Source organism: Arachis hypogaea, chromosome 11, assembly GCF_003086295.3.
Source record: "Arachis hypogaea cultivar Tifrunner chromosome 11, arahy.Tifrunner.gnm2.J5K5, whole genome shotgun sequence".
NCBI lineage: Eukaryota > Viridiplantae > Streptophyta > Magnoliopsida > Fabales > Fabaceae > Arachis > Arachis hypogaea.
The window spans coordinates 135,334,421-135,395,235 of record NC_092046.1 but is presented as its reverse complement, the minus strand read 5'-3'; the positions used below and the strand labels follow the sequence as shown (position 1 = coordinate 135,395,235).

General features: G+C 35.2%; 4 protein-coding genes across 15 annotated transcripts; 3 read left to right on the top strand and 1 right to left on the bottom strand.

Annotated features, from left to right (window-relative positions):
• Window positions 1–23,765: 23,765 nt before the first annotated feature.
• On the top strand, window positions 23,766–30,411 carry LOC112722790 (C2 and GRAM domain-containing protein At1g03370). 6 transcript variants are annotated; one of them, XM_025773951.3, is made up of 10 exons: window positions 23,766–24,059; window positions 24,781–25,042; window positions 25,305–26,543; window positions 27,499–27,681; window positions 27,819–28,102; window positions 28,214–28,330; window positions 28,403–28,665; window positions 29,059–29,227; window positions 29,328–29,597; window positions 29,688–30,411. In XM_025773951.3, the coding sequence occupies exons 1-10, from the start codon at window positions 23,949–23,951 to the stop codon at window positions 29,892–29,894; spliced, it is 3,105 nt and encodes a 1,034-aa protein (XP_025629736.1). In that variant the 5' UTR covers window positions 23,766–23,948; the 3' UTR covers window positions 29,895–30,411. The 6 variants fall into 6 exon arrangements, 4 of the variants coding, with proteins under 4 accessions (XP_025629736.1, XP_029146117.1, XP_029146118.1 ...); XR_011867847.1 differs by having other exon boundaries at window positions 23,815–24,059; window positions 29,048–29,227; XR_011867846.1 differs by having other exon boundaries at window positions 23,816–24,059; window positions 29,059–29,210.
• An 8,289-nt stretch (window positions 30,412–38,700) lies between these two features.
• Window positions 38,701–45,279, top strand: LOC112722789 (BTB/POZ domain-containing protein At5g47800). 3 transcript variants are annotated; one of them, XM_025773950.3, is made up of 7 exons: window positions 38,701–39,825; window positions 41,704–41,919; window positions 42,421–42,528; window positions 42,607–42,676; window positions 42,779–43,177; window positions 43,254–43,994; window positions 44,420–45,279. In XM_025773950.3, exons 3-7 carry the CDS (start codon window positions 42,470–42,472, stop codon window positions 44,984–44,986), a joined length of 1,836 nt encoding a protein of 611 aa, XP_025629735.1. In that variant the 5' UTR covers window positions 38,701–39,825; window positions 41,704–41,919; window positions 42,421–42,469; the 3' UTR covers window positions 44,987–45,279. The 3 variants fall into 3 exon arrangements, with proteins under 3 accessions (XP_025629735.1, XP_025629734.1, XP_029146115.1); XM_025773949.3 differs by having other exon boundaries at window positions 39,116–39,825; window positions 42,773–43,177; XM_029290282.2 differs by lacking the exon at window positions 38,701–39,825 and adding an exon at window positions 41,054–41,277 and having other exon boundaries at window positions 42,773–43,177.
• Window positions 45,280–51,906: 6,627 nt separating this feature from the next.
• LOC112722788 (calcineurin B-like protein 3) lies at window positions 51,907–57,610 on the top strand. Of its 5 annotated transcripts, none has more exons than XM_072207496.1 (10): window positions 52,038–52,347; window positions 53,302–53,456; window positions 53,559–53,658; window positions 54,058–54,140; window positions 54,273–54,332; window positions 54,749–54,857; window positions 55,202–55,254; window positions 56,085–56,165; window positions 56,688–56,800; window positions 56,920–57,610. In XM_072207496.1, exons 3-10 carry the CDS (start codon window positions 53,619–53,621, stop codon window positions 56,975–56,977), a joined length of 597 nt encoding a protein of 198 aa, XP_072063597.1. In that variant the 5' UTR covers window positions 52,038–52,347; window positions 53,302–53,456; window positions 53,559–53,618; the 3' UTR covers window positions 56,978–57,610. The 5 variants fall into 5 exon arrangements, with proteins under 5 accessions (XP_025629730.1, XP_072063597.1, XP_025629731.1 ...); XM_072207497.1 differs by lacking the exon at window positions 52,038–52,347 and adding an exon at window positions 52,403–52,532; XM_025773945.3 differs by lacking the exon at window positions 53,559–53,658 and having other exon boundaries at window positions 51,907–52,347.
• Window positions 57,611–57,976: 366 nt separating this feature from the next.
• On the bottom strand, window positions 57,977–60,564 carry LOC112722786 (glucan endo-1,3-beta-glucosidase 5-like). Its single transcript, XM_025773942.3, has 2 exons — window positions 59,726–60,564; window positions 57,977–59,334 (listed from the first exon to the last, which is right to left on the bottom strand). The coding sequence occupies exons 1-2, from the start codon at window positions 60,058–60,060 to the stop codon at window positions 58,236–58,238; spliced, it is 1,434 nt and encodes a 477-aa protein (XP_025629727.1). The 5' UTR covers window positions 60,061–60,564; the 3' UTR covers window positions 57,977–58,235.
• Window positions 60,565–60,815: the final 251 nt, after the last annotated feature.

Here is a 60,815-nt window from a genome sequence, read left to right as displayed (position 1 = left end):
CTTCTTCTGATTCTGAGTTAATTAATATAGCTGTCAAAGTATGTTTAATTTCTTTATTTTCTATTTTATTTATCTTTTGTTCTGTTGTACACTTGTTAGTATAATGTCTTTGTTTTTTTTACATTTCTAACTTGTTACTTGTTTTTTCTTATTAGAAGGTTTATGTTTTTCTTTAGGAGTTTTATAGAATTTTTTATAATGTTTCTGCTCATAGTAGAGAGGTTTATATATATTATATCTAGATTTTTTATAGAAAGTTTTCTTTTTAATTTTATGTTGACCACTAGGTGCTTTTTATGGAGTTATTCCATATTGATAACAAAATGTTCCAAGTTCTCTTTTCCCTGTAATAGTTTTTTATTTTATTTTTTGTTGTATCTTGGTATCTGTGCATACTTCGATGCCTGTTTGTACTATTATATTATGCAATTGTCCAAAGGTTAATGAATTATAGGGAATCTAGGTTCCAAACTGTGTTTGTAGTTTTTGTAATACTTTTTCAAAAAATAATTTTGGTAAAGCTACTACGAATCTTTCTTTCCAGAAAGGTGCATGTGCGTCATCTCTTATCATAACTTTTGACATAAAAACATCTTTATACCATCTATAATCAGACATGGTTGGACATCTTAAATTCATTAATTGGGTTTCTATCCTATCTTTAAAAGTACTTGGATCTCCTACAAAATTCTTAATAATGGTATATATTAATGTGAATGTAGCATCTGGTGACTGATCTTCTTGTTTAATGCTATTAATAATTAATTTTTTTTCTTGGATGCTGAGAAAATTATCCCACCAACTTTTTAATTGTCTTGTAAATCCTTGGGTTAACATAATTGCTGCTTCTTTATCGGAGGCTTTTCTCATTTTATAAGTCTTTTCAGCCATAGTCATATTACACATTTGATCTAAAATGGCTTGTTCACTTAATCTATCTATATTCCATTATACTAAGTCTGATCCTGTGAAGTTATTTTGTACTAATTGTGTTCTTTCTTCTAAACCTACATCTACTGGTGATGGTCTAGAGTAATAATTTCTTGTTTTAGGATAATCTCTTTTATGGGATATTTTATTTATTTCTAATTCTTCTTCCTTTTTTAGTGTATTAATTGTCATTTTTTTCCAAGGTTGCGAGAACCGGACCGGTCATTGAACCAGTCAGGTGATAAGTTTAATGGTTCAATAGTTTAACCGGGATCCAACCAGGATTGAACCGTTTCATTAAATATATAATATAATTATTAAAAATTCAATATACAATTTTAAATATACAAATTCAATAAAAATTTCAATCCATCATGATCCTGTTTAATTCTAGAAAAATAGAAAACTTAATATTGAATAACACTCTCATAATCCTGTTTAATACAAGGGTATACTTTCATCATAATCCTCTGCAATATTCAATTCACAATCAAAAGAGGAAAGACAAGCAAATGGCTAAAAACAAAAACAATGAAGGAGAATCAAATCCGTAAACCACATTAAAATAAAGGAAATCTGTCATATGACTTGTAAACAATGAAAATCTATCAATAATCAAATACCAAATACTTTATTATATCTTAAATTAACAATCGTGATTCAATTACGATGGCATTATATAAAGGATGTGCAGCACATGAAATAACTCCTCCAGATAAAGGAATAAATTTGTTTTGATGATTTTTACTCCTATTCGTCTTGGAAACATTATCAGTATCTTCTTTGTAATGCATAATATATATATAAAAAGTAACAACTATGCATCATTTACTAGCTTACTTCTTTATGAATGAGAAACTCACTTCTCCTTTCTATTCATTGATCCTATTCAGACCTTCAAAATGTTACTCCTTATTGTCACACCAGCCATTAAATCTATCCGTTACAAACAATGACAATACTACAATAAATTACATAACTTAGTTAAAGAAACGATTTCTTCCCTAACCCAGCCACAACTATTAAAAATTCCAGCCAAAACTTGCCAGCTAGTTACTGAAAACTAACCATAGAAAGATACTGAGCAGGCACAGAGGGCGTGATCGCCTGCAAGAACCGCTCCAGATTGCTCAATCACTTCTCAGCATTATCTTGTGGATGTGGGTTACTTTGTGATTGTTCCATCTGTAACAATCAGAAAATCAAAGGCCAGAAGATAACTTCAGAAAACCATGAACAAATAAATAATTCAGCAAATCAAAAACCAAAACCATGAAGCAGCAAACAAATTCAAATAACCTCAGCAAATCAAAAACCAAAACCATGAAGCAACAAACAAATTCAAATAACCTCAGCAAATCAAAAACCACAAAACCATGAAGCAGCAAACAAATCCAAATAACCTCAGCAAATCAAAAACCACAAATCATGAAGCAGCAAGGAGGAATAATAGAATAAGTGAATAACAGAGTATTACCGGCGGTGAGTAACGGCAACGACGGAAGAGGAGGCGAGCTCGGCGACGACGCAACAGGAGGCGAGCTCGGCGACGACGCAACAGGGGGCGAGTTCGGCGACGAAACAGGACGCGGTGGTGGTTGTCGTGGTCAACGCCGTCGCTGCTGTGGCTGCGGGATGCGGTGGCGATGGCGGTGGGACTGTGGGTGGTGAACTGCTTTTTCAGTGATTCCTCTTCTCTTCTGGCTTCTGGAGTTCTGGGATCTTGGTGATTTCTGTGAACATTAGGGATTTAGGGCTTCTTTTACTTGTTTAGGCGTTTAGCCCTTTTTTTTTCTTTTTTTTAAAAAAAAAAAATCCCAAAACGACGCCGTTTAGCATTTTTATTTTCAAACCAAAAACTGTTAAAAAACCGGATGATTCTTTCGGTTCACCAGTTAACCACCGATTCAACCGATTTTTTGACCGGTTTTTTGCCAGACGATTTCTGACCTTACCCGGACCGGCTAGGTGACCGGTTCCCAGTTAATCCAGTTGAACCGGCCAGTCCGATTCGGTTTTCAGAACCATGTTTTTTTCAGACTACTACTTCTAAGTTTTTTTTTAATTCTTCAACTTTTGTTTCTACTTTAGATTTTAAACTAATATTATCTAAGCTTAGATAAAAGACAAACTTATAAATTACAAAGTTATATTAGCAAGAAATATATCTCATCAAGTCATATTAGGAAATCCTTTTACTATATTACTATATCCCTTTAACGTCGACATCGACGGAATAACCTGTGTACGCATTCCAAATCATCCTTTTCATTTTGAATTTCTTACTAAACCAAAACAACATGAACTCAATATGTTACAACGTCTATCTACACAAGTTAATATTATGGAAAAAGAAACAAGACAAATTAACTGCTTAAACCAAGAGAAAATTTTACAACACCTACCAATTCAAATTAATGTTATAGAAAAAAATAAGACAAATTAACTATTTAAATCAAGAAGTTATATACAAAAGAATAGAAAAACAATTACAAACTCCTGAAATACAAAATAAAATAAAAGGAATTGAAAAAAATTAAAAAAGAACTATGTAGCCTAAACCCCAAAGCTTTTCATCATAGAAAATTACATGAAATATCTTGTTCGAATTATCCATGTAAATGCGAACCAAGTAATTCGAACCACCCTGGTTCGAATTACTCAATATTTGGCTCCAATAGTAATTTGAACCAACCTGGTTCGAATTACTCATTATTTGGCTATATAAGGAGTTCGAATCAGCCTCATTCGAACTATTGTTCCTCTTCCCTACCCCACCAAATCCCAGAGAAAACGACCCAGATTTGATCCGACAAAGACCTGAACGGAATACTCAGCCGATGGGGGACGATCCGGCAAGGTTATATCGGTTGGACGGAGTTGCTCATATAGCCGGGGTCATCAACGACGAGGTTAGTACAATAAAAACTTATTGCTAGTGGTTTATCTGAGTTAGTGGTTTTGCATGCGCTTTTAGTGGCGGTTTATGTTAGCGGTTAATCGTAGTGGTATTGCTAGTGGTTTAGTAGAGAGGTTTTTCATGCAAGTTAGATGGTGTTTTAGTTGGTGGTTTATGTTAGTGGTTTATGTTAGTGGTTTATGTTACCTGTTTTATGTTAGTTGATTATGCTGGTTGTTTTATGTTGGTGGTTTAGTAGGTGGTTTTTGTTAGTTGTTTTTAGTTAGTGGTTTATGTTAGTTGTTTTATGTTAGCTGTTTTATGTTAGTGGTTTACGTTAGTTGTTTTATTTTAGTGGTTTAGGTTGGTTGTTTTATCTTGGTGGTTTATGTTAGTCGTTTTATGTTAGTGGTTTGTGTTAGTTGTTTTATGTTAGCTGTTCTATATTAATGGTTTAAGTTTAACTGTTTCATGTTAGTGGTTTAGTTGTGTGGTTTATGGTAGTTGTTTCGCATGTGGTTCTCGTTAATGGAATTTTATGCGGTTTTATTTTGGTATGATTTTCTGTTGATAATTTATCGTCTGGGGTATTTTTGTCATTGGTTGTGAAGCTGGTTCTAACAATGTGGTGCATGTAATGCGCAGCCACAGCGATGCATCAGGAGCATGAGGCGGCAGCAGGGCATGCGACTCGATGACAGATACGTTCCTTACTTGTAGATGGCCGGATTATACCATCTTACCAGGCTGAACGACAGATGGTTCCGGTTAGATGAGGCCCTTGTCAGTGCCTTTGTCGAGCGATGGCGTCCGGAGACGCACACGTTTCATATGCCGTTCGGAGAGTGCACGATCACACTTCAGGACGTGGCGTACCAGTTGGGTTTGCCAGTGGACGGGCGTTACGTGAGTGGCTGCCTATCAGAATTCCAGATATACATCCAGAGTGGCCGTCCAGCTTGGGTGTCGTTTCAGGAGTTGCTTGGAGTGATTCCTCCTCCTAGCCAAGTTCAGAAGTACGCAGTAAACTGCAGCTGGTTCCAGGAGACTTTTGGAGAGTGCCCCGAGGGAGCCGATGACGAGACTGTGTGGAGATATGCCCGTGCGTACATCATGATGTTGTTGGGTACGCAGCTGTTTGCCGACAAGAGCGGCAACCGCATTCACATCAGATGGATTCCCTACGTAGCCAGGCTTGAGGAGATGGGTACCTACAGCTGGGGGTCTGCAGCACTGGCATGGTTGTACCGGTGCATGTGCCGAGTGGCGAACAGACATGTGGTCAAGTTAGCGGGCTCACTACAGCTACTTCAGTCTTGGATCTTTTGGCGATTTCCTCGGTTTAGGCCTGCAGGGTATGAGACGTTCAGCTGGTCATTGGCCTCGAGGTACTCTACTCAGCCTTCTCTATTTCAATTTAATATGCATAACTCCATGTTCATTAATAATGTATTACAAACCCTAAACCTACATTTAAGTAGCCATAAGACACATGTATGATGCATGTGGTCAGGTTACAACCCTTCCGGTAGCGAGAAGGGTCCTAGAGTGCAGATGTGGAGGCTGAGGATAAACCGGTTACAGGACAAGGAGATGAGTACGCTACTTAATAAGTTTCTTTATTTAATCACACTTTATGAGTTGGGTCCATGATTTGCCCTAACAATGGAGAGTTCTCCGTGCAGTTTATCTGGATGCCGTACGGTAGCCCCGACGTACTTCAGGTTGTACATCCAGAGGCTTTGGAGCCTAGGCATATGGCGTTGTGGCGGTCTGTGATGTCGCTGATCTACTTTGCCGTCATATAGTGGCATCAGATAGATAGGGTGCTTCCGTAGTTCGGAGGGGTGCAGCCCCGTCCGAATCCCGCCCTGAACATCGACTTTCTGATGTCGAAAATACACTTTTCAAAAAAATAGGGTTCATGCATACGCATGCCCATTCTTGCGTACGCATGAGTGATAAAATTGACATATTCGCTTACGCGTCCACCCCATGCGTATGCGAGTGTGTTGAACAGAGAGAATTCTCGCATATGCATGCATGTTTCCTCGTACGCATGCCTTGTATTTTCAAAAAAACTGTTAAGTCAGCAGAAATCAGATTTTTTTACATACCAAACTTCAAAAGCACATAACTTTTTCGTTAGAAAATTGTTTTTAGTCTGTTCTTCGAACGTCATAAACTTCACAAATCCAATTTTTATTCAAAATAAGCTTTACAAAATTTAAGGGTTCGTAAGCCAAGTTATGACCCGCCGAAGTTGGTCAAAAATTAACTTTTTCCAAAGTTTACAAAAACCTCTAGTTTTCCAAATTCTCAATTCTAAACTAACACTTCATAACCAACACAATACCAAATGCTCCTAAACATGTTTATACACTACTCATTCATGCTTCAACATGCTAATTGTCCTACATCATTTTTTCAATTCAATTTTTGCAATCCATCATTCACAAACTTCATCAAACCTCTTCACATCAACAATTACCATCATTTTGAAATCACCAAATCATACTATAACGTATACAACTCACTCAATCTTCATTCACAATTCATATACTGCATACATAATTCAAATCAACAACTCATTCAGTTTATTCCTATCTTAAGGTCTTCTAGCCTAAGTTTTCACGTGACATTAAATATTAACTACGAGAAACCAAAATCATACATTGGCCAATTCCTCCCTAAACTTGGAACACCTCAAAATTCCCTCCTTCTTAAGTTCCAATTCATCAATTACCAACTCCGCAAGTTTAAACACCGAAATCTCGTTCCAATATGCCAAATTGAACTACAAATCAACAAGAAACACAATCTAATTCACACCATACCACTACAATTAATATAGGGTTTACTCATCCAATGATTCACAAGGGTTCAACAGTTTTTTACCTTACCCACAGACCAATTGGTCAAAACTCAGTGATTTTCTACTACTAGAGTTCACCTAAATCATCAAAATCATTTAATTCTTCAATACCCAAAACTCAAGATTTTCGAAATTGGAGAGAGAGAGAGAGAGAGAGAGAGAGAGAGAGAGAGAGAGAGACTAAGTCTAAAACTGAAATTTTCTTATCGTAATTCTTGTATGGTTTTGAAGAACTTGTCACATGGCCACAAACAGTGTAAACCCCGTTAAATTAGTAGGTAATTAGTCAATAAATTATTTTTTAATAAGGAAGATTAGAAATTTGAATATTATATCAAATTAGAATAGAGCTCATCGAAACGAGAATTTTGACACCAGTTTCTAAGCAAACGGCCCAAGATTGGACCGAACGGGCCGAACCGGATCCAAACTGGGACCGTGGGCCCAACCGGACCAGCACATTAAATGAGCTTAAAGCTCATTTCTTTCTTTATACGCAGCAGAAGCAGCAACGTAAATGGGGGAAGGAGAGGAGAAGCGTACCAAAACCTTACGATAACTTCAACCCGCCGTAGCTTATCTGTCCGAGCTCCGATCGCTGCACCGTTTGCGGCCATGCGTCCACCGCGTCGAGCTCTACATTTCTACCAGAACAATTTCATAGGTAACTCGTTTTTTTGTTCCCAGCCATTTTTTCCCCCAATTTTGAAAAACTAAGTGGGGATATTAAATTTGTTTGTTCTTTAATGTTTTAGGATCCAATTAGCTTGAGAAAAACATTCACTCTTGCTTATGTGAAGCTTGGGTAAGGTGAGGATACAATAATTTTATTTTAATTTCATTAAATTTGAGCTTTGAGTATTAAATTGGATATATATGTGTTATGAATGTGTATTAGGTTGAAAATAAATAATTGGAGCCCGAAATTGTGAATACTGAAACTTGGAGGAAGCAGATTAGTTGAGGTTTTAAGGGCTGTGTTCTTTTAGAAAATTTATCTTGGAATAATACTTGGGAATCGGCTAAGGTATGGTTTAGGTTTCTTGCATTTAATATATAATATTCTGTGAAAACTTAGACTAGATGACCATAGGATAAGTTGGATTGCATGTGTATATTTAACACTTAGTATCCTGTTGATGAACATGGTTGGTTTGGCGCTTGTTGAGTAACTGATGCTTTGGTGAATTATTGATTTGAGGTATTTTGTGTTAAAAGCCTAGGATTTGTGAACTATGATTCTTAGTTGAATTTTAGTTGTTGGATTTGAATATTGTATGAGTATAATTGTTGATCTAAGGTAGATTTATTGTGGTGATTATTATGATGATGAGGAATGGTATGTTGAATTGAAAAGAATGCAGGTTTGGACCCGAAAAGGGTGGCAAAGTCCGAGTTTTAAAGGAGATGCTGCCGAAATTTTATAAAAATTAGAGATTTTGTTTAGATGATTATTTGAAAAGATTTAGATTCAAAGGTTATAGGGTTTGATTTTGAGTTATTAAGAAAATGAGTATGTTTTAAGTTTGATTTATTTAGAAAAGAATGAATTATGTTTTGAATTGGAACTATTGATGGACGGAATGGGAGGTGTGATAATGAAGGATAAGGATTGAATATGATTGATATATGATGATGAATGAGATACGATTGAGAATGATGTGGATGCTGATGAATTATAATTGAATTATTTATATGGCTTATGAATTTGAATGATCTGAGAGACGAGATTCCCTGGATAAAGTGCCGTGGCTTGCCGCCACGTGTACCAGGTTAAAAACTTGATACTCTGTTGACCCTACGATGTAAGTGTGACCGGACACTATATAAATTCCCGGGAATGTTACCCCCATTGAGCATTATTGATTATTTGAGATAAAGCTATGCATAGACTCTTAGGGATGTACGTCGGGGGACAGTCTAAGTTCAATTTAGACTTGTCGGGTTAGCTGGATAACCGACATATGAGCCTCATTAGCCATAGGACAGGCATGCATTATATGCATATTACTTGAATTACTTGCTTGTGCATTAAATGGGTGTGGCTACATATACTTGCCATATTAAATGTGTATTTGTTACATGCAGTATTTGTAACCTTCTTGTGCTTGTCTTTATCTGTCTATTTGTCTGTAAAAATGCATGATGGAGTTGGAGGTATGGAGGAATGGCAGTATGGGACTTAGATTTAAGGTTACATTAAGTTAGGTTTAGATACTCTTAGAAAACCACCTTTTATGGCTTCTACTTAATACTTTAAGCTCTATAATCTGAGTGTCAACGTTCTAGGATTGCCTCTGGCATTCCCAGTGCCTTATTTATTATGTGTGTGGCACCTTTACCATACTGAGAACCTCCGGTTCTCATTCCATACTATGTTGTTGTTTTTCAGATGCAGGTCGAAAGACATCTCGTTAGGCGTCTGGACTCTTGAAGCGGAGTGGTTACTGGGTTATTTTATTATGCTATGATGTATATATATATATATATATATGTACTTGGCTTTCTCTCCGCATAACTTGTTTTTTTTATCCTCTTAGAGGTTTATGAAGAGGTAGGGTTTTGCTTATGTACATTTGGGTTTTGGAGATGTATATATATATATATATGTAAATATTCTCCGGCCAGCCTTGACTTCACAAACTGAGTTAGGAGCTTGTTATTTTGTATCTTTGGTACTCTATTCCTACTTCTCTCATCCTATGTTTAGTAGTTATGATTTTCTTAGCACGCAAGTTAACTCGTTCCTTGAGCGTTGCGCTTTTATTTTGCGATTTTTATTTCTTCTATTCTTCAAGGCTCCTAGCATATTATAATTCTTCTGCTATTATATGTACTCATTTTATTTTAGAGGTCGTAATACCACACCACCTCTGTTTTATGACTTAAGCGTAAAGTTTTGTGTGGTAGGGTGTTACAAACAGTGCGGCGATCGGAGCTACAGATTGAGAGATATGGAAGATTGGAGATTGAATTGAAAATGGAGGTTAGCGTTCTTAATAGAAGGCTTCTTCCTTAGTGTCCTTCTTCTAATTTTGGGGGAAGGAAGGCTAAGTTACATGTTATATATGTTGGGTCTTGGGTTCGGTCCCATTGGTTTCGACCAATTGACTCGATTTTGGACTAAATTCTTTAAAATTAGTATCGAAATTCGTATTTTTTTATATTTCTATTTCTCTAGATTATAAAAAGTTAATTTCCTAATTTCTTTGAATAATATTTAATTATTAGTTAATTATTCATCAATTTTGTGGGGTTTATATTCACCTCAACATAAGAATCAAAAACCAGATTATACCTGAAAACAACGACACAGAAACAAAATCATTAATACACCGAAAGAATATCTCTATACACCAAAAATGATATCAAAATACACATAAACCAGAACAACATATTACCTGTTTGTATTGTAAGTAGTATCCAATGAAATAACATCTTCAAAATACTTACAGGCAGCCCTACCTCTTGCGTTGGCCCAAAAAGTAATCTTAATTGACTGATCAACCTCAAGTTAAAACTTGAAAAAGAAATTCTGATTTTTCTCTTTCATTCTTAATAAGTATTTTCCAAATTCTTTTGCATCCTCTAATTCCGAAACATTCTGCACTTCTCTCATTATGTAATTTCTCACATCTTTTTCAATAAAACTTAATTCACAATGATCTCCTGCTGCTACAACAGATGAATGATATGTTTTTCTTGGTCTGATGCCGACTTTCTTGTTATTCTCTATTGTACGTTGTATGGACATGCTTAATTTCTTATGTTGTTCAAGCATCTCTGCTTGAGTTGAACAACAAAGATGTAAATGATACAACACAACTTTCGAAACGATCCAAACACTAGCGTCCTTCAATATATGTATATAAATTCTTGCAGGACAATTTAATCCAACTAACGAATTTGTCTTCTCAATTAGAGATATGTTCGATTTTTATTTCCTCTCTCTGCTACATGTAATCAATTGGTCTTAATTTCATTTTCCTTCTTATTTGTGCTCCGAATTTTTGTAAAAAAACCTGCAACTTTCGAATAATCTTTGTAGAATTTTGCAGCTTCTTTAAGTGTGTTAAAAATAATCCCAATCTTTAGAACAAGCTACTCATCAACATCACACAAAAACTGTAAAATACATTGAAAGTAGTCCACAATGCACCATATTCAAGTATAACATACACCGAAACTCATCATCAAAAATAATAAAATCAGATTCAGAACTCGTACATTACATTCAAATTCAAACCATCAACTATGCATAGTAATTTTCACAAACAAAAACTAAATAATTCAATTACAGAATCATAAACTACTAACAAACTATATTAACTAGATTCAAACTACACCTCACTACTTGATTCGTTTCAAAACAATAATACAATTCACCCTCGTTCAATTGAAAAGTCTGAACCTATAAATATACCGAAAAGTTTTTACAATAAACAAAAAGAGTTCTGATATACACCGAAACGATAATGGAACATATTCATCAAAACTCCTACATTATATTCAATTCAAACCATCAACGATGAACAACAATTTTCATAAACAAAAACAACATTATTCACATACAGAATCATAAACTACTAACGAAAATATTAACTAGAATCGAACCACACCTCAGCCACTTGATTTGATTCAAAACAATAATCAATTTCGTTATGGTTCAATTGACAATATGAATTTGAATCATTCATTATCTTCAACAACGAAATAACTGTTCAAAACTAATTTCAGAGTTTACTTTTAAAAATGTAGAAAACGAAAAAAATTCAAAAACGAAGAAAAAGAATCCAAAAAATGAAAAAAAAAATGCAAAAAACGTAGAGATGAAAGAAAATATAGATTGAAAACGTTAAATAAATTTAAAAGAGTAGTGCTAGGGAGCCAATGGTATATACATACAATCCGTACAATGGGCTAAAATTTTTGGCCCAATATGAATTTTTAAAAAAAAAAACCAGATTTACCCTAGTGGATAGGTGATGTTCAGTTTAGAAATAACCACCCCCACAAAATCAGGAATCCTAATTTTCCCTCTACCCCCTTTTCTTCCGTTACCGTCACGTTAGAAAACAAACCTTTCATATTCTATTTTGAACATCCCACCGTCTCCCCCATTGGAACTCTGATCAGCGCTGACCATCCTTCAACGCGACCATCCGTTGCGTGTCTCTCGCAAAGCATAATCCACCGGCTCTCTCCTCGTCATTGGTGCACAACACGCAGGCGGCTCAGCCCAACCACCGCCGTACCTGACCATCAGTGCAGTACGAAGAACAAACTCCAAGCTTTCCTCAGCGTCATTTCACTGTAGCAACTCCCAACTTTTTTTGCGGCACCACCAACCCCGTCCTTCAACCTGCCATTCCACGCTTAGTTAGGCGCATGCAGTACAAACCGAAGGCTGCGCGCAAGTTTCATGTAGCCGCAGGTTAGTGCGTAGTGTCTTTGTTTTTTTTTTCAGTCATTTGAGTTGCTTTTTGTTGTTCCTGGTATGACATGCATTGACCTGTATGTTGGCGTTTGATTTTAATTAATGATTGACCTGTCTTAGGTAGAGGTTTACTATTTAAAAATTCTTGGCGCGGGAAGGTTTTCAAAATTTTGTCCTGTTCTTGGATGGTGTTGTCCTGTTACTGAAAGTGTATCGATGGTTACCGTAGCAAGCTTTCATATGGTTATTTTGGTATGCATTTAGATGTTGTTCAATTTTTAATAGTTGCTGCGATATTCATTTTTTAATTTTTGCTGGCTAGGTCCGTGCTTTATCCCAGGTGGTTATAATTGTCAATCATTCAGCGTTGTTTAATTCTTCCCGAGCAAAGAGTTTCATGTTGAATTGAATTTTTCCGGATTTCTGTTTGTGCCGTGTCTAGTACTAGATGTTGTTTATCTCGATTTGTTGGCGAATTTCTAAACCTGAAATCTTGACCTTGCTGCTTTTTATTGTGCGGGATCGTGTAGTTTAGATGTCAGCTGGCAGGTTATTTTATACTGTGAATCTATAGTCTTTCCCCACTCTAAATGCTGTAGTTTGTGCAGTAGAAAACTGTTTAAGTATTTTTATTTATGTACTGATTTCTTTTCATTTTTTTAAGTTTAATAGAATATTAATTTTAATAATAATTTAGCAAGCCAGATTGATGTAATATGATATAATAAATTCAATTTTTTGAATCTGTTTATTTCCCCTTAAACAATGAAGTCACCCTAGTTATTCCTACTTAGTTATCTATTGACAAATGGAAAAGGTGTTTATTTCACTGAAGTCAATCTCAGATCTCAGTCGGTCAATCATTTAATAGTTCGAATTCTGCTCCGTTTAATAATGCCACTTCATGTTCAAGTTGCCATCATATTAGTTGTATGGTTGTTTACCTATGAAAGTGGATGATTTGTCGGTTCTTTGTAATGGTCTGCATGAATATTGTGCAAGTGCTTGTTTTTTACAATTTTTCGTTAGTCCTTCGATTTAATGTTCCTCGACAGGTTATTTTAGAATGTGTCTTGACACTACTGTTTCACTTTTGGGGCTGTGATTGCTTTAAATAAATATGGCTTTAATATTTGTAATGGTTTAATTAGTTTTTTCCCTGGTTATTTTTTTCCCTTTACATTTACTTAAAAATAAAAAAAATTTAAACCAGGACAAGTTGTTGTGATCTATTTTAAGATTTTCAATGTTGTTCACCCTTGGTTATTTCATTATTTACCAAGCCAAGCTCTCCAGGTTGCTACTCATTCAGAAACATTTTAGCATTGTAAAGGGTTTATTGTTTTCTGTAAAACTCAAGTTAATGAACTTGCTCAGTCAGTTAGTCACTTAAAAATTGAATTTCCATTGTCTTTTGTGTGACACCAGCATATCAAGGTTCCTTTAAGTTTAGATTTATGGGTGTTTAACTATGAAGGTGATATCTTTGAATATTTTACGTACTTTTATTTTGGTTTGATTCTTTCAATGCAAGTGCTAAATCAATAATTTTATCTCAATGCTTGATTTTAATTTTATAACTAATAAAGGGTTTGTTTTGCATGTCACTTGATTGTTCTCATCCACTTTATTGGTGTTGATTTGGTTGAAACAATTTTGTTGCCATTGTTCCTCTTATTCTATCATTTTTCCATTCCTTTTTTTTTCTCCAAAAATAAATTATTTAAAAAAGTCTACCATGTGACTTGGCTGTATAATGTTTACGTTGCTTGGGTGTTCATTTTGTATAAACTGAGAAGATCACAATGCTGAATGATTATTGTGCCAGAACTTTTTGTTTAAAATAGTATTATGGAGTTGGTGGCTGTAAATTTTTTTTTCCTGGCGATAGGTATTTAGTTCCTTAGTTTTGAGTATGTAGATCTCTTATGTTGCCTGCATTTGTTCGAAATTAGTATATCGTAAACTCTGCATGCTATTGAAGGGTTGGTTTTGATATGGGATTACCTGTTATTATAACTCTACTTTTACCTTGGGTGCTGTACTTTACCCCTGTTAATTTGACCCATACCCATCCACCCAAAGGCAGGAATGAACATCTAATATCTTATGGAAACAAACATATAAGTTAATTCTGTCGTACATACATGTTAATTGATGTATCCAAGGAGTATCTACATAACAAAGCATCATGTTTCAAGAGAATTTTAGACTTCCAACTCAGACATAATAACTTTGATGTGATTCTCTTTAAGGGGGCATTGCAGATAAATTTATTCCCACACTGCTATCTGCGGGGATTAATCATGTCACTTTATCAGGTAGAAATTTATTTATGATGAATTAATAAAATATACACATTGGTGAGACTAATTACTCATACATTCCTTCCAGGCACGAACTTGTTTGGATTTTGATCTATTGAGGACAAGTTTGATGGGGAAAAAGGTAATCCATGTTGCATCATTCAGCAAACTTCCTTTTCATGGCTTATATCTTGTTTTATTGATGTACACAGAAATTAGTAGAAATGCGCTGTTCACCATCCTATATCAATGGCATGGTTACCCATCTGGAAAGCATTAATGCCGTGGAAAAGCTACTGGAGATCGACACAATTGGTTTTGGTTTTGTGAAGAGGATTCCAAAATGGCCGGTGAAGCAAAGTATAATGAAACAACTTGCGTTTGCATACGATGTGGACACGAATACGCTTATTGTGGATGTTGGAAACATCCGCATCAATTCTGAGTTGATAGCGAAGGCATTAGGCATAAGAGATGGGGGTAAGATACCAATGTTCCATTATTAGTATTTACTTAACATATCCTGGTTTGATACCCTTGTCTTTGCGTAATAGTTGTTGCTCACACTGTTCTACACTTGATAATGTAGGTGATTTCATACCCGAACTTGACAAGAAGAATCCGGACCATCGCGCCATCAAAGCACAGTTTCAAAAAAAGACAACAACCCAGTTGCGCAATTTTGTGTATTCCTGTCCCATGGATACTGAAGCGCAACGGGCAGATTTCAGAAGGCACTTCATCCTTTTGGTGCTAAAAATGTTCTTATGCCCAACGAGTCAGCAAACCATCTCTCCGTGGCACATCCCTCCTATTCTTGATGTGACCAACTCCAACAGATTTAATTGGGCTCATAAAACATTCAAGTGGTTAAGGCTAGCAATTGATAAATTCCAATCTAAGAACCACGAAAGCTGTGGTGGCTGCATGTTCGCCCTTTTGGTATATTGTAATGTTTAATTGATTTTTTTTAATTGATTAGTTCTAGATGGCAGACCATAACATTTCTAAATTGGTTTTCAGCTATTATACTTCCAGCGATTGCAGCATGGCCCACTTGAGCGATGTTGAGAGCAAGAACCATAGGTCATTGCATGGACTGCTGCAGAACTTGAGAAGAAAGCCACCAATGTGCTAGCTGAGGTACTATGCTGGTTAATTAATTCCTTCCAATATGCTAACCCAATACTAGGATTGTACATTATTGATTTCTAAATACCATTGACGTGTCCATACTAGGGTTGCATCGGAGATAGGAAGAGAGGGATCAAGGAATCAACCTCCACTAAACAAAGCCAACGGAGGGCAGCGAAGAAAAGAGAGGCGCACAAGGTAATGTCTTTTGTAGATTTTTAGTTTATTACATTGTGTTTATAATAATGGTAGTTATAAACATGATGATGTAATCTGTCATCTCGAGAGATATGTTACATAAACTTTTGTTTGCATACCATCATGGGGTCTGTATTATGTGTGTCAATTACTTACGTAGCTTGTTCACATAGCAGGAGGCCCGTACAGGCACGCGCAAAAAGTTGCCGATCCTCAGGGGCAGATCCCGCGACAACAGCACAGCAGCTCATGAAGGCCCAAGTTACAACGAGAGACATGTTGAACCTTCAGAATCCGACGAAGACGATGATGTGCCCATTGCTCAACGAAGGCGCCGACCTGTTGTTCCTTCAGACTCCGACGATGACGATAATGTACCTATTGCTCAAAGAAGACGCCGACTCTTCCAGGATGACTTGAACCCAAATGGTGAGAACGTAAATGAGCAAGACAATGTTTTTCCTGCACAAAATCCGGATCCAATTATACCCTCTTCAGCAGTTGTGGAAGTTCTTGATTACGATTTTGACAGGCAAGTTCTATACAGGTCAACTTATTTGGTCCCCTCACTTATCTCTTTCTATTTCAACGTATTAACTAATCGCATTAAACCATAGTAGGTAAAATTATGTAGTTGTAATGAAATTAAACTAGAAACACGTCTTCAATTAGTTGTAACATATTACACATAAATGACATTGATTATTTCCACTGACAACCTGTTGTCTGGATCAAAATTGCATGCCTTAATTTTACTATGATTTCGATGGTTTCTACATGTGTTTTGTAATTATAGTTGGATTCATTGCAGAGAATTCGACGTGAACTTCGTGCAGTGTCAAGAAGTTGAGGAATTATTGGAAAAGTTTGAACAAGGTGGGAACACAAGTCCAATTAACGTGGAACCCCTTCAAGTGGTCGTGGCTAACAAGTCACGCTATCACACTCCGAGTCCCGGAAGGCCTAGCTTTTCCCTTGGCTTGACACAGCTAGAGAATTCACCGGCCACACCCCCCCTCATAACAGTCCATCCGAACCTTAAGGGTGTGAAGTTAGGCGAGAAGAAGGAGGAAATGGTCCGGCGCTGGATTTTGAACTCCCGCCTTGACAAACACACACCATTGGCAACCTATGAAGGTAGGTCGTATCTTAAGCTGTCAAGGTTGGATTTGTGGACTCTGAAAGCACGCGATTAGGTCAGTGGCAATGTAAGTTATTAAAAATCATGCTGTATTTTCAGTTAATTTGTTTCTTGTACGCTGGATTTCATGTGTAATTACCTTTTCTACGCAGATTATTCAATGGATGTGCAACACGTTTAACGATGCACCGGCGGCGCGCTTCAAATGTGATTTCTATTGGGTGTCTCCAGGAATATTGGTATGAAGATTGTAATTTTTACGAATTCTCCTAATAGCTATAGCATCACTTGATACTTCTTTGGCAACAGGAAACGGTGATAACACAGCATAAGTTGGATGCATTCCAGAACGGGCCAGTTCTGGTGTATGATGGATTTGGTCCGAATTTCGGAGACGACAACAGATTTTTTGACAGAGTGGAAGCATCAAAAAGAAATTGGGTTAGACATTATTCTTTTTTTTAACACATGGTTACCCTTTTTAGGATAATAACTTATTTCTCCGGTTCACTTATTCTTCTTAAACTGATGGAAATTAGGAGAATTTTTAAAGGTTCTCTAATTTGTATTCTGCATGCACCTATTCATGCGTACATCCTATATGTGAAAGTTATATTGCTAAGTCATTTAACCAATAATGGTAAAGATTGAACCAACCTATAAAGTTTATGATATGTTTGTCCTGCATCTTACTCCATGGATTAAATATTTGCATGAGTTGTTATTTGTGCTTTCTTCTTGCAGTGGTTTATTCCAATGTGTTGGAAAGGACACTGGTGGCTGTATGCTTTTAATGTGGCGGAAAAACGGGTGTTGGTGCTTGATAGTCTGAAATGTAAGGAACCCACTGATGAAAGGAGGAAACTAGATGCATACGTGGTAAGTTAGGACCCCAAGTATGTGACTTTTTCGAATTCATCGATAAATAACTTCAACAGTTAACACAGTATTGTTGATTTTTTTATAGGGTCGATTACTTGAAGACATGTCCAAGGTGGCTATCCCAACTTACGAGCATACTTTGAATGGCCCAACTATTGCATATGCGTCAGTCCCCGTGCAACCCAATGGGTAAGTATTAGTAATCGCCGCACGTAGCAAGTTCATGCTTTAGCAATTGCTTTGACATTAATATCACACTGATTGTACCCTCGTTATTTACATAGCTGGGATTGTGGCATCTTTGTAATTAAATTCATGGAGTTATGGACTGAAGATTGTAGACTACATGAATATGATGATGTAAGTTATTCTATCTCTCATTTACAGATTTTTAATTCCAGTTAATGTGTCTTGCAAAATTCAATCACTATCCTCATCATGTAAATACCCACAGGATATGCTTCTAGCTTTGAGAGGTCAGTTAATGTTGGACATTGTGATGGGAGCGCACAATGAGAGAATAGGACAGGTGCGAACCTTGTTGGAGGAAAATGAGAAATCTGCTCGCCGGAACCCTGGAAGACACAAGAAAAAGGAGGTCCAATCACCATTCACGGCACCAAGTACAAGGACATTGATGAAATGGGTCGGGGAACAACCTATGAAAAAAAAAACGAAAACGGAGAGCTCAATAGTTGAACATAGTCTTAAGAACATAGAAACCTTTATTAACTTATTTTGATTTTTGGCTTAGGTGTACATTGTCTTTTGCTGTTAGACTCTTGATATAAGATATATGATGTACATGGTTGGTTCTCTAAGTACTCTGAAAATAACCATTCAGTTAACAACAGGGTTGATTATCCACTTTCCTATTTAAATGAACATCCAGGTGAAATTAGCTCGGCAGAGAAATGCTATTCCCCAAAAGTAACTATTCAGTTAAGAGTAGGGTTGAACATCCGCTTTCCTATTGAAATGAACATCCAGGTGAAAAAAGCTCAGCGTAGAAATCCTAGTTCTCAAAATTATCCATTCAGTTAACAGTAAGGTTGAACATCCGCGTTCCTATAAAAATGAACACCCAGGGCAAAATTTTGGCATAACATTACACACAATAAGCCACGCAAATCTTATATTACCATCTGCATATAAGAAGTAACCATCCGCTGTCTTACAGGTTCGAACATCCAGATTATGAATAACACTAAGATAAAAACCAAAATTCACCTAAATAATATAGAATAACCATCCGGTGATACTAAGAATTATAAACATCTGACATCCCATTGAATTGAACATTCAATGGAAAATGCCTGAAACTGATCTCACACATGCACGTTACCTATTCCAAAACAAGTATACACGGAAAGCCTTGAATAAACATGTGATTTCTGTATTGATTCTTAGATCGAAGTTAACACACTAATTAGAAGTCATAAAGAATGCAACATGTTAAATTGGTTTATTTGCAACAAATGTGACTTGTATATTGCAGTAAATCATGAATAGATTCTTGGAACAACTTCATTCAACCCCGTAACATCAATATTCATAACATAATACTACCCACCTCATCTATTACCCATGGTACATGAATGCCATCCGGAATAATATGTACATGAAGATGACAAATAAACACAAGCACACCCATGTCCCCCATATTCTAACTTTTGTCAAACGAGCTTAGCAAAGACATGAAGCTCCCCACTTGTTCGGGCACAGTCCGGGCAATAGGATCACCAGTGTTTGTATCCTGATAAGTATTTGACCGAACCACCTGCTAAACGACCCAAAAATAACAATATTGAACTAATAGCATAGTATAATATCAAAATTAATAGTTCAAGTCATATTGACACAAGGATTGTACCCGGGAAGCATTCTTGTTTTTCCTCTGCCTAGATTTGTTGAAGGACTTCTCAAGGGTTGATCCGAGCCTCTTACTCTTTGGCCGGCCCTTTGTAGTGACCAACGGTGGTGCTTGGATGTCAACAACACCGAGAACATTCGAATGTTGTGAGCCAATGCTGGTGTGGTTCTCCGCCACGCTCGCGGACCTCTTCTTAGCACGGTGTTCGCTCAGCTTGGCCCTTGTTTCTTCTAAAGCAGCATGCAGCAATGCTGTTTCATCGTCATCATTTACGAACTCTTGCGCAATGTTGTAAAAGTGTGCACATAGTCCCTTGAATGCATCATGACTCACATCTGACCGACTGACGTCGTGACTGCTCTTGATATAAGTATGCTTGCGCTTTATATTCTTGCTTCAACGAGGGAGAACATAGCAGCTAGGTACTTTATACACTTTAAACGAGTGAAAAACTTCAAGACAGTGACAGCACAACACACTTGAACTCTCAAAAAGATTGCACTCACAACGAACCTCTTGTGTGGAGCGGTCAAAGTGGACAACATACGAATCACAGATCATAGTATCATGTACTAATTTTTTCTCTTCCACCTTCATGCATACCACTAGCCAGTCTTCAGTAACTACAGATGCTCTACAATCAGCCTTTTTCACAAACTCAACTTGAACATCCCTAAACATGCTAGTAGTGTACTCCTGCTGAAATTGTTTCTCCATAGGCGAGCTCGTTGCACAAGGTATTACCCCCCTGGAGTCTACTGCATCATCTTCCAATTTCCTCTGCTCCTTGGATCCAAGCACATTGTCGTATTCGTGAACAAATTGGACCAAGCTAGTCTTGCTGTGTAAGATTCCACCATAGAATGCGTGCATGCTCTCACTCCTTTGCGTACTCCTCATGGCAGCCCAAAATTCACCCTTGAAGAATATAGGCACCCACATGCGTCGGTCATCATAAAGATCTACAAATAACACACAGTTTCTATATCAAAAACCTTTCACTGAACTGATTGTTACAAAACAAATAAAGCAAGCTACCGTATTATTATGAATTGGAAAGCATAACGTAATTGAAAAACTACAAACCTGACAGCCATGTGTTGTCATGTAAATTGTACTCCTCCATAAATTCAAACCATTTTCTCTCAAATGACTCCTCCGTCCGAGAGTTAAAAACAATGTTCCTGAGGTCGGTATACAACTCTACGTACCGACGATAACCTCCAAGCTTCTAAGGAAACTTCTTCATGATGTGCCATATGCACCAACGGTGACATGTATTGGGTAATGCATTTCTAATCGCACCAAACATGGATCTGCATTGATCAATAATGATGCACTGTGGAGCTGTTCCTATGCACGTCAACCATTGGGTAAAAACCCACTCATAACTCGGAATTTCCTCGTTTCCCAACAGCGCACATCCAAGGAGGGTTGACTTACCATGGTGGTTGACACTGACGAACGACGCAAACGGTAACCCATGCCTACACACATAACCATATGCCATTATGAATTCTCAGGCACAACCACGTGGGAAAAAATTACCAAAACCAATAAAACCAACTACAACACCTGTTACCTGTTTGTACTATAAGTGCTATCAAGTGACACAACGTCTCCGTAGTATTCATAGGAAGCCCTGCACCTTGCATCAACCCAAACTGCACTCCTAAATCTACACTCATCGTCCAATTGCACTGCGTAGAAGAAGTTCGGATTGATGTCTTTCATTCTCATGAAATAGTTCATCATCTCCCTAACATCCGTATTTGCGTTGCTTGTTCGGAGTCTTGCTGTAATATAGTTTCTTAAATCCTTTTCTGAGAATCCCAAATTCGACGGGCCCCCAGCTTCATTGGCCAAAGATAGGAAGGTCTTGTTTGGTCGAATCACAGCCTCATCATTATTCTGAATCACGTACTTCGCATGCATGCTCAGCTGCCTATACTCACGGTAGTGCACTGCCTTCTTCGCCGAACATGGGTGCGTGTGCCTCAACTCAACCTTGAAAAAAATCCACTCTTGCTTCTCCTTATCAAATTTCACATATATTCTTGCCTTGCACCCAGCGGCTGAAATCGGGTTTTTGCGCGTTGGTGCTTTGACACGAGACCCGCGGATGCGATCCCGATTACAGTGGATAGCCTGGTTAACGGGTTCCTTCGTGATCTTGTCAAATGTTGTCGTCCTTATCTTAGTTGCAAATCCAACTTTCTTGGCGTAGCTAACATAAAAATCATGAGCTAGTTACAACTTCGCAAACCGCATCCCGACGCTTGGTATTTCATCTTCCTCCAGGGTACCGTGATCAGGCAACTACGTATCAAATAAAAAATAACAGAAACAAAGCCATTAATTATGACATAAAAAACGCAAATCCTGACTACACAAATTTAAACTAAAATCCAAACCTCGTCCCAAATATCCATTTCATCACTACCAACATCAGTAACATCCAACATTTGCGTGGCCTGCACTTTCAACATAAACACACAAATTACAATAATAAAAAAAAGGAACAATTTTTATTCAACATCATCTACATAAAACCTCACTTACTAGCACAAAAAAATTCAAACTAAATTTATAAATCAATTCATCCACCCAACCAGTAAAGGCTTTACACCAAAGGCATCTAAATGCTACTCATGCTAATTGAATCAATTAATTCATTTGAAATATTATACAATTATTGTGACTACTACCTAGTCTATTTCACGTTAACACTGCATAGCATACAGTTGAACATGCATCAGGTATAAATCCTATACACAGTTCCTTCCTCGGTTTCTCAGCCACTGGTGCATATTTTTACTTTAAAGCGATGATTTCTTTATGCATACATTGAGCATCATGGATAACTATATCTTCTAATACTAACGTGCAGGAAGCAAATACCATAAAAGCATCAATATATTACTCCTGCATTCCTCTTTTTCATTATCAAAATATATTCTCCATATCTATTATACCATTGACTACAACTCTAGTTCAATTAATACCTCTTGCACTAGCATTGCCTACATGCCCCTGTATTTTATTTATGAGAGAGAGTATAGATTATTTTAATGAGTTTTCATATAAGCTTCTTCAACATATAAATATTTTCTTCCAGAACCACATTTCACATACATATAACCATAGAATGATATGTCAAAAACTTCGTAAACTTCGTTGACTAACTCATGTTGTTCATGCATCTGAATACCAATTAACAACATACACTTAAACAAGCCACTTGCATTGATTCTAAACTGCCCAGTCAAATAAAAATGACAATCCATTAAAAAGCGTTTCGTACGTAACGATGCTTACCTTAGTCATTTGCACATGATCGATGACGAGAGGTTCAACTAAATTTTCATTTGAATTGGATGAAATCTCATTTCCGCCGGGAGATGGAACACAATCTACCGGTTCAGCCACAACGCACTCCATTAATGAATTCCGGCGGGGTGACGGGGCTGGAAGAGCAACCACACTTGAAACCCCTTCTATTTGCGACGTCGACATCAAGTACAAGAACCACAAGCTCTCTCTTGCTGTACACGGTGGATGTCCGCGTGGTTATCGTTTCAACACAGATCGAACAACAAGCGTGTTGCTGTTGCTGGAAGAGGGCCTTTGCAGCCTATGACGGTGGTGATAGTCGAATCCGACGGCGGTAAGTGACGGGTGGGAGAGTAGTTTTCGTTGAGACCTGGAGATGACGGAGACGAAACGGTATTGATAAACTGCCGTCTACGTTGTGCTTCTATAACTGCTCCTATTCCTAATTTTTTTTAAAATTTAAATTTGAATTAATTCAAAATTAATTAATTATCCATTATTTTAATTTTAATTCAAAATTAACTCCATTATATGCATTATACATCAAGCACATTGGCTCCCTAGACTTTCTCAATTTAAAAAGGAAACAAAATCTTTCCTATAAAGATATTTATATATTTGCGCGTTGATAAAAAAAAAATTTCGAGGAGTTACACTTATTTAATAGTGATTTACTATGAGTTACTTTGAAATTGAAATTTGAAAGAAAATTTTTTTGAAGGTATAAATCCAGTCCAAAAATGAAAATGTCTCTTTTACACTCGGCATCAATTTCATAACCTTGAGAGTTGAGACCAATCTAATATAAGAATCTTTGGATTATTGTGTAGAGTAGAGGTATCCAGTATCGACCTTTAACTTATGTGGCATAAGATTTCTTAATTAAGTACCTTGCACTGGCTACGTTGGAAAAGTAAATTTTGGAATATGAGCATACCATATGAAATTGATGATTGCAATGTCGATATTCCAACACCATTCGCGCGATGGCCTCCTCCACCACTACAACAAAAAAGAAAAAAAAAAAAACGGAGACAAAGTTAATGCCGAAGTCCGAATCTCCCTCTCTTTCCAATTTCGATATTTAAATTATCCACTAAGTCTTTTTTCTTGTTCTTTTTTTGTTTTTTGGTTCTTCCCAATTCAATTGATTTGGGGCATTTTAGGGTTTGTTTATCGTGTTATCCACTCTTCAATTCTCTTACTTTTTTTCATAATTATCTTTTATTTTGATGCTGATGACCCAATTTTTATGCGGTTTTGTCCAATTCTTATTTCCAACCACCGGTGATCAATTTCTGACAAAAAAGAAACAATTTTTGAATGAACTTTTTCTTAGGCTTTATGACAAAGATTATTTTTTAAACATGCTTCTGTCTGATTTCTGGTTAGATTTTTCTTGTTTTGATCATTTTAAAGCTGCATTGATCAATTTGATTCTGATTTTCTGCTTCCAATTGGTCTTTCCTTTTTTTGCCATCATTTGTTTTCTCTCCTTGTCTAATGATAAATTCCTCATTTCGCATGCATTACATTACCCTTTTGGAAGATCTTTCTGGGGTGCCCTCTGATAATTAAAAAGTTGGCATTTTTGTCCCAGAATTCCGATTTTAATAATAATAACAAATAACTGTAATGTAATATTAATAAGAAGAAGAACTACCTAAAAATATATATATAACATAATGAAGCTTGTGGTTCGGGTAACTGAGGCAAAAAACTTGCAACTTCCGGATCCTAATGGGGCAACTGGTCTTTACGTTCGGTTACAGTTGGGGAAGCAGAAGTTCAAGACGAAGGTGATCAAGAAGTCTTTGGAACCAAGGTGGGATGAAGAGTTCAATTTTTGTGTTGATGACCTTAAAGAGAAGCTGGTCATCTCTGTCATGGATGAAGATAAGTTCTTCAATGATGACGTGGTTGGGAAGATTAAGGTGCCAGTTTCATCTGTTTTTGAAGAACCATCTAAATCTCTTGGCCATGTTTGGCACTCTCTCAAACCCAAAAGCGTGAAATCCAAAAAGAAGGAATGTGGTATGTTGTACTTGCTGTACTAAATGAACTCACCTTATCTAAACTTTTTTTTTTGGTTATATTTCTGTTGTTATCTTGGTTTCATGCCAACCTATGCCACTGATCAAAATAATAGTGTAAATTGCACCCTAGCCAATTTTAGAATTTTGATTTTACATCTCAAAAGGGTCATTTGGCATTCGTATGATCTTGTCCAATTGGAAAATAATGTGCTTACTATGTATGAGTAATGCATTGTTGCTTTTGAACATTTTCCTGACAGGTGACATTCTTGTGAGCATATACTTTTGCCAAAATAATCCATCTGATGGTAACGGCGATCAAATAGCACTACGAAGGAAACTTTCTGATGCAACGACTGAATCGTTTTCATCTTCTTTTCGACGCTCAAACTCATCTTCGCCAGTTAGGGAAGAAACTATAGTGTCTAAGGATGAGAAAATTGCTCCACAAAAAACATTTGCAGGCCGACTTGCCCAAATTTTCAGTAGTAAAGTTTCCGAGCTGCCTGTACAATCTTCTTTGAATAAAAGCATTGACTTGGACCTATCTGAAACTAGCAAAGCTGAAGAAGGTGAAATCAAGACTGAGGATCAGACGACCTCTAATGAAACTTTTGAAGAATGTATGAAGAAAATTCAATCGGCTGATCAAGGAAGTGAAGTTCCTAGCAATTTATCAGGAGGGGTGCTTATAGATCAATTGTATAACATTGCACCAGAAGACTTGAATGCATTACTATTTGCACCCGATTCCAATTTTGCAAAGTCATTTGCAGATTCACAGGGCACTACAGAACTGCAAATAGGACCTTGGAAGTTAGAGGATGATGGGGAGAGATTAAAAAGATCACTTTCTTACCTCAAAGCTGCCACTAAGTTACTTAAGGCTGTCAAAGGCTATGAGGATCAAACATATTTAAAAGCTGATGGGAAGAGGTTTGCTGTTTTCGCCTGTGTCAGCACCCCAGATGTTATGTATGGGAGCACCTTTAAGGTTGAAATACTCTATGTGATCACACCAGGGCCAGAGTTGCAATCAGGAGAACTGTGTTCCCGGTTGGAGATATCATGGCGATTGAATTTTGTACAGAGCACCATGATGAAAGGAATGATAGAAAACGGTGCTCGTCAAGGTATGAAGGAAAGCTTTGGTAATTATGCTGCCATGTTATCTCAGATTGTTAATCCTGTTGATTCAAAGGACCTTGGTTCTGCTAAGGAACAAGATTTGGCATCGATACAGCCGGAGCCGCAGTCAGATTGGAAGCTGGCAGTGCAGTATTTTGCTAACTTCACAGTTGTCTCAACACTCTTAATGGGGTTGTACATCACTGTCCATATAATTCTGGCTGAATCTAGTACAATTCAAGGGCTTGAGTTTTTTGGGCTTGACTTGCCAGATTCAATTGGCGAATTTGTTGTTTCTGCTGCTTTAGCCCTTCAAGCTGAACGAGTGCTGGGTTTGATCTCACGCTTCATGCAGGCCAGAACACAAATGGGTAATCTCATACTTGCATTTGTTTGTTATATGATCTCTAATCTTCTCACTGAGAAAGAGCTACCAAAGTATCTAAACAATTATGCTTGAAAAATAGAAAATTGCTCATTCCAAAACTCCCTGCTTGCCTTGCAAAAAACAACTTGTCTTGAATCCAGAAAAACGTCGCACGACCTTTACAACTAAAGCCTGATCTGGCTTACATGCCCAAATAAATTACTGTGTTAATCCTACCATCTAGAAGGCTGCGTTTCGTTGAGATTCGGACAAGACAAGATATTGAGAACAGGACACAAAGGACAAAGACACAAAAATTAGTGTTTTTGTATTTTATTTGGTAATAAACTGAATATAAAATAGAACAAACAATAAAAAAGTCCGATTTACCTTCATTTTTTCCTTCACACAAAATTTACAATAAAAAATAGAATAATAAAAAATTTGATAGTAATAATAAAAGGAGAAATAAAAAAATAAGTTGTGTCTCTGTCCAGCGTCTCAGGACACAATGTCTCTGTCTATGTCTCACTTGCTAAATACGATTTTGTGTCTTTGTGTTCATGTCTCAGTGTCCTGTCCTTGTCAGCCCAACAGACTAATGAAAGCCTAACTTTTCATGGAATAATTGCCTTCACAAAAGAAATTCTATCATAGGATTTATTTGTATCCATAGGTTTAAGGACCAGGGTGTTGAGTGAATATTTGTGTGGATAAAGTACTATGAGCTTGATGAATGCTATAGTTGTCTAGAACAGAAATTTAATTCAGTTAATACTAGTTTGGAATCATCAATTTCAGCTTTCTGCTATCTCTTGACCTGTTGTTCTTCTCTAATGGGGTGAACATGAGCTCATTTGCCTCTTGTCTTACTTGCTTGGAGCTCATTTTCTGACTTTGGCGTCTATATATCTTTGCTTATATACTTTTTTCTTTTTCCTTAATCCCCAAATATTAAGGTAGTGATCATGGAATTAAAGCATCGGGAGATGGATGGTTGCTAACTGTGGCCTTAATTGAAGGAAGCAATTTAGCTACTGTTAATTCTAGTCGGAAATGTGATCCATATGTGGTGTTTACTTGCAACAACAAAACAAGAACCAGCTCAATCAAGTTCAAGAAATCTGATCCTTTATGGAATGGTGAATATTGTTACTTATCATTTGGCTGTGCTTCTTATAACTGAAATTTGGACCTCCGGTACACGGTCTAGTTTTGCATGTGATCTGAATTGATGCATAATAAAGAATTCTGTCAATAGCATTGTCTATTTATGCAGAAATATTTGAATTCGATGCTATGGATGATCCTCCTTCCGTTTTGGAGGTGGACGTTTATGATTTTGATGGACCATTTGATGAAGCCATATCTCTTGGACATACTGAAATCAATTTCCTGAAAACAAACATCTCAGATCTTGCAGACATATGGGTTCCTCTTGATGGAAAGCTGGCTCTGGCATGCCAATCTAAGCTGCACTTAAGAATTTACTTGGACAACACTAGAGGTGGAAATGTTGTAAAACACTATATAAGTAAAATGGAGAAAGAGGTGGGCAAAAAGGTACACATCTTCCTGTGTTGCTAGGTATCTGATTGCTTTTAGCTTGTGTTGTTCTTATGCTTTGTCTTCCTTTGCTGGCTTATTTTCTTTCCCTATTTGTAAACTTGTTAGATTACTATGCGGTCTCCTCAAACAAATTCAGCATTTCAGAAGCTCTTCAAGCTTCCACCTGAGGAATTTCTTATTAATGACTTCACTTGTCACCTAAAAAGAAAAATGCCCCTTCAGGTATGGTTGGCCTGTCATGTGATACATGCTTCTATTAGTAACATTTAATCAAGGGATGTGGTTTCCCTACAGGGCCGTCTATTCCTTTCGGCAAGAATAATTGGATTTAATGCAAATTTGTTTGGAAACAAGACGAAATTCTTTTTTCTTTGGGAGGACATTGAAGACATCCAGGTCATTCCTCCTACGTTCGCATCGATGGGCAGTCCCTCAATTTCCATAACTCTTCGGCCGGGCAAAGGTTTGGATGCTAGGCATGGTGCAAAAATGCAAGATGAACAAGGCAGACTGAAGTTTCATTTCCAATCCTTTGTGTCTTTCAATGTTGCAAACAGGTAGATGGTAGACATGTTATGTCATTTTACTAACTTTTACCTACATAAAAGCACTGTATACTTTTCTACTATGTCTTCAATATGATCATTGAGGTTGTTTTGAGGGTGTATTATATCTTGGGGGTTTCATTGAAGGCAATTTATGATTGCAACTCCTCTGGATTATGCATATCTAATAATTAGCTTCTATTGTTGACCTTTAGTTAAACAACAACTAAGCCTTGTCTTCCAACCTCTCATTATCAGAAATGGATCCTTTTAGTTTTTTCTCTCAATTAATGTTGTCAAGTGTGATCTCTTACATGTTTTTGCTGTATATAATTCTTTACTAAAATCAAATTGACTAATTACAACATATCATTTTACTGAAACTACTCTGGAGCTGCTATATAGGACTATAATGGCCCTCTGGAAGGCAAGAGCCTTGACTCCTGAACAGAAGGTCCAGTTAGTTGAAGAAGACTCTGAAACAAAAAACTATAATGGTGAAGAGAATGGCTCATACATTGGCCTTGAAGATGTTATCTTGTCTGAGGTTTATACTTGTACCGTCCCTGTTCCTGTAATCTCTCTATATCTTTGTCCCTCTCATTTTGTTGTGCAAATTTTACCAATTTAACGTCTGTGATTTGCTTATAGTTCTTTTTCCATAACTAATGCAGGCCAGTTTCTTTATGGAGCTATTCAAGGGGGGCGAGTTGGATCGCATGTTCATGGAAAAATCTGGTTGTGTTGAATATTCTTATACTCCTTGGGTATCTGAGATAGATAGCATCAGTGAGAGGTCAGTATATTACAAATTCGAGAAGCGAATTTCGAAATATAAAGTTGAAGTGACAAGTACACAGCAAAGATCTCTTCTGAATGGAAATGTTTGGCTATTGGAGGAGGTTATGAACTTCCATGGAGTTCCTCTTGCAGATTATTTCAATGTGAGTATGCCAAATTTAGCTGTTATACTTTTTTTTGTTTCCTTATATTCCTACAGCATTGATTATTGGTGCCTTCTAAATAATCCACAGCTGCACCTTCGCTATCAAATCGATGATTTACCACACAATGCAAAAGCATGTAAAGTGCAGGTAATGTTTGGAATTGAATGGCTGAAAAGTACAAAACATCAGAAAAGGATCTTGAAGAACATCACAAAACATCTACAAGAACGGTTAAAGCTGACCTTCAATCTAGTTGAGAAGGAGTATTTGGTAAAACCGCCAAGCAGTGAATGAATGAGTCTTACTATATCTGACCTTTGAACAAGTAGGGAAGCTAGCTGATATTATTGCAGCATACAAATATGTGATGCATTGGATTAAGATCCATGCTTGGGTGTGATTAGCACACTTCACTAATTTTCTGTGGAATAATCAAACCTGCTAGTGTACATGGTGTAGAAAGCTGGTGAACTTAGATTAGAACTTGGTGCATGGTGCATACATATTACTCTTTTGCTATTAATAGCAGCAATGATGCTGGATTATTCTTTTTGCTGATTAGCTTCCAACATTTACTCTTTCAGACAAATTTGAGGAAGAGGAAAATGCTCTAATTGCTACTTCAAAACTCCAAATGTATATGTTGTTATGTGTTGTAACTGTTAATTGTAGACATGTTATTTACAAGGGTCTTAGCGTGTATATATGTATGTATGTATCTCTAGTATCATACTGTATGTATGTTGTCTTTGATTCCGAAATGTTTACTCAGTAATTATTAATGATAAAAGTATCTGATAGGAATGATTCATGATTGTTGTAAAGTAATTTTGTTCATGTATGAGGACCCACATTTCCTTATATATTGAACATTTTAGAGACATTCATAATTTCTAATGACCCAGATTCATCCATAAAGAAGCTCAAAGCCGGCTCAACATTCAACGGCAAATTTAGACTGCGTTTAGAAGAGAGACTGAGACTGAGATTGCGACTGAGAGTGGGAGACAGAGACTAAGACTAAATTAAGTTTTTGTATTATGTTTTATTGGACTGAATTATGTCTCAATATTATATTTATTTTAAGATAAATATGAAAATTGAATGATAGATTTGGAATTTGAAAAGTTAAATGTAGGTATTTTTGAAAGAAATATTACTAAAATTTCAGTTTCTAGCTTTAAAAATTTCTGTTTGAGTCACGAAAAAATTAATAATAAGATGAAATTTATGGAAAATTATTATTATAATATTATTTGGTCTCTGCAAAGAAGAAAATACTCCGATCCATGGAGTTATTGTGTGCGAGGGAAACCAGACACCACAAATGACACAATACTATAATAATATTAACGGGAGTTATATGATATTGCATGCATGCTTCTCAGATCTTATTGTGTTGTTCATTATATTGAAAATAATGCATATTAACTTTATTTGTTGACCGATCATTGATCATCATATTTATATATACAACTTATTATTAGCTTCTTTATTTTCAGAATATTTAACTTTAGTACAGTTATATATATATAGTTGTGGAAACATTATGGAGTAGATTCTCAATATGATTAAATCTAAATATTATTGCATATGAGTAGAGTAAAGTATGACTTCTAAGGCACACCTCCAGAGACCAGAATAATACAAAAGCTATAATATAATCATCAATTCATTTCCCACATTCTTAGCTTCTCTCTAAGAATTAGGCGCCTTTTTATTTGGAAAAGGAGAAAAAAAATTAAGGAATTATACGTACATTCTTTTTGTTGCAGTATCACAAATTTGTCATCAACTTTTTTTTTTTTTCAAAAAAAAAAAAGACTAGAAAAGAATTGATATTGTTTTAAGAAAAGACCTGAAACTGAAATAAAATAGATCTAGACGTGAGGTCTAGACTTTTTTATTCGAAGGTTCTGATTTATTCATCAAAGTGATGAAATTGTTTGACCTCCTCAAATAATTGATAGTAAAATATCTATAAAGGATTCTGATATTTAAATTAAGGAGCACTCTACTGTACATATTAGAGTGATATAGAGAGAATATAATTTTTTTATAGTTATTTTTTATTATTTTATTATTATTCAAAATGTGGATTTTATCTTTATTAATATCTCTTTTATTCTATTAAAAAAAATCTATAAACTTACATCTTTATCATATAATTCACCTTAAATTAAGAACAGTTTTAGGTAAATTTAACTGTAGATAGCATCTTGGATAGTGAAAAGATAAGACTTGGCTTTGCTTGTTGCACAAATTGAGTTGGTCTCGGATCACAAAACCCATGCTCCGATCAAGTCAGAATCCTATTAGATGAATTTGCAAGTTTAATGAACTATTTTTAGAATAACCCAACCTTTACTAAATCTCTAATTCTGAATTATTTGAGTCATCGTATAAACTGATATCCATTTAAACATTAGCTTTATCTTGTCAAATTATTGGCCCCATTCTTTGCTAACTTGTCCAATTTCCTTACCCTAGCTTCAATTTGAAAAGCATTCAAGTTTTTATATGTAAAAACATTTTTTTAACAAGACCAATAAACATTAAACACGTGTTTATGAGATGAAATCAATCCCAAACTACTAACTAACTAGCAATCAATCCCAAGTTTAATAATTAATTTTTAATTTTTGAAATTATATATACCACTTTTATTAGAAAAAAAAAATGAAAAAAGCCACCACGTTATTCCACCGGAACTAATTAAAACCATTAGGGGTGTACATGGGCCGAGTTACACCGGGTTTGGCTTAATCCAGACCCGACCCGAAACATAAACCGGTCCTAATTTTTAGACCCTAACCTGATCTTAGACCTGATAAAACTTACGTACTTTCGGGCCGGGTGAAAAATGGGTAAAAATCGGGTGAAAACCGGGTCTTTAGCATGTAAAAATCACATAATCTCCAACCATTATTTCACAATTCACATAGTAAAATTCACTTAAAAAAATATAACAAGAACCAATCCTTCTCTAAAATTAAAGCATAACTATAATCAATACTAATATTGTTTAATAACACCAAATATTTAAATCAATACAAATAATACAATATTATGTATTAGTCTAAAGTCTTATGCATTTTAAACATAAAACATTAACTTATAATCTTATAATGACTAATAACACAAAATATTAAGGTTTACAATATTTAAATTTCACATAAAAATAGTCATCATCCATCACTAATAACACAAAATATTAATTGTGTATGATGATCGGGCCACCGGATCGAGTTCGGGTGACTCGAACTATGACCCGGACCCGACCCGAAATAATGACCGGGTCTATTTTTGAGACCCTTACCCGACTCTAGACCCGATAAAATCACACTAAATTAGCCCCTAAAGTGTTTGGGATTGGGCCGGGTCTTTGGACCGGGTCGAACCATGTACATCCCTAAAAACCATAGTTCTTAGTTGAAGTCTGACATGGACCCCATTTTTTCTAATGATATATTAAAAAACACATTTTAAAGTATTTTAATTTTTTTTAATGCAACTAATGCATTAATAATTTTGGGAGTGAATTCTCTTAATTCTTTTTTTAATTATTTAGTAAAATATAATATTTTATTATTTAATATCTTTTCTTACATATTTTTTTTAGTCCTACTCAAATAATATAGATAAAAAATATACTTTATTAAACAATTTAAAAAAAATAAGGAGATTCATTTTCGATCATTTTAATTTTCTTTTACATTTGGTATTCATAAGTTCGTTTTGACCTAAAAAGAATTCACTATTAAGAATTAAAGTAATAATCTGATTAAGCCCAAAACTTGGAAGTACAAAGGCAAATTCACATTGCATTTCATTACTTTGTCATCAATCTGATTACACTTTTCTATTATTAAATAAAAATAAACACATGCATATTATCTTGCTTTTCTAAACCTCCTCAAAAATAAATAAATAAAGAGAAAGTATGAGGAGCCAATAGAATATTTATACAATGTGTACAATAGAGATTTAGAGAGTATTAGAGATATAATAATTAGTGTTACCTTTTTTTTATTAACTGAAACTTTTGGGATGAGTGGTATCATGACATGATATTAGAACACTAGATCCAAAAAGTCATGTTCATTTTGTAACTCAATAGCCCATTATACACATTGTACAAATAGTCCATTGTCTCTTTAGCGAGATCCATAAATAAATAATCGAAGTTGATGATATAATAGTAACTTGATAGGAGGAAAGGTAAATTGGTCTCTTTGTTTGTGTTTCCCCTGTATTTTCCCCCTCAATACTGAATTTAAGAACTCTCTACTTAACATATCAAATTACTACATATCTATACCAGTCACACACACGTACGTTAGTAGTTTTTTTATTTTTATTGATACTGCTTTTGGTACTTTTATTTTATTCTTTTGTTTTTTTCAGGGAAGATCGAATACTTTGTGTGGTCTATATAGTTCTGGAATATTGAACGACATGTGAATACCACGAAAGATTTCAGATAGCATTAATTAAGAAATAACGTGCAATGACTATATATTTCCATAACGGTGTAATGTAAACTGAATCAATTAGGATATGGAATAGTATATTGTTTTGCCTTGTTTATAAAATTAAAAAACAATATCTGACAAAGTTGTAAGTGCATAGATTTGCAATAAGATTCTTCGACAAGGGAACCAAAGAGGACCATTGCATTCAATGAAGCCCTATTGGTCAAAACAATAACTAGTAGAACAAAAATATTGGTAAGTTTTTTTAGTTGTACCAACTTATTATAGCTTTACTGCTTCAATTCATCAATGCGGAAAATGGGATAATATAACCATAGCTTTTTTTGGTTACTCGACTATATCCTTAATGTGATTAGCTAAGGACTAATTGGTTCTGAGTTTTATCTAATGGTTTGTTTTATTGTATACATAAAATGAGATTCAAATTTTTAATATTTTACTTAAATGGACGAGTAAATTGACGACTCGATTCAGTCAAATTGGTTTAATATAATCTATGATACATAAATACCGACACATACACGAGACACGACACAAGACACGTCGATACGCAAATTTTAAAATCTTATAAGAAATAGAGACACACATATATATAAAATATAAAGTATTTTTTAAATAAATTGTAATGATATTTTGATATGTTATTAAGTTTAAAATATAAATTAATTTTTTAATTATTTTTAATGTCTTATTTTAATTATATAAAATATTTAAAATATTTTTTTAATAAATAATAATATATACCATTTAATTTTTAAATTTATTTTAAGAATACATGTTAAAAATAAGATTGGATACGCTAATACCTGATGTTATTTAAGTGTGTTCAAACGTATCTAAAATTTTTTTTAGAGCAATACTAGGGAACCAAAAGGGTATTAGCCAAAAATCAGCCAAAATACTTTTGGTGAATTCAAAATTTATACGAATTAATATATATGGATGTTTCTTCTGCTAAATATCAGAATGTTTTTTTTTTCATACTAAATGGATGTTCTTTTATATATTTTTCGTATTTTTTTGTATTGCAAATGTAAATGTCTTTATTTCTTTAAAAATTTCATTTTTTTTAAATTTTATAGATATTTAATTATTTTTGCTAAAATATAATTGGATGTTTCTTTTGTTAAGTATTAGGATGTTTTTTTTTCATATTAAATGAATGTTTTTTTTTATAATTCTATAATTGTGTAGTTTGCAGTCTCTTTAATCATCAAAACGGCACCTAATATCGCAAAACGCAGAGAGCAACATCTGCAACAACAAAAAACATAAAATAAAAATAAAAAATAAAATTTTATTATTTTCACTTTTTTTTATAAAAATTAAAATAAAAAACACTAAAAATAAAATAAAAATAAAAAAGCAAAAGCTGCAATGGGTTGGGCTATAGCTGTTCATGGCGGCGCCCGTGACATCTCCCGTTCACTGCCACATGACCGCCGCCAGCCCTGTGAAGAAGCCCTCCGCCACTGCCTTCAAATTGGCGTCGAAGCTCTTGAATCCAATTCGCCTCCTTTGGACGTGGTTCAGCTCGTGGTACAGTAATAACTGTAACGGTATTTGTCTTCATTTTCATCAAAGATCCTGTGATCTCATGCTTTTACTCTTCTGTATAGGTTCGTGAACGGGAGAATATTCTGCACTTCAATGCTGGTAGGGGTTCTGTGTTGAGGGCGTCGCGGAGAGCATAGAAGTCGCCGGCGCTTCCAGCAGCATTGGTAAGAGAGAGATCTGTGTGTGATTGTTAGAGATGGGTAGGTTAACGTGAGAGAAAAGAGGAAGGCTTTTATAGATTTTAATTAGGTTTACCTAATTAATTTTAAATTTTTTAAATTTTAAATTTAAAAAATTTAAAATTAATTATTAATATAAATTAATGTGGTTTTGTTTAGTTTTTGGCTGATCCCTTTTGGTTCTATATACTTTTCCTTTTTTTTATTATTAAAATAGGATTAAACACAACAGACACGTATATCGAATAAATATCGTATTTAATATTTGTCCAACGCACAAACACGACAACTTAGCAAAGTGTCCGAATTTCGTAGAATATAACCATAGCTAGTTGTTATACATTTGTACATGTAGGTCCATTATTATGACTAAAGAATTGACTACGGCCACTTACATGCACTAAAGCGTTTCCAACTCTCACTCATTGCTGCTATTAATAATACTACGTAGTATATAGTACTCATCCTAGTATAGATGGGTGAATTTAAGTAGTTGTATTATTCAATAGCTTTTTAATGTTATATTTTTTTCCCTTAAAAAAATGAGTTCAACTAAATATTTAATTTTTTTAGTTAATATTAATTTTTTAAAATTATTACTTTTTACATAAATTTTAAACTAAATTTTAAATCTTAAATTTTAAATTTTAAATTTTAATATTAAATTCTAGTTCTAAATTTTAATTTCTCCAAATATACTTATTATTTTACTTTTAACCAGATCAAAGGTACTTTATCAGTTTAAACATATTTTTTTAAAACATAATCGAGCTATAAAATACTTGAATCAGTTTGTATTTTGTTAAAATATTATTTATATTCAACTTATAGATTACAGTTGCTAACGAGTTATAACTCAAATAGCATAATCTTTTCATACTCACTTAATAAGTCGCGAGTTTTCGCTAAAAAAAAAAAACTTATAGGTTGCAGCTGACTTATGGAAGTAGTTATTATTGAACAATTACAAATACTTTATAGTTTGTGTATGTGTTGTAAAAATTGCCTGGGGACAATGCAATAACCTCTATAAAACTCCACTAGATTCGACCCTATTTTATATATATATATATATATATATATATATATATATATATATACTCGCATGCATGCATGCATTTCTTGGGTATTACCAGTATTGATGATGTCTATTAGACCAATTCAATTAATGTTTCATGCTTTGACCATGTCTTTTGAATTTTGCTCAAAAAGCGACACATCACCATGATTCATACGTGAAGGCCCTGCTTTCTTAAATGTCAAGTTTTCAACTCCCACTTCTCACTAAGACAGACATAATCATAACTAATTAACCGCTTTTTTTATTAGAATTTTTCTCCCTTACGATAAAAGCACACTTATATTTGCATCCTTATCAAAAACAATCATTTACATCTAAATAACGTACAGTAACCAAGATTTTGCCCACTATACCAATAATTAACTCCAATTAATTAATTCGCAAATTAAGAACTGTATGAGTACATATAATTGAGGATGTGTTCAGTAGCCTGATAAGAAAAAAGTTAGGTTAGATGTAATGACTCGCTACCTTATTATATAAATTAGCAAACTAACGAAATAAAAATGGTGGTGAGTCATTTCCCTTGCATCACTTCTACAATCTTTGTACATGACTGATCACTTTAATTTCACTACGGATTAATTAATTAATGGAACCGACGCATATATTTTGTTCCCTCTTTTGAACTATACATATAAAGGAGGAAATTTTTGAAATATTAAACATATATATATATATATATGATGATAATGAATATGCATCGATGGTTTCGAGGAATGTTAGGGGTCAGTAATTTTAGTGTTTTATAACCATCAATTGGCTATCAATAGTGTTTTTAATGGTGTGAAATTACATCTAATGGTGGAAAATCACTCACTTTTGTTTTAATAGTTAAGTACTGATCAGAAAATACAAAAGTTACTGGCCCCTAAACTTTTCCATAAAACATACTACTATATTAATATATAACTACGTTAATTTTTTTATTAATTAAGTGTATATAATAATTATAAATGTGATATTAGTTCAAATAGTAAATTTTTATATTTGAACTAAAAGATCATGAGCCTATATATAAAACCCAAATATTGCAAAGTATAAGGAAAGAAAATTAAAAAGTTTAGAATTCTACTTGAATTGAAATTTGTCACGTAAAAAAGTATTCAAAAATATATAAGTAAAGAAAACAAAATTACATCTATATATTTTTATATATACATGACTAGACGAAACAAAAAGGTTGGAATTGAAGTTTCCCTTTCTAAAGACATGATATGGTAATAATCAAGAAATTCAAAACCTGCGGTTAGCAGGAAGATCTTTTGATCGGCCATAACCAAGAAAGAAATTAAAAAGTAAGTGGAGAATGTAAGGCTGCTAGTTCTAGTTAAGTTGATTGAGTATATATATTTAACACATTAAAGTTAGTATTATTCCATCAAAAGTTGACAAGTTTCTTTCACGCATTTGAAATTCTAAAATGATCCATATCCATCAATCCATCCAGCCATCCATCTCATGACTTGATAATATATAATCCTATGTCCTGACTCCTGATCTTGCTTAATATAAAATAAATTAAAGCGTATTTCCGTATAAACTTTTTGAATCCCATTTTGTGCAAGCAGCAATTCATTCGCTAACTAATAAATTGTTATTACTTATAACAAGTCAGTTAAAAGTTAAAACACCAGAACAAACTAAATTAGCTATTTATTCATCAATTAAATTTCTGCACTGAACATTAAACAAATATGTGTATGTATGTTGATGATGGGGAGCAATGATTCCGTAGGTAGGACCATATGAAGTTATGATATATTCCTTTGCTACAGCTACAGGATAGGTAGCTAGGTGGTTAATGTAACTTGAGGTTTCATTCCAATAAGTTAGCATATATATTGAGTGAGGCGGGATTGGTGAGATAGATGCGTTAGCTTCCCTTCTGAATGACGCCATTGAAACAAGATCATATGGGACCCATTCCCATCACACTTCACACGATTGAATTGAATCAACAACCACCTAATACCAAAATTTATTTTCTATTTATTAGGCATGAAGGAGTAAGCAAAATGATGGACACGTTGGAGAAAGAGGTTGTCTGTGTGTGGCCTCCAAAACAACCAACAGAGACAAGTCATACTGATCCCATCAAACGGCTGAGAGAGTGACACGTGGCCGACATGCACACAGCGGAGGAAGAAGGAAGAGGAATATCCTTAGTCCTTAGTCATGGTAGTGGGGGGAACCATCATTAGGGATGCACATTTCACACACACACTTTTCCCCACCCACTTGCATGCTTTTTGTGTGTTCAATCATACACCACCAATTTTCAACCTCTTCCTCTTTGCTAAGTGACTCACCCTCAATTCTCAATGAGGCTTGCACTCTATTCATCAATGTGTGTATGTGTGTTTCTTTGTTTTCCATTCTACTTAGTTAGTACTGCTACTATTCATGAATTTGAAAGATCGCACATATGGTGTTTGATAAATTGCGTTGCTGTGTTGACTAATCCCAACAAAGTAACAAACCACTCATTCTCTCTCTTGAATGTGCCCTTACACTAATCTTTGCTTAGGAGACAGACATTGTGTTACTCTTCTCTCTTTCTTCTGTTACTGTCTCCCTCACCCTGACCCTGACCCGTACCCTTAACCTTAACCTGTTGCCTCTATCTATAACCGAACCACCTCCTAAGTTACTGCAGCTCTCTCTCTATCTGAGGATTACTTGCATAAAACAGCTAAACCTCTCTTTCATCAACTTCACATGTTCCATGCACGTTGCTGCTGCCTACCTACTTCTCAGAATAATACTGGGCCTCTTTCATATACTATTTTCTTCAATTTATTTTACACTGCTATTCAAAGCTACTTGCACATTTTTAATTATTGAAGACCGGTTTTTCTGCTCTCTACAAAGGCTCAACCAATAAAGCATCAGTAGTATTACGTTGACAGGTATTTATTTATGTTCTCTTGTATTATTGATTCACTCTTTTTCTCTGAGGTTTAATTTGATGAAGGCTTTACTACTGATAGTATAGAGTGTAGTATTTTAATTAAAGCACTCAGTTTTAGGTTTTGACTTTCAACTCCTAATCCAGTTAAGAGCTTAAAAAAGTTGCTTCTTTTTCATTCTCTTACAAAGATGAAGTGCACTTTTGGCAGAAGATAATAAAAACTTGTGGAAAGGGAACACGTACACTCTGGGTTCTGCTTAAACAAAGTTCCAAAGGAATAGGGACAAAAAGAAAATGATAAAAACCTTGTGGTGCTGTGGTGAGGAGGGTAACTGCTGGAGAACCTTATCAATTAGAGAGGACAAAATCCACATATAATTGGATATAAATACCTTAATGCAATCCAAGAATCAAATATACATGTCATGTTGCAATTTAGCACAGACCAAAGAGTAGCAAGCTGACATTAATCATAATACTTGTGTCAATTTTCATGATGTTCATAGCATTGGAATATTTCTGTATTGCCTCTAACAAAAAGGTGACATGGTGAAGCTTTGGGTGCAATCTTATTTGGAAGGAAAAAATATGAGACAGTTTTTCATCTGCTAGTTGAAAGCAATAAGTGTGCTGTGCCACAAAAACTTGATTTTTCTTTACCATCATCATTTGCCTGTGAAAAGCACACGCAACCAAAAACTGCATGTTAGATTTCAACTCATGAACAGTGGGAAGGGCCTAGTTAGCATTATTATCATATATTCCTCAATCTCAAGAACAATGGTTGATTCTTCTTCTGTACTTTATTTTCTCTATAATATGTATATTTTATTATTTAATTTAAAAGATTACCAAATCCCAGATAAAACGTGGATGGCAAGATGCTTTTGTGAAGTAATGCTGAGCTATTTCAGTAATTATTGAATATAATTGAGAGGAAAAAGGAGAAACAAAGGGAGAAAAGTGAAAAAGTTGGCCACCATCTTTCTTGATTTCTTATTATAATGTATAATTAATGGGGGGTGAGATAATTGAGAAGAGCATAGGCGTGGACCACTGCGGGCCTATTGTGAGTTTCAACTGAAAAAAGGTCTTTAAATTAGTTTATATGTCAAAGTTCTTTACAGACACAATGAAAGTGACTTCACAATGTAACCTCTGAAGAAAATGATCAAAACATTTGCCTTGTGAATCACTTTCTCAGGGATTTCCCATATCATTTTCTGAGCAAAGGCGTGTATTTTTGTGTATATGGAATAAGAAGTATCTTCTGAAGAGATTGCTTTGTGTATTAGTACACTACATATCTGCTTTGGATTTATATAACTTGTGAGCCACTATAAAAGCACTACTGATTTATGCTGGCTGACCTAATAGTTAAAATCCAACTTGCACACAACATAAACATTCTTTACTTTACCACCTATCATCTAGAGACCCATCAGTCAAGGTAAAATGTATGCACTACGCATTTTCTGCCATGGTGTTGGTGCTTTCTTCTTTTGCTATTATCATGAATTTGAGTGGGGTTAGATGAGTAATCAATACCCATAATATTCAACTAGCAAAATTAATGCTATTAGCTGCATTTATAGTTTTTTATTATTTTTTTGTCAAAAAAAGCTTTGATGAAATTGGTTGTCGATCATGCACCAAAAGAAATATATAGTACCAAAAATAGATTAACTTATTTTATAGGGTCAACGTTTTAACTAAATTAATATTTAGCACTTTTCCATCATCCGCTCTCATTTTCTTTTCTAATTCCTCTTTTCAAATTTTAGGATAAAACAATAATAATTTATGAGCAGCATAAGTTTGTCTGCCAACCATGGTGGAACTCTCACGTTGTTGAGTTTGTTGGTACATATGTCAGGCATGGGCACACAGGAGACAGAAAACCTTTAATCAACTTCACCTGCAACTACTCAAAAAACCTTTTGAAGTGCATGTCTTCAGCAAAATACAGAAGTTATTGTTTATCTATCCCCATCTTCTGTGAACTGAAGGACTTTCATTTCATGCTTCTACACAAATCAATCAATCAGGTTGGCAGTGACAGAGTCCTTGCCAAATAAATAGAAAACTTGAGGTGAAGTCTTTGTTGCAGGTTTCTCCATTTTTTTTAAATACTTTATCTGGTGAATTTTTTCTTAAACACAACCGACAGAATGATGGGAGCATGATATCATGTCACGCTCTCCTCTACTTTCAGCCATTGTGATTTCTGATTTCCTTCTCCTTGTCTTCCACATCCACTCCTTTGCTTCAAAATATATGATGAAATTTAATAAGTTGGTGCTACCATGTTATTCTGCTCGTTTCATGATCATGAATCATCATGTATTATTCATCCTCGCATGTTCATCAACCAATTTGCTTCCCTTTTAAGAGGGTTACATTAAAGCACTCTCTCTCTCTCTCTCTCTCTCTCTCACACACACACACACACACACACACGCCCCCCCACCCCATAAAAACACATACACACTTTCTCTTTTTCCCTTCTCCAGTTAACTACAGAGTACCAGAACCTTGACTTCATGGATCTATGGCAGTATCATTCAATGTACCGTATTCTGAATTTCTGCAGGCTTTGAAGCAGAGTTTATTTTCTTGAACATTTAAATCAAGAAATAAAAATGAAGTTCATGAAACTTGGGACAAGACCAGACACTTTCTTCACTGAACAAGCTACCAGGTATTTCCCTGCAACTCTTTATATCAAAATTCTGTGTACAACCCTTTTATAAATTAATTATGTAATCTGATAATGCAGGACTCTGATATCTGAGATCCCTGCAGACCTTGTGATACAAATCAACGATATTACTTATCTGCTACACAAGGTACTGAAACTAGAATGGAGTTGTGGCGTGTGTGGAAACAAAACAAAGACAAAATAAAACCAACATTTAGTTCATCTATAATTGTGCTCTTTTTAGCTGCAGTTTCCGCTTCTTCCGAAATGTGGTCTTCTACAAAGGCTTTGCTATGATTCAAGTGATTCTGAGAGCTTCTCTCTTGAACTTCATGATATACCAGGAGGGGAAGAGGCTTTTGAACTCTGTGCCAAGTTCTGCTATGGAATTTCAATCAACATTAGTGCCCATAACTTTGTATCCGCGCTCTGTGCTGCCAAGTTCCTAAGAATGAATGATTCCATTGAGAAGGGAAACTTCGTAGGAAAACTTGAGGCTTTCTTCAATTCATGCCTTCTTGAAGGTTGGAAGGATTCCATTGCCACGCTTCAGACAACTGCTACCTTACCAGAGTGGTCTGAGAATCTTGGAATTGTCAGAAAATGCATTGATTCAATCATAGAGAAAGTCCTCACACCCCCACAACAGGTCAAGAACTACACATCCATAAAACTGCCTCAATTGTCTTTCATTATTACTTTTTTGAAGTGATGATTTTATGCAGGTGAAATGGTCCTACACCTACACTAGGCCCGGTTACAACAAGAAACAACACCATTCTGTCCCAAAGGATTGGTGGACAGAAGATATTTCTGATCTTGACATAGATCTCTTCAGGTGTATAGTTATGGCTGTTAGATCAACCTATGTGCTCCCTCCACAGCTTATTGGCGAAGCATTGCATGTCTATGCCTGCAGGTGGCTACCAGGTGTCACAAAGCTTAGATATTCAGGCAGTTCAGCATCTCAGACAGATGAATCTAAGGCAAAGAACCGCAAAATTCTTGAAACAATCGTGAGCATGATTCCAGCAGACAGAGGATCAGTTTCAGTTGGATTCTTGTTTAGACTACTAAGCATTTCGATTCAGCTCGGTGTCTCCTCTGTGACGAAAACAGAGCTAATAAGAAGAGCAAGCCTTCAGTTTGAGGAGGCAACAGTCAGCGACCTGCTTTATCCCTCAAAATCTTCTTCGGATCAGAATTATTATGACATAGAGTTAGTTTTAGCAGTGTTGGAAACTTTCTTGAAGCTTTGGAAAAGAATGTCCCCAGGTGCCGTGGATAGCAACTACTTTTTGAGATCTATCAGAAATGTTGGAAAGCTCATTGATTCTTATCTTCAAGTGGTTGCAAGGGATGAGAACATGCTGGTGTCGAAGTTTGTGTCTCTTGCTGAAACTGTGCCCGGCATTGCCCGAGTAGAGCACGATGACCTCTACCAGGCAGTTAACATCTATCTTAAGGTGAAGTATTGCAAACACACCAACATCTTACTTGGACAATTTGTTTAGACCTTTCAAACTTTCTTGCTTGGATGTCAAAAATTTTACTCATCAAACAGATAACATTTCGCAATTTTTAGAACTATGAGTATTGAAATTTCTATGACTAAGCAATCTAGCATCATAGTTCACCAATAGGTGATATACTGCATACCAATTTACAATTTATTTGCGTACTGGAATGTCGTAAGTATATTTTCCATGTAAAATATTTTAAATGTGGCATATGCGTACTGCGTATCAGTTCTCATTACTAGAACGTATCGCATTCCTTATAACTACTCCTAGAATTCAATCGTTGCTATTGCTATTTTTCTAAATATAGGAAAAGGTTTTGAAGCTTTGAGTGTTAAGAGTTACCACTTATGGGTTGAATGCATGAACAGGTGCACCCTGATCTGAACAAGACAGACAAGAAGAGACTTTGTGGGATTCTAGACTGCCAAAGACTGTCCCCAGAAGCACGTGCCCATGCTGTGAAGAACGAGCTTCTGCCATTGAGAACAGTGGTGCAGCTGCTCTACTTCGAGCAAGAGAAAGGCTCCACCAACAAGGGGGAAATAACCACTAACAAACTACCAAAACCGCATGAGATACTTCTTGGAGCCAAGCATAGACCAAGAGATGCACAAAGCAAGCAGTCACTGGCCTTGGATAAAGAAGAACTCAACGTGGAAGAAGCCACAACAAGAGCCTCTCTTCCTCCTGAAAGCAGAGAAAAGAAGACTCTTCACCACTTGAGTAGTAAGAGATTAGATGGTAAGTTGCCATTGGACTTGGAGAGAAAGATGGTTATAAAAGGAGACATTGAAGAAACAGGGTCAGAGAGGGAGAAGGTGAGGGGACACATCAGAGAGGAAAGTGTTTCGAGCTGCAAGTTGGAGTTGGATCCTAAGAAGATCATAGAGAGAGCAAGAAGTAAATCAGAACATGGACGTGAAAAGGGTAGGTAGATGATTATTTGATGTTAGTGATCTTTGAAAATTAAAAAAAATAAAAATAAAAGAATTCATCATAGCCTCCTCCTAATTAAATGAGCAATTTGTAACCTTCCAATTCTTATTTATTTCTTTTTTTAAGGGGTCATAAAATCATAAAAATGTAAGCAGTGTATAAATCCTTTTGGTACTATCATCTCTTGTTTCCCTTATCCATGATCATCAGGATCTAGTGTTAGACTGTAGTGAACTAGTGGTGATTAATTCTACAAATTATCAAAGGCTGACCGCTGATGCACTTCCCATCACATTATTTTGCAAAGAGAAGAAAGGAAATCAAAATCATAATTTATTTCATATTTATCCGGGGATCATGCTGGGTACCTCTTTAGGGTGTTCAAACTTATGAATCCCGATAGCCAAACAAATTATATTTCCTTGGATTTTTTTTTTTAAATCTTATTTGAATATTTATGATTTTGTAATGGTCTTATTGTTTTGATATCAACTTTTTCATGCCTAAAATTCAAATTCTGTTGCGATAAGATTATATTGAATGCCCATTAATATGGGCGGTTGATTTTCATTTACAATACTGAATGAAGTTGGAAATCAAACTTCATTTGCCTATATATATAGAAGCTATGTTACGAATGTGACATAGCAATAATAAAAACAAAGCAAATGCAATTCTCTCTCTTTACTTTTAATACTTCTTTTTATCTTTATATATATATACACATTACAACATATAATATTATTTCTCTTTCGTACTATTCTCTTATATACTTTAATATTATTAAATATATTAATTATATCTACTATATTGATATAGTAATTCCAGTGAATATTACTACTTGAGTTATCTAATTATATTTTCGTATTTTATATTTGTTACTTCTTCCTTATTTATTTAGTTATTTTACAACACGTTATCAGCACGAGACTCTGATCAAATTTTTAGGAAGACTCAGGTAACAAATTTTCATTATGTCGAAGCTCTCTCATCTTGAATTTAATGCTCTTGATATATCTGGAAACAATTATTTATCATGGATATAGATGTTGAAATCCATCTTGATTCAATGGATCTTGAAGATACCATTGAGGCTGAAAATAATACATTCCAGAAGGATAAAAGTCAAGGCCATGATTTTCCTTCATCGTCATCTTGACGAATGATTGAAAAATGAATACCCCACATTAAAAGATCCTGCAGATCTGTGGAAAGATCTTGAAGAAAGGTACAATCATGTGATACTTCCTCAAACCCGATATGTTAGAGAAAACTTTATCGACCTTCCATACCTCGAATGTGCTCCTGCAGTAGCAATCGAGAAAAAAGAATTTAAAAATATTCTGAGTTAATTTCTTGCTTTCTTGTTGCTGAACGCAACAATGAGTTGCTCTTGAGAAATCATGAAGCGCGCCCAGTTGGCGTCGACCCATTTCCTAAAGCAAATGCGGCAAATTATAACCCCAGAAGAGGTAAATGGCAAGATTTTGATAACAAGAAAAATTATGGAAGGAAAAGAAATTATGTTCATAAGAAAGGATCTCACCAGAAGTGGGATAAAGAAAGAAACATTGGGTAAAGTAAACCAATTGAGGATAAATGCTTCCGTTGTGGTGGAAACGGCCATTGGTCACGTACTTGTCGTACCCCAAGGCACCTAATTGATCTTTATCAAGTATCCTTGAAAAGGGATGACAAAGGAAAGGAAACAATTTTTGCTTCAAATTATAAAAATTACACCACTCATTATGATGTATCTAATTTCTTTAAGGATTCTGAAGGAAATATTAGCTATTTGATCAATGATGGAATAGTTTGATATATGTATGTGTTTGTGTGAATAATTTTTACTGTGCATGTACTTTTACTCATTTTACTATTATCATTATTTGTTTTTTTCTTTGAAGAAAAATGGCAAGGACATATTCTGAAGATATTTGCCTTGCGGATAGTGCAAGTTCGCACACTATTCTTAAAAGTGATATATATTTTACCCATCTTGTGCCAAAAGAAGAGTATGTTAATACTATTATTGGCTCAGGTAATGTGATAGAAGGCTCTGGAAGAGCTATAATTTTGTTTCCTGGAGGAACAAAATTTATAATAAATAATGCACTATTATCTACCAAGTCTCTGAGGAACTTGTTGAGTTTCAAAGATATTCGCCGAAATAGATATCATATTGAAACGATGAATGAGGGAAATCATGAGTATTTATGTATCACAACTCATGATTTAAATAAAAAGGTTATACTAGAAAAGTTACCCTCACTTTCATCTGGATTGTATTATACCAAGATTAGTGCAATTGAATCATGCCATTGTAAACCAGAAGTTTACTAGCCCAAATGAATTCATAACTTGGCACGACCGATTGGGTCATCCGGAAACAACCATGATGAGGAGAATTATTGAAAACTCTCATGGACATTCACTAAAGAACCAGAAGATTCTTAAAACTAGTGAATTTTGTTGTGCTGCATGTTCTCAGGGAAAGTTAATTTTAAGGCCATCATCAGTAAAGATTGGATTTGAGTCCCCTGAATTCCTAGAAAGGATTCAATGTGATATATGTGGACCTATTCATCCACCATGTGGATCTTTTAGATATTTTATGGTCCTGATAGACGCATCTTTGAGATGGTCACATGTGTGCTTATTATCATCTCGCAACCTGGCGTTTGCGAGATTACTGGCTCAAATTATTCGATTAAAAGCACAATTTCCAGAAAATCCAATCAAAGCAATTCGTCTTGATAATGCTGGTGAATTTACTTCCCAAGCTTTTGATGCTTATTATATGGCTAATGGAATAAGTGTTGAACATCCAGTAGCTTATGTTCACACACAAAATGGGTTAGTAGAATCATTTATTAAGCGCCTCCAATTACTTGCTAGACCCTTTCTTATGAGGACAAATCTCCCAACCTCGGTTTGGGGCATGCTATTTTACATACCGCAGCACTTAGTCGTTTGAGGCCAACGAGTTACCATCAGTTCTCTCCTATGCAATTAGCTTTTGGCCAGCAGCCAAATGTCTCCCATTTAAGAATATTTGGGTGTGCGATATATGTTCCCATTGCACCACCTAATCGCACCAAAATGGGACCCCAAAGAAAATTGGGGATATATGTTGGATATGATTCTCCCTCTATAGTGAGGTATCTTGAGATACAAACGGGAGATGTATTTAAAGCCTGGTTTGCGGATTGTCATTTTGATGAATCAAAATTTCCAACATTAGGGGGAGAGAATAAGCTTCCTGAAAAGGAACTTAATTGGAATGTATCATCGTTGATGCATTTAGATCCTCGGTTAGGGCAATGTGAACTAGAAGTTCAAAAGATTATACATTTGCAAAGAATAGCAAATGAATTGCCTGATGCATTTTCTGATACAAAGAGGATAACCAAATCTTATATTCAAGCGGAAAATGCCCCAATTCGAATTGATGTCCCAGTAGGACAAGTAGCCACTGAAGCAAATTCACACCAGAAGCGTGGCAGGGTGAAAAATGCCCCAATTCGAATTGATGTCCCAGTAGGACAAATAGCCACGGAAGCAAATACACGCCAGAAGCGTGGCAGGCCTGTCGGTTCCAAAGATAAAAATCCTCGAAAGAGAAAAGAGGTAAATACGATTCCTGTTGAAAAAGACATAGTAAAGACACCTGCAGTTGTCCAAAATTCTGATATAGTGTTAACGCCAGAAGACGTTCAGGTACCTGAAAATTGTGAAAATGATGAGATCTCAATAAATTATGTCTTTACAGGAGAGAAATGGGACCGAAATAAGACAATTGTCAATGAAATATTTGCATATAACGTGGCATTAAATATCATGCATGAAAGTAAGGATCTTGAGCCAAGATCAATCGAAGAATGTCGACAAAGGAATGATTGGCCAAAATGGAAAGAAGCCATGAAGGCTGAATTAGACTCACTTGCAAAACGTGAAGTCTTTGGACCTGTAGTCCGTACACCAGAAGATGTAAAACCTGTTGGATACAAATGGGTATTTGTGAGAAAACGAAATGAGAAAAATGAAGTTGTGCGCTACAAAGCCCGACTTGTGGTACAAGGTTTTTCACAAAGGCCCGGTATAGATTATGAAAAAACGTATTCCCCCGTAGTGGATGCGATAACATTACGTTATTTGGTCAGTTTATCTGCATATCATAAACTGCATATGCATTTAATGGATGTGGTAACAGCCTATTTGTACGGCTCATTAGATCGGGATATCTATATGAAAGTCCCTGAAGGACTAAAGATATCTAAACCATCCAATGAATATTCGCAAGGGTTGTACTCAGTCAAATTGCAAAGATCTTTATATGGTCTAAAGCAATCTGGACGAATGTGGTATAGTCGTCTTACTGAGTATCTGGCCAAAAACGGATTCAAGAATGATGATATCTGCCCATGTGTTTTCATAAAGAAAACTACATCCGGGTTCATTATAATTGCTGTGTACGTTGATGATTTAAATATCATTGGGACTCCTGAAGAGATTCCAACAATTATAAAAACTCTAAAAGAAGAGTTTGAGATGAAGGATCTTGGAAAGACTAAGTTTTGTCTCGGCCTGCAGATCGAGCATATAAAAGGTGGGATCTTTATTCATCAAACAACATACACAGAAAAGATCTTGAAAAGATTTTATATGGATAAGTCACGTTCATTAAGTACCCCAATGATCGTAAGATCTTTGGATGTGAAAAAGGATCAATTCCGTCCTAAAGAAGAAAATGAAGATATCCTTGGTCCTGAAGTACCATATCTTAGTGCCATTTGAGCACTAATGTATCTTGCTAATAATACGCGACCTGACATATCATTCGCGGTGAATTTACTAGCAAGGTATAGTTCCTCTCCAACTAGAAGACATTGGAGTGGAATCAAACAAATTTTTCGATATCTTCATGGAACGGTTGATATGGGATTGTTTTATCCCTATGGATCCAAGTCACAACTAGTTGGCTATGCAGATGTCGGATACCTGTCTGATCCACATAAAGGGAGATCTCAAACAGGATACCTATTCACATATGGTGGTACAGCTATATCATGGAGGTCCACGAAACAGACGATTACAGCAACCTCCTCTAATCATGCTGAAATACTGGCGATTCATGAAGCTAGTCGCGAGTGTTTTTGGCTGAGGGGTCTGATTCAATATATTCTATCATCATGTGGACTGATTGATCATAAGATAGCTCCAACTGTCCTGTTTGAAGATAATACAGCATGCATTGCTCAACTTAAGGGTGGATACATCAAAGGTGATAGAACAAAGCATATTTCTCCCAAATTCTTCTTCACTCATGACCTTCAAAATCAAGGGACAATTAATGTCCAGCAGATCCGTTCAAGTGACAATCTGGCAGATTTATTCACAAAGTCACTCCCAAAATCCTCCTTTGAAAGATTGGTACATGAGATTGGAATGCGCCGATTTCGAGACATTAAATGATGTCGGCAAGAGGGGGAGACTGTACTCTTTTTCCCTTGGTCAGGTTTTTTTCCCATTGGGTTTTTCTTGACAAGGTTTTTAATGAGGCAGCCCCATCATTAAAGGATATTGTACTCTTTTTCCTTCACTAAGATTTTTTCCCACTGGGTTTTTCTTTAGTAAGGTTTTAACGAGGCAATAATCCTAAATGGGCATTCAAGGGGGAGTGTTGCGATAAGATTATATTGAATGCCCATTAATATGGACGGTTGATTTTCATTTACAATACTGAATGAAGTTGGAAATCAAACTTCATTTGCCTATATATATAGAAGCCATGTTACGAATGTGACATAGCAATAATAAAAACAAAGCAAATGCATTTCTCTCTCTTTACTTTTAATATTTCTTTCTATCTTTATATATATATACACATTACAACATATAATATTATTTCTCTTTCGTACTATTCTCTTATATACTTTAATATTATTAAATATATTAATTATATCTACTATATTGATATAGTAATTCCAGTGAATATTACTACTTGAGTTATCTAATTATATTTTCGTATTTTATATTTGTTACTTCTTCCTTATTTATTTAGTTATTTTACAACAAATTCGATATTTTCTTTCTGATTTTTCACGACCAGTCCATAGATTAACAACTAATTTATCACAAATTTGACTTTTATTTAAAGATTTATAGTTAGCTAATAAATTTTTGCATACAATTGAAACTATCAACATATTTAAACTTATATTTAGCTTGTTCAAATAAGGTTTGGTTGGGCTTGAATCCAAAAAAAAAAAAATGAAAAAAGATTACATAAAAAAATATTTAATAAGTTAAAATTAGTTCATAAGTTATTTGAGTTAAATGAGATAATTTAAATGTGAACTATATGATTATTAAAATTGTAAATCATATTTATTTAAAGCCAATATTTTTATTATTTTATATTTGAATTAAGATTAATTAATTTTTTATTTTTTTACTAAAAATACTAATTCTGTAATATTTTTTTTTAAATTTTAAAATTAAATTACATATATTTTTAAATTATTTGTTTCAAAGATAATTTTTACACATATAAAAATGTTTTTACATAAAAAATTAATAATTAAAACATAAATATATATTATATTAAATAAAAATATTATTTATATATTAAAATTAATCATCAATATATTTGTATATAAATAAATATATATAATTTAATTTATTTTTAATATATTTTTATATTTTAATATGTATTTTATAATAATAACTGATTTTAATAGTTAATTTTAATACATACATAATATAATTGTGTATTAAATAATATTTTTTTTTGGTATTTGTATTAAATAATTTAATAAAACATGTTAAAATAGAGAAAGTTACAAACCATTTTTATAGCTATTCTTGTGAGACCAAAAACACTGATCCAAATATCCAATCATCCAATAAATGTTTTGCGTGGAACTGAACAAAGCATGAAAAATTGAAAACCAAATCCACCAGTCAAGAGCCACGTGTGCAGCTAGGTGAGCCAAAACCCAAAAATTGGGTTCTCCTCAAAATTTTGTTCTCTCCTCTCCGAAAAATGGTTCTTCCTTTCTAATTTGCCAAAGCCCACTTCTCTCATTCTTCATCCTTCATTCGCATCTTTCGGTAGATTCGAGCCAACGTTCAAAATTTTGCAATTACTCACCAGTCACCTCCTTATGAACAGATTAATGAAAACTCTCCCTAATCATGATCATAACTAAACCCATATATAAATAAAAAAGAATAAAGAAGCTTGATGCTTTTCAATTTGTCCCTAAATTGCAATTTACAGAGGCAGACAAACATGTCCGAGAATATTGACTTCAACAACCCCTCGCTTTCCTTCTCTCTCTGCTTTTTCTGATAGGTAAACCCCACTTCTCTATCTCTACAGTTCTTATCTCAATTATTTCTTGTTGCTTTTTTGTTTTTAATTCTCTAAAGTATTCAACTTGTAGATCCAATTTCAAAAGCCCTAGTTTTTTATCTTTCTTTTTTATGTGTTTCAATCAACCAATAACCAATGATTATGTCTCTGTTCATCGTTGCACGGTCCGTATCTACTCCCTGCATTTTAATCCTTTATGGCTCTGGATTCGGAATCTGCAATGGATTTTCAACTAAGGCCTACGTCTAGTGTTACATTGTTATTGTGTTTTTGCCTTGATTGATGCATATCCAGCTAAACATCTCATCCTTTCCGTGTAACTGTGTGCTTCTGTCTGAATTTTATGCTCTGCAATTGGTAATTTGATTTTTTATTACCGGGTCTTAGGTGCAATCACGTTGATAAGACTTCTTTAACCTGATTGCCTCAAAATTGGTTTGGCAGCCTATTTGATTGGGGATTGAATTCATGGGGATTCTCTTTGAGATCATGTTTCTGCTTTCTATGGTTAAGGATGTAGAATATTTGTTTGAGTAAAATAGGCTAATTGAGTGAATCTGTTTTGGTGTGTCTGAATATATGAATTATTAAATTCTCTAGTAATGACAGCGAGTTGACTTTTAAGCTATATTCTCTTAGAAGGTGGAAACCTTTTTCCGAATTCATACTGTATTGAAATATTAAGCATGCACGATGGATTCATATACAAATCAATTTAATGCTAAATGGAATTTTATATTTACCTCCTGCTTTTGATTGGAAGACTACTGTATCTGTGCATGTTAAATTAATGGCATACCCGTCAAACAATGTGTCAAATAATGGATAGTTTAGGCTTGACTTATCTGCTATGCAGTCCTCTCTCATCTGCTTGAAAGTGTAGGTGACCATATGCAATTCACCATACACACCATTGAATTTTCTGGATTTCAGGTATGGGGAGTTTTGACATCCGGGAAATATCATGGTGCAGTGCCTAGACGGATTAAAGCATTTGTGTGCTGGTCTGGTAAATTGTTGTGATTCTGATTCATCAAAGCAACCCAGAGGCTTAGAAAATCCAGAAGTTCTTGCAAGAGAGACAGTGTGTATGTTATTATTGCCTATTTCTTTCCATCTTATGTTGTGAGAAGCTTTTCAAGGGATGACTAATCATGTATCACATTGTAAATTAAACTTTATGTTAGCAGTTGTGAGTTGACATTTATAACAAACTATCGATCCTGGTTGCATCTAATTATGGTCCTACCATGCTTATCTTTGCTTCTTGGGTCTCGCACAGGCACATAGGCAAGATTTCTTGCATATTGTACTTGCAGATCTTATAGAATTATTTATTGATTGCTGTTTAATTCACTGATAATTACGCTGAAGTACTGGGCTTAGGGGTGCCTTATGACACTTACCTGTCGATACGCCAATGGACAGATCTTTTAAGTTACTGTAAGCAAATATATTGTTGTTATCTGGAAATCATGACAATGATCTTGGCACTGTGTAGATATTTCCAGTGATTTATGAATGTCTGAAAATTAAGCTGCTATCTACGAGTATTTGTACAACTGGATTCTATTGTTTAATGGAACTTGTTCAAATCCTGAAACAATTCTCTTTTCTATTTCTCATTTTTCTTTGTTTATCAAAAGCTTAAAATGAAGTGGTTATTTATCAGTTTGATTACCGATGCAGTTAGTGTAAGTGAGATAGAAGCACTTTATGAACTGTTCAAGAAGATCAGCAGTGCGGTGATTGATGATGGATTAATTAATAAGGTGAATTATGACAGTGTCCTGTCCTGTCTTTCTCTCATTTGTGTTATGGTATCTGTATTTGTACATTTCAGGATGATTTCTTTCTTTCAGCATGGTATTTGTACTTGATGGTTTTCTTATTTTATATGGCAGGAAGAATTTCAGTTGGCACTATTTAAGACAAACAAGAAGGAGAGCTTGTTTGCAGATAGGGTTTGTAGAGCTTTATCTTATTATTTTATGTACAACTTCTTTTAATCTATTGTCTGAGAGTAAGAAACAATAAATAAGCATATAACAAAAGAATTTTGAATTTATTTATTTGTGTATTTATTGGGAAATTCTAACTCTTATAATTTAGCTGTGGATAAGAGTTGCAATTTCTGAAGAAAAAATGTAAAAGTTTATCTTTGGTTACCATTCTATGTAGATTAGCCTGTTGGACTTATTCCACCTTGTTATTATGTGTGGTTATAATAGGCCACCTTTTTTTTACCCCCTTTATTAGCCAGATTAGATTTCTCTTCTTGGATAATGCTTATGATCCCACATAATGTATACATTATAATATTAATCTCAGAAAAGTATTTGTTTTCTATTCATGATCTTGCATTTTCTGAATTCTGTAGGTGTTTGACTTGTTTGACACCAAGCACAATGGGATACTTGATTTTGACGAGTTTGCACGAGCTCTCTCTGTCTTTCATCCCAATGCTCCAATTGATGATAAAATTGAGTGTGAGATGACCAATTCTAACAAGACTAGACTTATATTCTTGTGAACAATTTTATTTGAGTTTAGAAAGGTGTGGGTATTTATTGGATGGGGAGGTAGATCATATCTATTGTTTTTAGCATGTCAGGCTTCTCTAAAGTGAGGAGGTTAGTCACCCTTAAATCAAGGTAGTGAGATACACACATCATGGGAGTTATGAATTAGTGCCTCACTTTTACTTCATAAAGTTTCTCACTTTAGGGGATCTTTTTTTGTTTTCAGTAGTCTATTCATTTATCTTACTGCACTTTCTATTTGTTAGTAATCCATGTGCTTGTTGGGGATTTCCAACTTTACTCCTTTGCAGTTTCATTTCAATTGTATGATCTCAAACAGCAAGGATTTATTGAGAGACAAGAGGTAATTTATTTTTCCTTATAATCTAATTAAATGAAGAAGTTTTGTCTGCTGTTCTATACACTATTTTGTATTCTGTTTAGGTTACTTGACAAATAATGTAGGAAAAAAAATTATGTGTTCGCAACTGAATGTATACCTTGCACAATTTGTTTTTCTGAAGCCCATTGGCAGTGTATTTTCTATTCTTTTTTGGTGCAAATATACAAGGCCCTTGATTGAAAATCAGGAATATCTCATGAGTTTCTTAAAGGTAGATTGGACCTTGTTGCCTCATGGCCTACTGTCTGGCTTTGAATCGGAGATGCCAAAAGTTGGAATATAGATTATTACCTGTTCACGAATCCAAAAACTGTATTATTTTTGGCCAAGTTGATTTATAGAACATAACCTGTTCTGCATTGACAACCTGATCTCAGTGATTATTGATAAGAACTGTGAACAACGTATATGAGTTGGTAGTCCATTGCAAGGCACTCACTAAAAGGCAGGTTTAATATGTTTAGCATAAAAACTGAAGCCCAATGTCATGGCTAAATTATTTGTTTATCATACCTGCGTATAGGTTATTTTGTCTTTGCGCTTTAGCACTGTAAATTATCGGTCCTTTAGAACTATATATTACTTTTCTTCTTGACTTTTACCTCTTAAAAACTCAAGTTTATGCTTAAAATTTAATTGTAAATGAGTTTAGCATGATGTGTTAGAATCTCAGTACCATAATTTGTGTTATTTTCTTTTGTTCTCTATAATCTGTCTGATCTAAAATGTTTTTTGTTATTGGCTGTGCCTGTACTTGATACGTATTGATGATCATTTTCTTTTATGTATAGGTAAAACAAATGGTGGTGGCCACTCTTGCTGAATCTGGTATGAATCTCTCGGATGATGTGATTGAAAGTATCATTGACAAGGTGCTTCAGTTAGCTGATAAAACTTTGTTTTTGGCATTTTATTTTGGCTTTTCTTGATGTCTGGAACTAATTTTCTCACTCATTAAATTTACACTCATCAGTCATCAATTGTGTATGTTATATGTAATGCATGCCTACTCTGGAAATTAGCAATCTAGTTTTTCCTGTTTGTGATTGATTTTTAAAAATCTGGCAGCTAGCCCTGTGGAGTCTCCAATTTTTTTTATTTTTATTTAGAAGTGTATGTTCTTTAGACAGATGCATGTTTATTCTTCAATTATTTCTCATAAATTAGTCACTACCGGGGGGCAATTATGTATTCTTTGTTCTGTATTTTCGTGTTTTTACTCTAAGATTCTCTACTAAATTTCTCTTTAAAGTAAATAAAGCGAAGCTTCTTTAGTCTTATTATTATTGAACTCTTAGTGTCATGATTGTTGATAGCAATGGCATAAACCATAACTCGTTTGCTATCACAATTGTGTCTGGTTATCTGTCACTGACAGTTTTTAAACCATTTAGACATTCGAGGAAGCTGACACAAAACATGATGGGAAGATTGACAAGGAAGAATGGCGAAACCTTGTATTGCGGCATCCATCTCTTCTGAAAAATATGACTCTTCAGTACCTTAAGTGAGTCGCTTCAGTACATTGATATTGAAATCTTGAAATTCAATTGAAAGAGATCGATCTAAGTATGCTTTTTATTAAACTCTGGATTCTAACATCTAACTTAAATTGTTTCCTTGCAGAGACATCACCACCACATTTCCCAGTTTTGTGTTTCACTCTCAAGTCGATGACACTTGAGGCAACTATATCCATGCCAGTATCAGTGGGGTTGACTGGGAATGGCTTTGCTTCGATTTGGTGCTCTGAAGGATTATTTGGAAGCGTATGGATTGATTTGGAGGTTGTTTATATTTCCATTATGAGTAGAAAGAAAGAACCTTAGATTGAACAAATGGGTTTGCTTAATTATTTGTTTCAATTGAGAATAAAAGGGGAACAGAATAGAACATTAAGGTGTTTAAAGCAGCACCTTGGAATTTTGGTGAGAAATATGTTGCCATTAAGTGGTGTGCAAAGGCTCCAGAAGACTATGAAGATGTGTTTAAACAGACGCATATGGACATGCAACATGCAACATGCAACATGCCCATCGTTAAGAGCTGCTTCACAGTACACACTTGATTGAGATTACATTACATGGCATGTTAATTCTCATAGCCAAAACCAACCATGCCTTCCACCCGTCCCTGAAGATTTTAAAAACAGAAAAAATTGTTCCTTCTATCACTTTTCTTTCGCTTTTTGCCATTATTTTCTTCAAGGTTGGCGATAAATTATCAGAGTCAACGATGTATGTTTTATTGTAATTATAATTTTTGAATGGGTATGGGTTTGAGAAATTAATTCAAACAAAAAACTGAGTGCCTAAAATCACTGGTTGTCAGAAGTGTTTTTTATTCATGTCTACAACTTCATTAACAGTATTAGATAAATTTAACGCGTAACGGTAAATGCTACATAGAGACTAGAAAGAGAGAAATGGTTTTGGTGCTGTTCCATGGCATTGGCATCTAAATACATGCTGGAATGTTAGTACTTGTGGATCTTGTGAATCATGAGAAAGTTCAGACACGTTAAAACATACAGTAGTATCTTCATACTGCAAAGTCTGCAATATAACATTTGGCTTCCAATAAATTTTTGAGAAAAATCAGAGGCTCCACCCTTCCAACCAAGTTGAACAATAATAAAACTATTAGTGTGATTTGTTCTTTTCAATCATGAAACAAAAGCCACTAGAACAAGCATCAATTATGAATCGTTTAATATTGAATACGTCAGTGTTTGTTCCATCTCTTGTACTATGATATACATTAAGTGAATTATATATGGTGAGCTGCAGATCAATAATGCTGTTTGGTATGTTTCTAATTGCTTACACAAACTACATCAGCTATTCTACTTTTACTTCTAGATCCATCATCCATCAAAACCCGCTCATGAAACCTCTAAATTGTTAAATTGTTTAAATTCACACAGAGACTTAAAAAATCCATTAGATAATTAAAATTACCAGCAGAATGCAGAGATGATATTTATATGTTGTTGTTATCTGAGAAGCAGATGAATCAGAATCTTTATCCTTAACTCCCAAAATAAAACGACAAGCCCCAACTGAAGGGTCTCTAGAAGTAACCATACCAAAACCATCAAAGTTGCAGCTTCTTGCATCTTGCATTTGCAGCTGATAGTAACTATTGAAGGCGTATGAAATGTTACCCTTCTCTCCAATTCCATTACAAGAACCTCCATAGTTTAGAGTAGTGCAGTCTGCAACACTGCATGCCATTCTGACATGGTTTGCCACATTATTCATATCACTGGAAGGGCTTGCCACACACCATCTTGAAGGTAGGTACTCAACATTCTTTGCATTCTTCAACTCCTTGTTTCCAAGGCCAAGGTTCAATGGATATTTAGCTTTTCCATCAAAAGAGAATATCCCCCAGTGTCTCTCAAAGCTTCCTGGAAGTATGCTCTTTGCTCCTTCATCCAGCAGGCTAAAGATATAAATATCCATAGGCGGTGAATTCAGCCTCAACGGTGTCCCTTTGTTGCTTAGGACATGATTGACTAGGCCTTGATTGAAGACCCTTGCTGCAGTGATATTCGCACCCATGGCTCCATCAGAGGGCCATCCGATTTCTCCAATGACTATAGGCATCTGGCCATACCCAAGTTTACTGAGAGCTGCAACCAAAGTGTCATAGTTGCCATCAAAGGCATTGGTGTAAACATTGGGGCCATCTATGACAGGATGAGTTGTTCCCTCAAAGAATGCATAGTCTTGAGGGAACTCTCCATTGTCATAGAGGCTGAGAAATGGATATATATTAACAATGAATGGGGCTCCATTTGAGTTGAGGAACTGAACCAGCTGAGTCATTATTTGGGTCAGTTCTGGCCTGAATGCACCTTGGGATGGAACCGTGGACTCATAGGCATCTGCATTGCATGGCACAACTAGTTTTACAGAGCCAGCTAGATTTGCTTTCACTAAGGACTCTTGTAGATTCTGTATTGCCGGAATCACAAAATTCTGAAATTCACCATTATAACTCGTCAGGAATGGCTCATTTCCAACAGCAATATACCTGCATTAACAGGCCGAAGATGGAATCATGATTCACATCCATCTTGATAAAATACTATAAACTATAATCAATTTGCGTTGGTCGAGTGAGACAGCTCGCTCGTCGGTTTAAACAATAGTTGTGGGTTTAAATCTAGTCTGTCTTATGTATGCAACAACTCGCCTTAATATTTTGGTCGCTAATATTGTTTCACTGAATGATTATCCGTGGCTTAAGGGAAAAAAAAAAAAAAAACAAGAAACAGTCTAGTGCAAAAGGATCTTGCTAAAATTACTCATGAACTAATAGGCATACAGATTGTTAGAAAGTAAATAATTGAAGATGGTGGTGCAGTAGAATCAGCTTGTGTTTGGTGACAGAAGCATGTAATGATTATGGAAAGTTACGTTACCTGATAAGAGCGCCATGCTTGGACATATAAGCAGAAACATTCTTCTGAATCCACATGTCTGCAGCTGAAGGAGATGAGCTCAAGAGAGAGAGATGCTCGTTAGGGATGCCAAGCATGATCTCAATCCCACTCCCCATCAGTGCCTTCAACACGTCCTCCTCTGCCTCGAACAACTTCACCTTCCCAATCTTGTTATCCTTCAGCAGATCAACCACCGTCGTCGGCTTTAGCTTCCGGAACGACACCGTCCCCCAGTTCACCCCTATTCCCGTCTCTGCCACCGCACCAGAAGCACCACGCAACGCTAATACCACCACCACCACCACCACCAACATTTTTAGCTTCCACTCACAATCACACTCTTGTAAGTTGTAACTGCCTCATATACTTTAGTAACTGCTATGCAGGCAATTACCATACTGCCCTGCTTATGTTACCTCCTTTTTTTTTTTAATGTCGGCGTTAATAGTAATGGTTCATATTACTTGCGTCTCAGAAAAATAAATGTTGTTTTCACTTTTCAGGTTTCACACATTTGGAATCTGTTTTTTTGAACTGGTGACCGGGATTATTATCAGTTGTCACGAACAACTTTTGTGGTTTGGGTGTCAACTTGCCATACGTATTTGTACAAGTAATTTTCATACTTTACTAGTTTACTTATGTCCATCAAATGAAATCATTAGTTTAAATTACTTTATTTTATTTAGCAATTATTATGATAAATACAACAATATGGAATTAGTGGATGATAGATGATTAAGGTAGAAGGTGACATTGGTTTTATCTGAAACTGGAACATGGTGTTCCTTCCAGCAAGGATCAATTATGACGAGGCTGTTGATTATTTGAATTAGGAATTAGTGAAATAGTGGCTTGGGCAGGAAAAGACCAATTACGTTTTCAACTTTATAACGAACACTGCAGCGGATGAAACTCTGATCGTTCACTTGGAGACAGAGTGAGCCATTGGATTTACTCATATATATAATCCTGGAGATTAAGCACATTTAAATTACGCAGTGGGACACTGACCAACGAGGATTTGAGCAAAACGGGACATGTGTACAAGGTTGTTTGTCGTTTGCCA

Coding starts and splice junctions, on each gene's coding strand:
- LOC112722786 (XM_025773942.3), bottom strand. CDS start 60,060: ATGTTGGTGGTGGTGGTGGTGGTGGTATTAGCGTTGCGTGGTGCTTCT. Junction 59,335..59,725: donor AAGCATGGCGCTCTTATCAG/GTAACGTAACTT, acceptor CTGTTAATGCAG/GTATATTGCTGTTGGAAATG.
- LOC112722789 (XM_025773949.3), top strand. CDS start 42,470: ATGAAGTTCATGAAACTTGGGACAAGACCAGACACTTTCTTCACTGAA. Junction 42,677..42,772: donor TTACTTATCTGCTACACAAG/GTACTGAAACTA, acceptor TGCTCTTTTTAG/CTGCAGTTTCCGCTTCTTCC. Junction 43,178..43,253: donor TCCTCACACCCCCACAACAG/GTCAAGAACTAC, acceptor GATTTTATGCAG/GTGAAATGGTCCTACACCTA.
- LOC112722788 (XM_025773945.3), top strand. CDS start 53,333: ATGGTGCAGTGCCTAGACGGATTAAAGCATTTGTGTGCTGGTCTGGTA. Junction 54,141..54,272: donor ATGATGGATTAATTAATAAG/GTGAATTATGAC, acceptor TTTATATGGCAG/GAAGAATTTCAGTTGGCACT. Junction 54,858..55,201: donor AATTGATGATAAAATTGAGT/GTGAGATGACCA, acceptor ACTCCTTTGCAG/TTTCATTTCAATTGTATGAT.
- LOC112722790 (XM_025773951.3), top strand. CDS start 23,949: ATGAAATTGATGATTGCAATGTCGATATTCCAACACCATTCGCGCGAT. Junction 26,544..27,498: donor GCAGGCCAGAACACAAATGG/GTAATCTCATAC, acceptor CCAAATATTAAG/GTAGTGATCATGGAATTAAA. Junction 28,331..28,402: donor AAAGAAAAATGCCCCTTCAG/GTATGGTTGGCC, acceptor GTTTCCCTACAG/GGCCGTCTATTCCTTTCGGC.